We start from the raw sequence: 72,089 nt of genomic DNA, 5'->3' as shown, positions 1-72,089 counted from the left end.
TGGAAGCACAACCTTACATTCAACCCCAAAAGATAGGCTAAGATGGAAGAGTTAAGGTTAAAAACCTAAGTATTCCTATAGAGAAAAAAAAAGGAGCCTTAGGTAGAAAGTAAACCACTTCCTTCTTTCCTTAGGTATGAATTTCTTAGGTCCAACTCTACTTGTCCTATGATCATCAATGCTTTCCTTAGTAAGATCGAAACTAAAAAGTTACTTAGAGAACTTAGATTGCATAGAAAAGCTATAGGTTACACTATAGATGACATTAAAGACAATAATTTATCGATTTGCATGCACATAATTTGTTTAGAAAACAACTATAAATAGTCCATAGAACCTTAAAGATGATTAAATCCTAACATGAAAGAGGTAGTGAAAAAGGAAGTAGTTAAGTTACTAGATGCTGAGGTGGTCTACCATATTTTAAATAATGAGTAAGTCAGTCTAGTAGAGGTAGTCCCCAAGAAAAGGGGTATGACTGTAATAAACAATGAGAATAATGAATTAACCCCTACCAAGACAGTCACAGGGTGGAGAATGCACATTGATTATAGAAAATTAAACAAGGCCACTAGAAAAGATCACTTTCCACTCTCTTTCATAGATAAAATGCTTGAAAAGCTAGCTAGGCACTCCTATTTATGCTATTTTGATAGTTATTTAGGTTTCTTTCAAATTCCAATTCGTCCTCATGACCAGGAAAAGTCCATACTTATATGTCCTTATGGCACCTTTGATTATAGAAGGATGCTTTTTGGTTTTTGTGATGTTCCTACCACTTTTCAGTGTTGCATGCAATCGATATATTTTTTTATTTTATTGAGAACATCATGGAAGTTTTCATGAACAATTTTTCTTAGTATAGCAAAAATTTCAATATTTATTTACCAAATTTGTCTTTGGTGGTACAGAGATATGAAAAGGTGAATCTTGTGCTAAACTAGGAAAAGTGATACCTCATGCTACCCAAAGGCATAATGTTAGGACACCTAGTCTCTCAGTGTGGGATTAAGGCGGATAAAGCCAAAAATTGAAAGCATTAAGAAATTTCCTCCATCTTCATCATTAAGGTTGTGTGCAATTTCTTAGGACATGCAAGCTTCTATTGACATTTCATTAAAGACTTCTAAAAAAATGGTAAGCCTTTAACTAACCTGTTGATTAAGGATGTTCCTTTAGTTTTGATCAAGACTATTTGGGTGCTTTTTGCAGTTTGAAGAAGGTCTTGATCATGCTCTAATTATCTAAACACCAGATTGGAATTTACTTTTTGAAGTCATGTGCGATGACAACAATTACGCAATTGGGGCAGGTTTGGGACAAAGGAAGGACAAGAAGATGATTGTGATTTATTATGCAAGTAAAATCCTAGATGAAGCCCAAATCAATCAAGCTACAACTGAAAAGGAGTTGTTAGCAGTCATTTTCATCTTTGACAAGTTCAAGTCCTATCTTGTGGGATCCAAGGTGATTGTATATATGTAGCATGCAACCATCAAATATTTGCTCGGTAAAAGAGATGCAAAGTCAAGGTCGATTATATGGATACTCCCACTCAAAGAGTTTGTTCTCGAGATATGGAATACGAAAATTACTAGAAAATTTAGTTGCAGACCGTCTCTCAAGATTACATCAAGATACGGACCATAACGAAGTTGATGATATCTCGATTGATGACTCCTTCCCCTATGACACCTCATGGTTGTTGCTCCATTGTATGCCGACTGATGACTCCTTCCCCTATGGCACCTCATGGCAATCTGGTGGATTTTGCCACCAAATTGCAACCTTCATCATAGGAAAAAGTTCCTTTTTAACTTGAAGTATTTGTTTTGGACAAACCACTTTTTTACCAACGCTGCATTGATGGCATATATAGGAGATGTATCCCAGAGTATGAAGATGATGACATCTTATTTGATTGCCACTTTTCCTCTTATGGTGGCCATTGTCATGCGTTAAAAACAACAACTAAGATCCTCCAAACCTAATTTTATTGGCTATCTATCCTTAAGTTTGCAGGAAGATACGTGTTAGCATGCGATTATCATCAAAGAATTGGCAACATCTCCTAGAGACAAGAAATGCCCTTGAACAACAATTTGGAGGTACATATTTTATATGTATGGGGAGTTGACTAGATGGGACTATTTCCATCTTCTTAGTAGTTGTGGACTGCGTCTCGAAAGCAATACCATCCCAGCCTTGTGACTCAAAGACTGTAATCAAGCTTTTTAAGAAGATCATCTTTCCACGATTTGGCATCCCCATACTAGTCATTAGCGATGGAGGATCTCATTTTATTGAAAAACACTTTGAAAATCTCCTAAAAAAGTATGGTGTCTCCCATAAAATTGCTACATCATATCATCCTCAGACCAGTGGATAGGGAGAAAATTCAAACATGAAGATGAAGAATATTTTGGAAAATTTATCTTGAGGACAAGGAAGGAGGGTGCTTTGGAGCTTGATGATGAATTTTAAGCATATTGAACCGCATATAAGACTCCTATTGGTATGACTCCATTTAGATTCATCTATGGGAAGCCCTGCCATCTACCGGTTGAATTAGAGCACAAGGCTTATTGGGGAATCAAGACTTTAAATTTTTACATGATGAAAGTCTGGGAGTGAATAAAACTTCAACAACATAAACTAGATGAATTACACCTTGATGCCTATGAGAATGCTAAAAAATATAAAGAGCGAACTAAGTGATGGTATGAAAGCAAATTCTTTACAAGGATTTCCAAGAAGGAAATTTGGTTTTACTTTTTAATTTTAGATTAAAGTTCTTTATTTTATTATATTTTATGTTTGCATCAATATCAGCTTGATTTCTGTATGATTTTGTGCTTTCTTTTGTAGGTCTCAGTTAGAATTTGAAAGGAAAACAATTGTATTGTGGAATGGTGACATTAAGAAGGACAACACACCCATATAAGGTAAAGAAAAAAAAAAAGCAGGTGACCATTTTAGATGACATGGGCTGTGTGCTTCTTTTCTGAACACCAAAACCCTAAAACATAAAGAAACACGGGCCGCCCATGTTGGCCAACATAGCCCATGTCGTTTCACTGAACATACGCCTTCGTGCAAATAGTAACATGTTCTGACCATGCTTCCTAACACACCCCGTGTTCCTTGATTAAAAAAAATTAAAAGAATAAAAAAAATATAGATATAAATATAAAAATTAAAAAATAACAAATTAAGAAAATAAAATAAAATAAAATAATCATGGATCCATTTATTTTACTTTATCCTTGTATCCTTTTATAAGTTAATTCTTTTTTTTTTTTTTACTTTTACTTTTACTTTAACCTAATCTATATTCCCTTTTTATATTTTATCTTTCCCTTTAAATCTTTTGATAATGCCCCCATCTCTTCCTTCTTTCATTCTACCGCCAATCTCCATCATCCCAATGACTAACTTATGTTTGATAGAAGTTTGACGACTTGAAGACCACCATTCTCCTCTCCACCTTCTTTCTTTTTCCACATTTTAGCCAAAGTTTTTCTTCCATTATGTGTGTCCAAATTCTAACTAAACTCTTAAAGATCACTACTTCTTCTTCTCACCGATGGTCACCAAGCTTTCTTTTACATGATGGCACATAAGCAACAACGGAACACCGGCGCTGTATCTTCTAAGGGCCGAGGTAAAGGTATGCATACCAATGCTTCTACTATATGGATAATTATTCTTCATGATTGTACTCAAAAGGCTCGTCATAAAACTATTATAGCTAGGAGATTTGTGAACACTAGGTATCATGATGACAATGTTCTCAACACACTAGGTATTTTTGGTGATGTTTATTGGATGTCAGCCAAGCTAGGATTGACCCAATCTATGAAAGTGAAATACCCCACATAAGATAGAATCACTTTAGAATTTTTAAGCCCCATTGAAGTACATGTACTTTATGGACAAGTATGTATAGAGGGTGAAATTACGTTCAAGTTATTTAGCGAGGAACATTAGATGACTCCAGCTCAGTTTAATATGATCTATGGGTTCCTATGTGGTGGTGAACAATGCCTCCCAGATGATTTTCATGCAAATCAATTTTGAAATTTTTTTACTACTTAATTTCCATATGAACCTTCTAAAGCTTGGGCATCTAGCCTATGTAACCTGTGTTTTTTAAATGTTCATAGATTTATAGCCCACATGATTTTTGGTAGAGTTGATAGTGACGTTATTGTTTGACAGACTAAATTACTCTTCTCTTGGGCCATGTTATATAAGGTTCACTTAGACACTAGGTCCCATCTTGCTAGACAATTTGCTAAAGTAGGCAAAGCAAGCAAGGTTATGTCCAATAATATTGTCCTTGATGGCCTCATAACTCCATTAGCTCTTGCTTTAACTATGAATTGTCTTCTTTAAGTGAAGGGATGCATTTCACTTATGGTCACAAATGTTTGCACTTTATAATGCTATGGACACAAAAAAAAAATTTTGTAACACAAAAGCCACTTAACTTCTTTTTGTTTGCACGTGAGGCCATAATAGCCTATTTTGAGCTTGTTTCACCACCTATACATCAACAAACTCGATAGAAACAACCTCAAAACATGCTATTATAGCCTCACGTGCAACCAGAGAGAAGTTAAGTGGCTTTTGTGTTACAAAAAAAAAATTTTGTGGCCACGAACGAAATGAACCCTTAAGTGAAGCTACAGGAAGCACCAAGATTGATATGGTATCTTGCCTTACCATGCGCATGCTCATTAAGGAGGGCGATATCTACTGTTTGGTTCTTAAGAATGCAAGATCACCTCCCACTCCTTGACCCTAAGAAGACTACTGTTTGACAATGAGAGAACTATGGTTTCTACATCCATGTTCAACCCTAACCATTACACACTAAATGCCCTACTGGGGCCCACCACTATTTCAATCTTCTTCCACTTCAATAAGTTCCAAACATGAAGCTTTCTCACATGTTTATCAATCCCTCTCTGCAATATTTGCTGAGTAACATCAACAATGGGTGATCTTAGACCAATTCCAACATCAGGCATGTGAAAGGGGTATGTTCATGCAAGATATGGAGGGTATAATTCATGCAATGTATAATTAGCACTTGTCTTAGAGACATTTTCTTCCCACACTTTCTTGACTGGTGAGTGTTCTTTTTCCCCTTTCTTTTATTTTGTTTTACATTGAGGACAGTGCATGTCTTGAGCATATGGGAGTAGTACATTTTGTATATTTTGCATAATCATCTTTCGTATCTATTTCGCATTGTTATGTTGCATTTTCCATGTTTTACATGTCCCATTATATGCTTTATTATTTTTAAAAAGAAATTACATTCACATTGTATTTCACATGTATTATTAAAAAACCCTTTCAATGAAGACTTTCAAAAGCCTTTTGATGTCTATTTGGCATGGCACATGGTGATAGCCAAAGGTTAGGTGAATGTTCATTACCAAAGGCACTTGAGCATACACATACCATTTACAACAACATCATGTTTTGTTTAACTCCATTTCTATTGATTGTGGATCTCTTAGTTTGGTATATTCCTAGCCTTGTCATGAACTTATTGAGCTTTTCATTGGATTACATTTTCCATATGAACAAATAAGAGAGATATTGATGCGTACTGCAAGTGCACGGGTTGTCAAGTAATGAATAAGATAATATTCCTATGAGGACTATGATCTCGATTTTTAATTTCTTACAACTAAAAGTTATCTAGAAAAATTCTAAATAAGACTAAATAAGATAAATTAAACTAGTTGTAATTCAAACTAAAACTAGTAAGGTGTGGCTAGTGGAAACAAGGGAGAATTTAGAATTCAATGGCTCTAGGATTAGGGTAATAGTACATTGATAAACAAAAGATCTTATATGACTCTCTCTATTAAGCTTAATTGTTAAAATGTGGTTTATTCTAAAGTACTCATTATTTGTTTTTCAGAATATAGTGAGGTACCCAACTTAGATCAACTCCTACTTTCATGGTAATTGAATCTAATCAGACACTTTAAGTTCCATGATAACCATTAATCCTTGAGAAACCCAAATCTATGGCTTCAGACTTAATCCTAGGGTTTCTAAAACTGCAGTTCACTTTTCGGTCCTTCCTTTGGTGTCTAAGCATTAATATAAATAATTTTTGTTTATCGGGGGGCTAATACCCAACCCTAAAAAGATAGATCTACTCACTCATGTTCAAATTATAACCCTTGATATTCAAACTAAGCATAAATAAATAAATAAAAATAAGAATAAATAAAGAAAAACTTTGTTTAACTGATGAGTTCCATTCTTGAAAGTTGATAAATCTTCAATTATTTCCTGATCTCCTTTGTTTTTTGAAGTGTGCTTTGGTCTTTGATGCTTCTCAATCTCAAACTCTAACCACGACAACCATAGATTTTCTTCTGAAAAACCCTCTATGGTCTTTTTATAGGATGAAATAAGCTAGGGTTTTCTCTGGTCGCCATAGGCCATGGGTGTTGTGTGCACCATGGGAGGGTCATGGCCATCTCTGAATTAAGATGGGTAATTTTTTTAACTAGGTCACTAAACTATGGATTGTTATCAATTTGGTGGCCAAACTTTAATTTGAATCAAAAGTATCACTTACCTTTAATTTGATATGTCACTCGGGATATTCCGACCCCTTTGTTTACGTGGCGATTGGAGAAATCCACTTAGTGCCAAGATGACATGTCATTTAGCCTCCACATCAATTGCAAAAAGGATCCACGTTATGTGAAATTGGCTCAGTCACATGGATTTATCCAGGTCAGCATCATTCTTCTCAAAGGGAAAAAGTTGCATCTCCAGGGAGAAAATCATCTAGGGGTCTTCTCTGCTCTAGAGAGATACTACAGACGAGGGATGAGATGTCAAAGTTTGCATTTGTTGGTGAGAAAAAGCAAGCAAAGATTGGTCAAGATTGATGGTGGTAAATTTGGAGGTACTCTTGGCTGGAGAAGGAGCACTGGAGAATTGTAAGTTCATGTTTCAAAACTCTAACCATCTTGATTTCTTGCTACATTGTTTGTTTTTTCATATTGCATGCAAATCTAATGTGAAGTTAGGGTTTGTCTGTGCGGTTAGGGTTTACCCATGGAGTTAGGGCTTTCACTTTGAACATGAATAGTGTTCCAATTAATTTAGGGCTTTTATGTACTATTGAATATTGTGCACTTTTCAACTGAAAATTGCTGTTAAAGGAAACATTATCCCCATGTATTATTTTTTGGTTCTTGAATGAGGTTGCATTGTCAATTTTAAACATGTACTGATAAAGGAGTTGTCTCCTTTTTGTGGTCCCAAGCAGACCAAAATTAATTAATGTACAGAAAATAGTAAAATTAGTTGTTCCATATGGTGGTAGTCATAATTTGTTAAGAAAGGTTACAAATTTCCTAACAAATGGCACTACAAATACCTTTATCAACCAAGAAAGCCTCCTCATGATATTTCATCACTAATTCAACTGTAGGTTACTGGCATAATGATTTGTTGTGTGCATGCCATTGATTATCTTACCCAAACAATAACTTAGGAGATGATGTTAATTAACAAAAATTTATTGTGTTCCATATGTTAATTTTGATTGTTAACAATGACTTAATTATCTGCACTCTTGGTTCAGTTTTTCAGGTAAAATTAAAAACTAAGAACGAGAATATGGCATAAAGCTTCACTTAGAGAATCTAATTGACGTGCTTGATTTTATTGATCATTGGGTTATATAGTTGCTTTTCATGGTATATGGGTTTCTTTTTGGTCTCCATTCTAATTTCTTTAATTGGAGAATGCCATTGACACATCCTTTCTTGTTTGTCGATTATTACTTTGGATAGTTGCTTTTCAATGGTAGCCTCTGTTTACTAGTTGTTGGTTTTAGTTGTTAATTTAGGTGTTGACAGTTTACGTAGAAATAACAATTTTTTTAATTTTGGTTTAGGTTTATAGGAAAAATTAAAAACTCAAGATTAGGTGATGGCATAGGCTTCACTTATGAATTGCAGAGACATGACCTTTCTTCTTTTTTTTTTAAATTAATTGCTGTTTAATATGTTTATATGGTTGCTTTTGATAGTGTATGTTTTTTTTTTAATTTTTTAATTTTTGTTTATTGATTGATACTTTGGATAGTTGCTTTTCAATGTAATTTTTTTGTGTGTTGATTGTTACTTTGGATAGTTGCTTTCTAGTGTAAAATTTAAAACTCAAGATCAGGTAGTGACACAGGGCTTTATTTAAGAAATTCCAATGACATAACCTTTTTTGTTTATTGATTATTACTTTGGATAGTTGCTTTTCAGTGTAAATATTTTTTCCCTACCTTACTGAGTATTCGTTTTTATTGTTAATTTACGCACTCATACTTCACATAGAGGTAACAATTATTTTTTTGCACTCTTGGTTTATTGTTACAAGAAATTTAAAACTTCAACAATAGAAGATAGCATAGGGCTTAACTTTGAGACTTGCAGAGAAGACATAAACCCTTTTTTTAATTGTTGTTTTATATATTGTTGCTTTTGATTGTATATGGCCTTTTTTTTTGTCCTCTCGAGTGTTTGCTTTACTTATAGAATTCCATTAACATATACTTTTTTTATTATTGTTATTGACCATTATTCTAGATAGTTTCTTTTCATGATTTTCCCCCTCTACCTCCTGTTATTTTGATGGTAGTTTTCATGGCTAACTTACATGCTTGTAAGTGACATAGGGATAAGAATTAATGTTATGAAGTTTTAGTTCAATTTTTCAGGAAAATTAAAAACCAGGGAAAAGAATTTCTGTGGCATGTGCCTTTTTTAATCATTGTTGTTGATGTTGGTTTTTTCCCTACTCCTATGTAGGTGATGTTGGTTTTGATTGATAGTTCAAAAGTGAACATGGAATCTTCTAGATCATGTATGTTTGTCTGTCTCCACTTAGGGATGGATTCTTGGCATGATGTAGACAAATAATATCACTAAATGGGTGCTTTCTAAAAGGCATGTATGGGGGATAGTTATTTGGTAGTAGTTGGGTAGATGCAAATGATTGCATCTATCTTGTTGCATGGGCTACTATCAACAAGAGTATAAGTACAGTTGGAAATAATTCCTGCAGCTATTAGCAAAAGACTTGTAGATTGCAAACACCCATAACTGGGCATTTATGAGTGGCATGCAAAAGTTGAGTGCTAGCATCTTATTATGCTTTGATTTATTGAGGTTTAAATATATGTTTGATGATTTGTTATTGCATCGTGTTTTGTTATATTTTTTTCCTTTTGTTTGTTGTACTTGTTTTCCTTTGTGTTCACTTGGATTATTGGTGATGGTGTGTCAATTGTATGGCCAAATTAGGGACTAATACTTGTAATAGAAGAATTGTTTACTAATAGTAAGCATTGGTATTGTGTTAGGCACACCCACACTAACTTTATAAAGACTTTTAGGGGGAAACCACTCAAAGACCAACTCTGGATTTGTGCCAAAGCCACCTTCATCCCTACATTTGAAAAAGATATGGATATTTTTAATGGGATGTCCACAGGTGTGTGTTAGTACATAAAAAATACAAATCCCCATTATTTTTAATGGCATATTTTCAAACAAAATTCAATTGTGGCATTCTCTTAAATAATTTGTGTGAATGCTTCAACATCCATATTCTTGAGGCTAGAATCAAGGGGATTGTTACAATGAATGAAATGATTAGAACACAATTAATGACTTATAATACAAAAAAGAAGGAATTCCATGAAAAAATGCACATTTATGCACTACCCAAGAATTCCTTAAAAGCTAGAAAAATGCAAATAATTAAGTTGGTTCTATACTACAACATGGTCTAGAGGGGACAAGTATCAAGTTGTAGGGCTTCATGCACAATTTGTGGTGGACAAGGATAGAGGCAATTGCTCTTGTATGATATGGAAACTAACTGGTATGTCACCCATGCAATTTCAGTCATCTATTATAACAAAGATAGGCTTGACAATTATGTACATGATTGCTATAATGTGGATACATTCTTAGAGACATATAGACACACCTTAAACCCCATTCATGATAGGGATTCTTGGCCCTCGTTAGGAGAGGGAACTTAGTGAGGAAACCAGGGGCTTCACTAGGGAGAAAATGAGCAAGAAAGGTGTTACCAGACTTATAGGATGTGTGACACTGCAAGCCACAACAAGAGATACCATGGAGGGCCACAGGTAAATATTTCATGTTGATTATTAATTTATGTCAAGTCTATTTACTTGTTCGTTGTTAATTTATGTTATGTCTGTTTATTTTGCTCAATGTTAATTAATTGTGTATCATGTATGCATGTTAGGGAAGTAAGGTAAAAGGAAATGAAAGTTGCCAGCAAAAAAGGACATCCAGATGAAGCAGACCATGAAAATCTCATGGATATGATAGACTCTAAAATACTGTAAGAGCATTTTACAATGGTAAGTTTATGATTTTTTAGAATTTTTTTGGAAAAACATTTATTTGAAATTACTGTAAGGCTTACTTGTGTCATGTTTAAATTAGAAGGTTGATTCTTTAATTAGAGACAACCAACATGAGACAGTATCATCACATACACAAAATCCTGAAGACCACATGTCATAGGCAAGTTACTCTAACCTAAAATTCTGTATAAACAGAACATCCTTAAGAACTAATTTTGGCTTATTTGTTTGGTAACAATATAGGGACTTAGTACACCTGATTAAACTCTCCCCACGGGGATACATAATGCAAATGAGACTAGGATGAAAAGGTAAAAACAAAAAATAAAGGTTAATGGAAGCAAATGCATGTCTACAAAGGCTCCAAAGACAGCTAAGAAGGAAACACGAAAATTTTTAGCTTCATATATTGTAAGACCTCCGGTGATGAGGCCTCAGGGAAGAGATAAAGATGCTTAGGAAAGAAATAGAAAGGGAGATGCAAGAAGAAAAAAGATACCAGCATGCCTAGGAGTTGAAGCTTCTACTAGCGGAGGTGGCACTGTGGAAAGAGTACTTGAAAGACTATAAATGTCTTTCTATTGAAGATTCAGGCAACTTCACTAAATTTTTTTATTTGAAACAACATTTATGTAAATGTGGCTCTGCCTTCTTTTTATTCCTTTGTAAAGAGGTCCAGTTTAAACTATGCACACCAATTTTGTTTTTCTGGCAAAGTGAGCTTCTCAGTAGTGAGAGCTCTAATAGATTTGTTCTACATTATATAAATACTTTGATTTATATGTTGTGAATGAAGATGCAAATATTGTGTTTATTTTCTTAATTTTTTAAGAGGTTGATGTAAATTAATGCTTCACACATGTTTTACACTATTTGATGTTCCTAAATTTGTAATTATGTGAGGGACTTGTGTGTAACTTCCTTTAGAAATATTCCTATTTCATATGAAGCTTTTTTTGAAAGTTAATGCTATCTTGGAGAAATGGATTTGTGCCCAAGTTCCTGCAAATATATCTCAATTTTTTTGTATCTTGTCAAATGTTTGAACATTTTCTACAGATATTAAACTTTTTCTTTGTATTCTGTCATGTTTTTATATGAATTTTGTGCAGATATCTAAATGAATTTGATTATATCTAGATTGTAAATCTAGCTTGATATCTTCAATTAGTTTTCTTTTTGGATTCTTTCTTTCTATGGGATTTTAAGCAAGGTTCGAAAGAGAATGAGGAATCATTATTGTCTTTGAATTATGGTTTCAACATTTGGAATTATTTTTACAGTGCTAAGACTAATAGTAAGGTGTAATATGTACATGAATTGATGTTCACATGCATATCTTTCACATCCTCCATTAAAACACAAGATCTAGGTCAAGCTTAGTGTGATATGAAATCAAAATTTTACTAATTAAACACATTCTCTTTTAACAATATATATAAATTTGCCAAAAGAAATGGAGAAACCGCAGGAAGACTATTCAAATTAAAGCTTCTCTTGTATTGACTTAAAGCTATTAAAATCTAAACTCCCTTTGTTTAAACAGTTTAAGAGCTTGGTCGGGTTGGCTAAGAGTTTTGAAAGAGGAATAACAGCTTTCCATACACCCGTATAGCACCCAAACTTTTATCCCTCGCTTGGATGTTCTTTCTAGCCAAGGAGTCATCATCCCCTATCCTTCCCTAGTGTTGCTATAACTTGTGAATGAAAGAGGAAGAAGATGCTACTGACATGGAGGTTTTGAGATGATATGGCCACCTTTATAAGAAAAAACAATTAGCTTGGGACAATTCCCTAGCTAAAATGGTCAAATCCCTGGGTAATATTCATTAACGAGGGTTTTCCCAATGATTGACATCCTTGGGTAATAGGATTTTATAATCCCTCGCTAAATAGCAATGAATTATTCCTTGGGTAAATAATAAATTCCTGGGTAATTAATGTTAATCAATTCTCAAAGACAAGGAATTTACTTCGAAAAATTTCCTAGGCAATCTTTGGGTAATTTAAGTTAATTGATTCATCATAAACAAAGAATTTGCTTTAAAACCTTTCCTGAAAAATCCCTGGGTAATTTTAGCAAGGTATTTTTCATAGGCAATCCATTGCTAAATTTTCAAAAATTGAAATGTTAGGTCCGTGGGTAAGATTTACTATAGATTGTTTCCTAGATAATTCATTAGTATTTGGATGGAGCAGTAATGAATCATAGCCTTGGTAATCCCTTGCTAAATATACTTAGGGATTATTTCCTGGGTAATCCTTCGGTAATAAAATTTGAAAAATATGATTATTCCCTGGGTAATCCCTTGCTAATATAAAACAAAATTTTAATTATTTATTTTAAAATTATATTATAAATTATAATACAAAAACCTGTATTAAATCATTCATTTAGAATGATCAATTAATTTTAATATAATAGGCTAAAAATAACAATTGCAATCTATCATAACCAAGTATAAAAGATTATATTAAACATCGTCAAAGACAATAAAAAAAAAAACACAATTCATATTCAAAATAAGTGCAAGCACACATAGCTAACATAAGTGGCATGTACTAAAACTCAAAAACATCACAAGCAAGCAACAAATATGAGAAATAAGCCACACCATAAGAACAACAACTATTAATTTGGTGGAGTAGGATCAATATCTTCATAATGACCTCCTTGATTTATTTGAGAAGGTGCTTGATTTTGAGATGTAAGTAATTGTAGCATCCTCCTCATTTCAACCACCTCTTGTTAATGTCGTTCTTTTTGGACTTGTAGTTGATTACGCACAGATGTTAACTCATTTTGTAAATCTTCATTATTTTACATAGTAGATGTTGCAGTTGAGTTATTGGCATTTGAATTAGAGCATCCATAATAGGAAGATGCTTGAGAACCAAGACCATAGACTCTTCTTTTCTTCTCTACACCAATAGCTTCAATATAAAGGGTCAATTCATCTACTGGAGTAGGTCCTGAGTTTGTTGATCCAAATTCTATAAAAATTGCATGTTGTTTCAATTCAACATCTTGTCCTACATTGAAGACAAATGTTAATAATATAGATTTAGAAGGAAAAAATGAACAACTTGAATTAAAATGCCATCAATCACACTTGAACAATGTAGTCCTTTTTATTGGGAGTGCTAGATACTCTAATTGTATAATCTCCAAACGACCATAATAATCATATGATGTTGCACTGTAAGTAGAACCCTTTACACACACTCCACTATTAATTGTCATTCTTCTCGAACCATGCTCAGTTGTGTGGAATTTATACCCTTTGATGAAATACATTGGATAAATCATCACAACTTTTAAAGGCCCAATTGCGAGATCCTTCATCATTTAATTTGTCACATTATTATTAGGATCTCATGCCTACATAATAAGGCGGAATGTTAATATTAATAGACAAGAAATCAATATATTGGGATTGGTAAATAAGAATAATGTGTAAAGGTTAAGACTTACATAAATCCTAAACCAGTTAACAAATTTATTTTCCAATTTATCATCAACTTATGCATCAGTTATATTTGGTGTATTCCCCACCACCTTTTCCACAAATATTCTTCAAAGGCGAAACCATATGGGTTAAAAAAATGAGACTAAAGGATTACTTTCTAATTAAATTGAAAAAGTGAAGCATACTTGACATATTGTCGAATCTCATCGCAATTTAGTAAGATGTAAGTTTGAGCTTGATGGTATTTTATCAGTCAAACGTCTTGATTTTGCTTGTCCATATGGTCGACCAGAAAAACTGAATATTGAAAAAAGACCTTTGGACATTTCAACCTCTCCTACATCATCATTACGAGGTACTTTTCTTATCTTTGTGTTCATATGAAGCTCAAAGTATATGAACAAAAAGTTGATGCTTCTTCAACTAAGTACGCATTACAAATTGAACCTTCAACCTTCGCTTTGTTAGTTACTTTCTTCTTTAAATGACATAAGAAGCTAAATTATGAATAAGAATAGTCATATCAAATTGATAAAATGGACAATGTACAAAATCATATAGGTTGAATTTATATTAAAGTTTACCTCTCAAATGGGTACATTCGATGATATTGCATTGATCCTGCTATTCTTGCTTTATATGGTAAGTGAATTGGCAGATGCTCCATTGAGTCAAAAAAACATGGAGGGAATATACGCTCCAACTTGCATAATATTACAGGAATATCTTTGATAAGTTTATTCATGTCTTCCACTCTAATCGTAGAACAAGTAAGGTTTTTGGAAAATAGGCTTAACTCTATCAAAGCTTTTCATACTGACAATGGTAATAATTCACGAAAGGCTATAGGGAATAACCTTTGCATGAATACATGGCAATCATGGCTTTTTATTCCATACATCTTATACTTACACATATCAGCACACCTTGCCATATTTGAAACATACCCATCCGGAAACCAAAGTTGACTTACCTATTCACAAACAACTTTTTTTTCCTCCTTAGTTAAGCTGTAACAAGCTTTAAGATATTTCCCGGTCACTTCATTTTTCTCCAATTCTTTACGCTTGCAATATATTTTCACATCTTATTTTTCTTTTGCATTATCTTTGGTTTTGCCTTCCACATCCATCACAGTGTCAAACACATTTTCAAAAACATGTTTTTCAATATGTATGACATCAAGATTATGGCGGATGAGATCAGTTCTCCAATAAGGCAAATCCCAAAATATGTTATGCTTGTTCTATCCACTTGACTTACAAATAGGAGCATTACACTCTTGAACACCAACTTCTATTATTTTCTTCAATTTTAAGTCTTCGATTTGTTTCAAAATTTGATGGCCAGAAAAAATAGATGGAGGTGGTGACTCTTCAATCTTTTTCTTTAGGAAGTCATTTCTGTTTCTTCTGAAAGGATGATGTGTAGGTAGGAATTGCCGATGACAATCAAACCACGAAACTTTACCACCATTAACAAGGCTAAAGACTTTGATTTATCCATACATTGTGGACAAGCTTTTTTACCTACTGTACTACATCCTAATAGCATTGCAAAAGCTGGGAAGTCACTAATGGTCCACATGAGTGCAGCTCTCATCCGAAATTTCTATTTCTTGGACATGTCATATGTCTATACTCCAACATTCCACAAATGTTTTAACTCTGCTATTAATGGTTGCAAGTACATATCTAACTTTTGTTTTGGGTTTTCCAGGCTAGGTATAATAATAGTTAAAAACATATAAGGGTCCTTCATACACATCCACGGTGGCAAATTGTATGGCGTGATAATAACAAGCTAACAAGAATATTGCTTGCCTAATTGTCCAAATAGTTGAAACCCATCAGTAAACAACCCGTATTATATTTCGAGCCTCTAATGAGAGATGTATATGATCAAAATATTTCCATGGTTTGGCCTCAGAAGGATGGAAAATCAAACCATCTTTTTTATCATGCTCTTTGTGCCACCTCATATCCTTTGCTGTCACCTTTGAAGCATACACTCTTTGTAACCTAAGTGTCAGGGGAAAATAATACATCTTTTGATTCGGTAAATTATCTTTGTGATTTCCTATGGCTTTCTTCCCACTTTTATATCGATGGTGGTTACAAACCTTGCAACTTCTTTTGTCACTATCCTCACCCCAATATAACATACATCCATTTATGCAACAATGGATTTTCTCACATGGAAGACCCAAGTCTGCAACAAACTTCTTTGTATTATAGAAGTCACCAATCAACTAATTATTAGCTGGTAATGCCTCTTTTATAATTCCAATACAGCATCATATAACACCTCTCTGACATTTGAAAATTAGATTTTATTGTTAATAATCTTGCAATAGTAGATAATTGGGTGTGCGCTTCACATCCAGGCCATAAAGGTTCTTCTGCTGTATGAAGCATGTCATACAATTTTTGAGTTGTGGGGTTTGGTATTTCCTCTTCATTTGCATCATAATACGGATCAAAGTTAGAACCAATTGCATCAATAATCATGTCCCTATATGAACTTGATCCTTCCACATCTTGCGATCTCCAAAAATTGCACTGAGTTTCAATATAATTTGTATATAGTAAAGGATCCCTATGACATACCCACTGTCAATAATCTTGAATAAACCCATTCTATAGAAGGTGAAACTTCACATTATCAACCACTTCATACCTTCAATTTTGACACTTACAACAAGGGCATCTTATTTTATCACCATCCATAAATCTCAGTTGGTCACAAGCATATTTGATGAAAGAGTATGTTAACTAGGTTTTGAAAAAGGAAGGCAACAACAAAAGGTTCTATAAATAATAAAACGTTAGGTCCACAGATTAGCTAGCCATTAGTGAAATGAATCAAAAGTCAAAAGAGAAAAAATCCACAACTTTATATACATTTTATATAAATGAAACATGTCTAGCATCAATCAGTTGGTATTGACCTGGTGTAATTAATACACTGGGAACTAAGTGAGGTGCATCTACAACAGTAACGACTCTGTGATGGTCAATGGAGAACATGCAAGAGGGACGGCCACATGAAAAACACACACACACACACACACACACACACATATATATAATGATAGGATTTTCTCTTAGATTGGGAAAACAACAAGGAATCCAATTATAAATTAATAACACAATTATGACAAATTCATCAATTGCATGAAAGATTGGCCCTAATGATGATGATGAATTAATTAAAAAAATTAGCAGCTAATGATCACACTAATCTTAATCTTGGAATTTAATTAAATATGTTTACAAATTAGCATTCACTATAAATAAATAAATCCATAGGGGTATACAAATGCATTAATTAGGACAACCCATTCACCAACTCATGCACAGCTAATGAGTTCTTCAACTTTTACCTATATTACCAAGGTATATTCAACAACAAAAAGGTTAAATGAATTTACCTTCAATAATTTCACACCACAGTTGCTCTGAGTTTATAATCAACTCCACCAAAAGACCTGCTAGCAAGTATTCAAGAGTAAATAAATTCATCTTTACCTAATAAATAAGGTAATGCATCATGAAATTGTTGGAGAGTTATTATAGAAAGCCTGCTGACAATTCTACAGTAAGTTCAAATCAGGTGATTAAGGAGGATGAAGCAGGTAACTTTTAGCTTCTAGTAAATGTGCTTCAAAGTGCACTGATATCAATCTGTAGAAACTAACATGTTTCTTTTCAAATATTTAAATTAACAACATACAGGAACTGTGAACCACACACTATAACCGTGAAAATAGGGGATAAAAAACATGTGGTAATAAATTCAAGCACGGATATACAGCTGTGTTTTCATACATCATCATGGAGAATAGGAGCATGACTCAGTGCTATATACAGAATTAATAGAGTACTCAATTAACTCGGGCTTCTCTTCTTCCCACTTCAGAATCTTTCTTGCATATTTCAATGTGGCATCAATTGAATCAGAGTCACTTATGTTAATAAAAGATAGAATGACAAGAGAGTATTAGATAGTTATGTATTTGATATGTATTTAGCAATTATGTATTAGATATATACTAGATGATTATGTATTAGACACTTAGACTTTATAGTGTGATCAATAATTATATGAGAATTTTAGAAGTGATCTGGGCTGTAGACGAATTTATGAGAGAATGTTATTTATGTTATTGGTGGTAGGCATAAAGAGGTGAGGAAAACCCTATGAATTGATGTGTTCTTAAAATCTAGCCTATAAAGAAGATTATTCCAGTGTTATCAAAACAATTCTATGGGTTAATTTTTGAGTCTAATAGAGTCTAAGAGATACTGGGAAAAAAATAGAGATGTCAAGATTTTAATTAATCAATCTCAAAAAGTACTCATCTGCTAAAATTAAGCTTTTGTCAAATTGAACTAGAACTGCTCATTTATAGTATAGCGAAGAATCCAAAGATTTGATTTGATCTCATAGGTTTCATGCATCCACAGCATGCCAAAATTTATGAATCTACAACCATTGATCATAGATTTTATTGTCTTATAACAAATCCATAGAAAGGCTTGACTTCAGGTCTAATATACACCGGTGTAGGTCAGAATTTCCAGTGACATATAGGGACATATTTAAAAGTCTTGTGCTTAACAAGTGAGAATTCTTTGATATATTCAGCTTAAATATACATTAGTTGAAAAACAGGTGATCAAATCAAATCACCACATGAAAAATGAGATCAAAGATCTGAGATCAAGAGAAGTGAAGGATACAGACCGAGATCACTGGAGATGATAAGGATGCTTGGGTTGGAGATGAAGAAACGGTGGCGAGATCATCGACGCAAGGCCACGACCACCCTTACAAATATCATCAATAGAACACAAGAAATAATGAAGAGATCATAGCCAACAAGCAATAAAAATTGGATTCACGACTTGATTCCAAGATATCTATAAGATCAAGTATGAATTATAGGGATCGGAAGAGATTTTTACCCACAATTTCTGAAAACCCTAGATTTGATCATAGGAGGTCGAAGGAGAAGAGCTGAAGAGATCACCACATGATACTCGAGGGCTCAGCAAATGATCGCCAGATGATCAAATTTCGCCAGATGCGGTGGAGAAAAGTGCATTTATTTATTTAATTATTTTCTTTTGATGTACTTTTTTAACAAAATGATACTATACAATTATGTATATGTCATAATGAAGTTAATAAAATTAATAATAAAATCATTAAATTCAATTAAAAATCTAAAAAAAAGCAATTTATATTTACATAGGGATTAGCTATGAACTAAACATGATGGTTATCATCCCTTGCTAAGCCCTGGGTAATTTTACTTACGGAAACTAATCTCTTGCTAAATAAAAATCCTAACAAATAAAAATACCTAGGGATTAGCTACGAACAAATAACAATGACTATTTACCTAGCTAATCCCTGTGTAATGTTAAAGCCGTTTAATTTACCCAGGGATTAGCTACGAACAAATAAAACCAAAATTTTGACCTAGCTAACCCCTGGGTAATTTTAAAGTTGTTCAATTTACCCAGGGATTAGCTAGGGACAAATAACAACAAATATTTTACCTAGCTAATCCCTGGGTAATTTTAAAACTGTTCAATTTTACCCAGGGATTAGATAGGGTATAGATACCAACGGATAATTTTTTATGGTAATCCATTGCTAAATATTAGCCGCGTAGTTCCCATGATATTTAGTAATGGATTAGCTTGGGAAAGTTTTCCATTTATATCTAATCATTCATTTCTAATGCTGGGTATAGCTTGGGAAAGTTTTCCTTGTGTAATCCCTGGCTAATGTTTTTAACCTTTATATCTAAGTATGCATTTCTAATCCTTATCTATTCCTTAGAGAATTACCCAGGAAAATGTTTTCTGGGTAAATTCCATTGGTAATTAATAGTTTTGTTGTAGTGAATTTGGCTGGGCTAAATGATGTGTCATTTGATTGCTGAGTGGATTTCTCTGGTGACCATGCTAATAAAGGGGACTGGAATGCCCTGGGTGATATCCCTGTGATATCAAATTAAAGACAAGTGATAATTTTGATTCAAATTAAAGTCTGGTCACCAAATTGATAATAGTACATTGTTTAGTGACCTAGTAAAAAAATTTCCCAAATTAAGATCATGCATTGTGCTTCATGCTCATAGTGGCTGACATTAGAGGATCGTGTTCTCAGATGTCTTCTTGTTTTGTACTCTTTTATCTCCACAACTTCTTTTCATCTCTTTTCTTCTAGAATGTTTCATATAATTACATAATTGATGACGAATTCCAATCATCTGCATATAAAGCACCAAAAAGCAATACCCAAACCAAAATAATAATATTCAAGTAAAATATTATGGCCAATAAATAAAATAGGCTTAATCCTAAGTTCAAATGTTATAAGATTTTTCACTTAACAGATATTATAAAGGTATGTTGGTATATAAAAAAAATAATAATAAATTTGGTTGCCTAAAAGGTCAGTATTCCGCTGCTATGTGAGCTTAAGCAGCTTGGGGGTTTAACTCTTGATAAGAGTGTTTTTCAAGTAAAAAGGACATCTTTGAGCATGAGCACATACTTATGGTTAAGACTAGCTGAGTAGTTGTCTATTCCAGTGTCTAAATAACATGTGCATCCATCCGAAAGGTGACTTACAACTTAGGTTATCCTTAAAAAAAATGAAAGAATGAACAAAAAGGTGTTAAGTTGAATAAAAGCCTATTGATATCTCAAACACATTAATGTTAGAGGATTTATGCATAGGATTCCAAGGATCTCACAAGTTCATTGGTTGGTTATATGCCATCTTAAGAGTGTCAATCATATGCAGGTGGTGTGAATTATTTTAGGAAAATAACATAAAAAATGATTAACATAAACTCTAATTCTAACTCTGTCATATCTTAAAAAAAATTAAATAATTATATTTTTAATAAACTTAAGTTAAATATATTTCTTTTAAATATTCAAAGAAAATACTTGAGTTGTCTACAAATTAGTACACTAATTGAAGATTTAACATGTAATTGATGTTAAACTAATTCTATCATAAGGGTGTAACCTTACCCCCATGTTGGAAGAGGTGAGTGTAAACTCACTTCCACCCTTCCAAACACCATGAACTATTGAAGTCACCTTTTCACCGATTTTCTCTTCTACCAACCATACAAAGGAAGTGGTTCCTAATTTAACACTTCCCTTTTCAACCAAACACCTAGAACTAGGGACTTTCAACATAACTTTTCACTTCAATCGAAGTGGCACTTTCAAACTTCAATCACTTCAATGGATTACTTCCCAAACCGAACACATCTTTGTTAGAAAATATTGCAAAATTATATATAATAATAAGATGCATGGGAAGCTAAAACAAAATTGCGATATCAACTAATTGATTTGTGAACACCCCTAATGTAATTAAAAAGGTCTAAAAAATTACCTCTAGATATTCCAAACCTTTTCATTTGATGTGCCAAATTTGTCCCTCGAATTGTCATAAATTTTCTAGAGCTGAACAAAGATCCCATGTCTCTAGATCACATGTCAGAATTCAGTAATAGTTTCCTTCTCTAAATAACGCCTAGGCTTACAAGGGTAGAGAGAGATTGGGAATTTATCTCACAAGAGAATCAATTGATACACTATAGGGTTGGAGAAGAGTCATATTTATAAAAACTTCACAAAACATGATATATATTATCTTATTATGAAGTCCTATAATATGAAGCTTCATAAATATGATAAATATTATCCAATGAGTCCTATTAGAAATATGAGTTACAAAGCAACTAAAACCGGTTTTGTCTTCATATCCTTATAATTTTGATTAATTATTCGACTCCATCAAATTTGAATCAAAATTTAAATTTAAAACAAAAACCCTAGACCAATTTACAATTTCACTATCCCATGAAGTAAAATAATAAATTGACAATTTTACCTCTACACTGAAAACAAGACTAATTATTAATTCTTTTAAGCGTGACTCTCTAAATTCATTTTAATTGACAATGGGAGGATACCAAAGGACGTGGGTAACACCTAGTCAACCCCATAGCCCCACGTCATCGCCCAATTGAATATAAATGAGTAAATCATTATGAACCCTTCCGATTATGTTACCATCTGTGTATAAACCCTTTGTTCTTGTATCCTAACTGAGTAAGAATCATGGTAATCGTCAAACTTACTAAACTTGAACATATGCAAATAACCATAGTAGAGTAAGATTACCAAACTACCTTTTGTGTCCCACATGATTAGCTTGGCCGCCTTGACCAAGGTTTTCTAAACTCATCTTCTTATAATCACATAGAATAATAAATCGTTTATTTCCAAGATAACGAATTTCTTCTAGTTGATCACTCACAACTATTGTTTGCCTATATAGCCACACTTCGAGGTCGAGCCTACCAAAGGGTAAACTAAGCCTAACAACTCCAGTAAACAAACTTGAAATCCCAAACACATTGTGATCATGATACCTCAAGTCTATAGTCCACTCATATAATCATAACCAACAATCCCAATCATTGACTATCAGAGAGTAAAACTCATGTGAATGGATTGTTGCAAGTCATGTTTAAATACATCAATCTCAGAAAGATTCTTCAATTTTTGAACTATTTAAGTGTATAAGTATTAAACCCTTCTAGTGCCCTCCTCTTTATCCCATAAAGAGTAGAATGTTTAACTTAATACACAAAGACTATAATGTTCAAAATTAATTAAAATTCCATCACAAGATTTATATGAACATCAAAATAAATGCCTAATAATAATAATAATAATAATAATAATAATGTATAATACTAATGAAATGCCTTAATACAAGTATCCTCGATAGCATTTGAGAGTGTAATTCTAACAATCGTAAGTACCATAATCATACAATTCATATTAAGAGACAAGTTAAGTGCAATGATTTAGGATAAAGACATATATACAATCAATCACTTATCAATTTTACAAGCATGACTATTTTCAATTAAGGCCCAAGAGACTATGTAAGTTTACGTATTCACAAGGCAATAAGCTCTACCTAGGGTATTATGCATAAGATGCCTTCATAATATGTAGAGCATGGATCACTATGGGAGGCAAATCCATCATCACTTGTCAAAGGCTAAGGAATGAAGAGAAGAGTTAGACTAAGGAGGAGGAAAACCCTAGCATACTAAACCTTATCCAATAGAGTTTTGCAAATGGAAATAGAGGATTAAATTATCATTTTATATAATTATAGTTAATGCAAATTGATAAAAAATTTTGTAAGTTCTTTTTAAAAGAAAATAAATAAGTTGGCATGTCACATATAAGCAACAATGTATAAATTTTTATATGTGGCTAGAGCCATAGCTTTGAAGCATGGATTATTAATCATACTATCTTCATCCACAGTTGTCAGTACATGCTAGAGGGACAAGATGAAACCAGTCAAAAAGACATAAAACCAAAAGAAATCATATAAGCTATGAAGTGTACTTACAAAATAAGTTTATATCTATGGAAGCTTTCAAGTATAATATTGATGTGATTAAAATTTAATTTAGATGAAATTAAATGTTATGTGGACTAGGGCTGAATCACATTTACATTAGCCCAAATGCAACTATGATTCAGTCAAAAAATTTATAATTTGATATCTATAAACACAAGCCAAAGGAGTGAGATGGTGATTTTAATTAAACTTTAACCACTCACAAGCCTTCAAATAGCACCATAATTTTCCCTGTAGCAATGATACAATTATCAAATATGAGCTTTTCTAAGACTAATAAGAGTTTCAACTTCTTAAGAACCAGGGATAACAACTCTTGAGATTTACCAACATCACCCCTTTTAACTTGAGCTCAAAAGGCTCTAAAAGTATAGTTATTTGTAGAGTGATAAATTCTATCAAGTATCATGAATTGGCTAGCATAGTAAATTCCCAAATTCTAAAATATAATTTTTATGAACAAAAATTAAGGATCATATCACCATTTTTCTGTTTAACAGCCGGACAAACTACACAAGCATTGAGCTATGATCTATTCAAGAAATGTGTGCAGGCATTAAGATGCCATGCACCCTCACTCCGTGTGATAGGAGCATACATTTTGATTCTACACAAGGAACCCTGTGGCACCACTATGCTTGGTGTGTTCCGATACCTGCAATTTAGATTCCTGTGTTCTTATATAATAATATTTAATGCAAATCAATGAACAAATTCTTTACGCTATTACAAAAGCAAGCAAATAGATAAAGTCGACACATCATATATAAAATAAGCAACAATACATATGTTTTTCATACATAACAAACGCCGTGACTTTGTTCTTCACCAACCAAAGCATGAATTACTCATCATATGATCATCATCGTCCACAATTGTCAATACCCGTTGGAGAAACAAGATAAAACCAAAGTAAAAACTAAAAAAAAAAAAATGAAAGAAACGAAAGACACAAAACCCCCCAAGAAGCCATACAAGCTAGCGTTCGAATTCAGTGAAACCTGGGGGCTTATAGGTAATGAAGCTAATGCATTGGACTTGGCGGACGTTGTCAAAGCCAATGATTCGATTGAAGGCATCTGGGTACTCCTTCTCACACTCACGAACCTCTTTCAAAACTTGGACGGCGTCTGTGCACCCAAACATGGGCAACTTCCACATTGTCCAGTATCGACCATCGTAGTATCCCGGAGAACTGTGGTACTTACGGTAGACAAACCCAATCTACCAAACATACATGTAAAGAAAGTAAACTATCGATAGGATTTGCATATTTATACAGTCAAGAATGTGGGCACAAATTGAGAATTTGATCATTCAATCTACGCAGCTTCAATCAACCGACACAAGATTCGATTACAAACCGGCACACACAACTAAGATCCTATTATTATCATTGTCATTAGACTATGAAGTCTTTGTTGAATATTACTTTTTTTTTAAACCTAAATAAATTTTTATTCAATTATTAAAAACAAGTGATATAATAAAAAATTATTTTAAATTGATACATTTGTTTTTCAACAATTGAGTTGATTTATTAGTTTAATTTATTAAAATAAATAATGAAACTAAAGGAATTTAATTTAAGATTGCGAATTCTATCGATTAAAATATTAAATATTTTAACTACATTCTATTAATATATTTTAAAAGTATATGCTTCTCATTAAATGTAGTAGCATGAGGCTATTAATAATATATTTATTATCAAATAAATAAAGTTATTATTCCACTCCACAGATTAATTTCGGTCTTTAAAAGAACACCTATAGGCTAACTTTTGTGTCTAAATTTAAATAGTTTTCAGGTATAAACCAATTGCATGACTAAAATACCTTTGATCCTCCTAGTAGGAAAACAATTATTTAAGCGAGAATGAGAGAAATTCAGTATAACACCTACATAAAGCTTTACAAGCATATTTCCATGGAAGTGATTCAAAGAATTTAAAGTTAAATTAATAAAAGTAAAAGTTAAAAAAAATAAAATAAAATAAAAGTATAAGAAGAAGTCACCTTGCAGAACTCTATGCAAGGAACCCATCCGCTGCGGAGCAAGTAGGCAATTTGCTTGAGGAGCTCGTCGTCAGTGAGGGAAGGAAGGTATGAGAGAGTCTCAAACTTCTTCTTGCCTTCAATTGGCCACACCTGTTTGTTACATACATCCCACATAAATATTGAGATATATATATATATATATACTAAACATCATCTGTGGAAATATGAAATGCCCATAGATTTCAAAATGTAAAAGACAGAAAATTAATGCATGAGTTTGTTGGGGACCGTTGATGCTGATCCAACATTTTCCAGGAATGTACGTACATTTTTAATCTACATAAAGAACCTCATTTCTGTATATATTCACCTACCTTTTTTTAATGAATTATACTTCTGAATTTATTTTATTTTTAATTAAAAAAAACATTTAAATTAAAGTATTATACCCAAAACTAGGGGAAATATGCAGGATAGGAAACAAAAAAATGTGCATTTGTTGGCCACACGTATTTGTCACATTATTTATATAAAACTGTTCTACAAATTTTACTTTTTTTTTAAGTCTCTAAATTATTCCTTGTATTTCTTTGTTTTTTAACTTTAAAAAAAAAAAATCAATCTGGCTAAGATGTGAGTTGTTCACAAATAATACCTAAACTTATTAAAAAAAATTAATTGGTTTAATTCTATTCCTAAATTTTCTTTAACTATCAAACTAAAATAAATGTATAGATGTAATTCAACACCAAAACTAAATATAAAATAAACTTTTCCATTTATTTATTTATTTAAAAATCCATTTTAAATCAAAAAATTAATTCACAAAGACTACCTCTAAATTAAAAAGATAAATAGCTTTGGATTTTTTTAAATATATATATATATATAAAAATAAATAATTTAGAGAAAATTAAAAACACATTTTTACCTTCATGCATTGGACACGGCCACCATTGTTAGGGAGGTGGGAAAAGTCAGTCTTGTCCTTGCGGGTGACAGGGAAAGCAGCGGCGGACTTAAGCCCGGTGAAAGGTGCAACCGAGGATTGAGTCGGAATGGCCCGGGACATGGCTGTGGTGGAGGAGACCATCACGGAGGAGGCCATTGGTTCTTCTCCTGTGAGCTTAGCTAGCTAGCAAGCTCTAGTTTATAATGATAAAAATAATTGATTGATGAATAGAAAAGCTTGCACAAAGGTCTATATATATAAGATTATAACAATTTGATGTGTGTAAAGAAAGGTGATGACATTACACTTGGAGAACCACACATGTCAAAGGGTTAATGGATGACATTCTTATCTCTAGGCACCCTTCTCAGAGTGCCACTTGTCAAGAGATGGTTGATCTTATCTTAAGTGGTGATGAATGTGTGATTGGTATTGAACTTGGGTTTTACTATCCATGCTTTGTCTTAGCCTTTCCTCTGGCATTTCCTATTGGCTCTTGTTGAGATTTTTTTATTATTATTGTTATTCTTTGGTTCATTAAAGACTAGAGCAGTGAGGGAAGGTTCTACCACAGGAGCACTTGTATCTTCATGACTAGTTTTAGACATGAGAATGAATGTAATAATTAGATATCATTATATCGGATTGTAGGATTGTCTTCGTTATATATTTATACATTGATTTGTTTTGCATTAGTTACCTACATTATAAATTTTAAATTTGTTAATTTTGACTTTATTTATCATGTATTATATTACAAGTTAAAATCTAATATATATATATATATATATTAGCTCCGTAGTTTTACAAGATAATATAAAGACAATCTTATAATAGATAAGTTATTTTGGGATTAGCAAACTATGTAATAAGTTTTAAATTAACTAGTTTGGTTTAAATTGCGCAATTATCATGTAGTTTATTAAGAATTGGAATGATCTGTTTTTCTAAATCATTATATAAACAAAAATATGAAAACCTCACCCAAAGCTCATAAATTCATAGATATAACTCTCTTTAATTATTATAAGTTCAGTTCAAATTTCATGCATAACAATTTAGCTATTCTATCTAAGCGTGCACTTTTTTTTTCAAAAAAAAAATCACTTAACTTTGTAAAATAACAAAAATGATTTAATGTTAATTTTCTTCTATTAGAGAAACAAAAGAAGAAAAAAAACAAAATTAAAAAAAATCTTTGAAGCAATAGTTTACTGTGAATTTATTGTTAGTTCCTAATCTTATATTTTTCATGTTTTGAGGTCGTTGCTCACACTAACTAGACAACAAAAAAAAAAAGTCTTTAGAAACATATATATTTTTAATTTTATCAAAATACAAAAATTAGAAAGATATTTCTATGTTTAATAAAATGCAAAAGGAATTTTTTCCCCCATTAAGTTCGACAACTAATCTTTAGTAGCAATTTTAAAGAAATGATAATTATTGATGTAGAAAGTGTGGAAAAGATGGTATGGTGAGAATTGATATTTATGTGGTTCATAAGGCATTTCCATGGCTTGAAAGGCAGGTGAGTGAGTGCTAACATGATTTCAAGACTATGAGAGCAATGCACACCATTTATTTTTGATGTGGCTGATAATCAGCTATCACTCTCACCCACCCAACAGCTTTAAGTTTTGAGATCAGGTTTTATCACTACACATCAGAGGAGGAATGGGTGGAGGAATACATTTTATTTTATTTTATTATTTTATTTTTTTATTTTGTTTTTAAAGCCTAAAATATAGTTTTTTGAATTAGGGTTCATTTACTTTTATCTCATATTTGTATTTTTGTACCTGCCCCACGGCCCCCACCTAATCATTTTATTTCCATTTGTCATCATGACTGTGACACTGTTGTAGTGTGTGACTATATATATATATATATATATATTACTTCAAAATAGAAAATGCAACTGATGGGATTCTGATATTTTATTTTAAAATTTATAAGGAAAATCCAAACCAATGAACATGACTCAAGTTGTCCTATGACATTAACACAGACATATATATACACTGATATATATATATATATATATATATATATATATATATATATATAAAGACATATGTGTATATGAAGGTGGGCACGGGCCGGTTAACTGGTCCGGCGGGCCTAATCCACCGGGCTGCGGTTCACCGGCCCACCGATCTGAACCCGGCTCGGCTGACTGTAGAACCCGCTGAGCCGGGTTGGCTTGTTGAACCCGGCAGATTTGGATCATAGGAAGCCGGCCCTGGAATCAGCCCGGCTTCTATGTTGACCCGGCGGACTGGGCCGGCTCGGCGGGTTGGGCCGGGTTGGCCCGCCCAATAAAAAATTAAAAAATTCTAAAAAAATCAGAAATTTTAGAAATAATAGGAAAAAAATCAGAAAATATTTGAAAATTCATAAAAAAAAATTCAAAAAATTTTCAAGAAAATATATAAATTAATTAAGACCCCAAGAAAATTAAACCATGTTTTTTTAAGTAATTTAAAAATCATAAAATTAATAATGAGTTTAATAATTATAAAATTCAAACAAATCAAAATAATTTAAAATAAATCAAATATGAAAGGGCTTAATTTGTCTTTTTATTGGATTAAATGCTTATGTATTTTCTTGGGTGTGACTTAAATTGTTTATATAATTCTTTTAGTTTATAACAAAATTACCACTAATTTATTTATTTGTCACCATTGATGTTTACATAAAACTTAGTTTCACTCTCTAACTTTCAAAGACTATTATTTTTATACTCATGTTGTCAATGAAGAAGTTACTAGTTTTAGGAATTTTTATCTTTTTTTTTAATCAAATTTAAACACACTTCTAATCATTTATGCAAATTTGTATTTCAATGTTTAGTAGTGATAATTGAGAATTTGATAGGTTCAATATGTTTTCACTTAACACTAAATATTTAGTTACACTATATTACAAGTGTATGACTAATTAAATAAAATATTGTATAACTTATAAATTTTCATTATATTGTCATTATTTAACAACATTAATATCGTCTTAAGGAGGTGGGTGTTGTTAAATTCAACAATTATCTATATACATCTATGTTTTTCATAATTTACAAACATATATTGGTGCAAGTGGTAAAAGATTTTTGAATGGAGATAAAGGTCAGGGTTCAAAACCCATGTAATGCTTGAAAAACCCGCTGGGTTGAATGACCCGAGTGACCCGGCGCCAATAATTGCTTAGTGCAAGTAGTAGGGCATTTAGGCAATGCATAGGTAGCCATGAGGTTGAGAATCCACACTTTTGTTATGTCGTAGTGTAATTTTGTACTGTTCATTAAATCTCCAATGTTGTACATTATTCATTCATTGTTAGTTAGGTTTCAATGTAGGTCATCTCTAAGAGAAGTCATACTCTTTATGTTTTTTCGAGTTGCATAATATAAAGATTTATCATTGTGGGATTATAGTTTTTAATATGCTCATCTTTTTGTCCTATAATTACTCTTGTCGTTTTTATTAAAATAACAAAAAAAATGTTTGTACTGGTTGACAATTCTTCAAATTTTTATTAGGTAAATTAAAAGTTAAAGCTCGAATGTAGAGATTTAATGTTTATTATACTTGTATCTTTTATAACTGATATGATGATATCACATTCTATGCACGTTAGTTTTGTTTAAAAAAAACAATAATATATAGTCCTCGAATGGAGATTTTTATAGAACGTTAAAATAAAATTTTATAAGTAATTTAAATTTAAATTTTAATGTTTCAAATTCTAGATAACATTAAAAAAATATACACAATCACGCCAAAGCAAATACTTTTAAAACTTAAAACATATGAAAACATTCATGTTTTTTTATCCACTTGCTTTTGATTATTTCGGCAACAATGATATTATTGCGGAGCAATTATTAGTATGATAAAATGACCTATATCTCCTTCAAAAGTTATATATAAAGTGATCTAATGGTCTTTTTTTTTTTCATTTTTCAACTAACTTTTAGATCTTTTGTTTGTTCAATGATTTCTCCAGAGTTCTTTAAAATTATTTTTCTAATTTCTTAAAAAAGTTTTATGTCCAAACAGTCCCTCTTATTTAACCTAACTATTTCTTCTTTTCCCCTTGATCTTGTTCTTCTTCTTTATGTTTTTATTTCTTTTCATATCTCAATATTTGCATGTTTAAACCAATGTTTTGAAACCCTATTTAACTTGGCCGGTTTGACTTGTTTGTTCCAGATCCGGTCATACTCATCTCATTAGATATGGTGACATAAAAACCGTACAGAGAATTGACCCAGTTGATCTGACCAAGTATCTTCTTAATCAAATTGATCAGGTCTGATCAACCATGTCAACCATGGACTTATGTAGAGAATTTATTTATTTGTTTTTTAATATTGTGTTTTACTTGAATTTATATTTTAAATCATATTAGATTATTATGAAATTTTTGTCAGATTTTATTTTAAATATTAAATTGATATTTATAAATTATAAGAATGACTATTTGTTTGTTGAACTATTAAATTATTGTTTTTTAATTTTTTTTTATTAATTTATAATATACCTTCTATATTTATATACAATTAAAATTTAAAAATATATATTAAATTTATGATCGAGTCAATCCCAGTTCAACCATTGATCCGTGACCTAGTAGCCTTCCTTGGTGGCATCCCCAATTAGATTTCAAAATATTGGTTTAAACTTAAAGACATAAATTTTTGGTATGCCATTGTTAGGTTTTTAATAAGCGTTTGTATTTTCAGGCATGCATAAATTTAAACATATAGATGTTTTTATGGTATATTTTTTTTAAGCATGTGATTAATTTATTTCACTCAAAATGTTTAGATTTCTTTTTTTGTTTTTAAAGAAAGCAACGTGCGTTATATATATCAGAGACGTGCCGGCTGTGAATTAATCATCCAACCTGCATACCCTCAATCAGAGATGAGGGATTTGGGCCATGAAACAACACTCACAACCGGTAATATGTCATCATTATTGTTTCCAACAAATCTTAAACTCGAAACTTTTTAAATGTCTCACCTTTGTTTTCCACAACAAGAACAAGTACCACTAGGCTATAAGCCTTTTGGTATGTTTGAATTTCTTGACAAGTGTCTTTTTTGCTCAATTATTTAGATTTTTTTAATTGAATTAAAATGTTATGGTCGCATGGTTGAAATATATATATATATATATATATATATATATATAACCTCCAGCATAATTGGGGAAGTGGTATGAGTGGGTGTTAGAATTTTAACCATCCCACCGTTGTTGGATTTCCCACTCTTACAAGGTCTAAATGTTTTTTTCAGAACTTATAGTTTAAAAATAAAAAGAAATAGTAATTAAATTAGGAAAAGGAACAAACAATTGGGTTATAGGAAGCATAAAAAGTAAGAAGAAAGCACATAGAAGCGAAAAAAAAAAGTAAAAATAAAATAAAAATAAATGAGAAAAACGGTAGAAAGGTAGGTAATAAGGAGGGTTGCAAATAAACTTAGCCGTTTGCCAGCTATAGAGCCGGCTCAAAGGTAAGGCCAATGAAGCAATTGCTTTAGTCCCCAATGTTCCCAATGTTTTTTAAGGCCTATAAATTTTTTAATAATAATTTTAATTTTAAGAGCTCATCTTTATATTATTTAATAATAATTTTAAAAACTTAAAATTTTGAAGTAGTCCCAATAATTATCATAATACAAAATATATTAATTTAATATTTAGCCAATATTATATATAATCTTAACTAATTTTTAAAATTTAAAATAGCATACTAAGATATAAAATATAATCTTCTCTAACCAATTTTTCAAAATTTTATTTTGATCCTCTATAATATCTCTGCTCATGCATTTATTTCTCTAAAATTAATATAATATTCATTTTTTAAAAATATAAATAAGAGTTTTTGTAATTTTTTATATTGTTACATTTTTAATTTAATGAGTTTTGCTCACAAATTTTAAATATATCTTGAGTTTAGTAAGATGGAGAAAGATAAACAATCAAGTATTTATTAAAATAAATATAAATAAAATTTAATTTTTATTAAATAAATTAGAGGGGTTATTCTAAAATTCCGATTTAGGCCACTAGTTCCCTTAAGCCGCCCTTGGCAAGCTACTCAAAATACGACTCAAAGAAAACTCATTTTTTAAGTAAAATAGTTGAGCTCAAGCTTAACTTTTCAGTTTGAACTATTAAACTGGCCGAGCTCGAGCTACATGTTGATCGGCTCGGTAAAACTCACGAGCCTACTCAAAAGCTTAATAAATCAGCAAGTTCATGTGCAGGTTCACGTGCCTACTAATGAATCTGCTAAACAATCTTTCTGACAAGCCTACAAACAAGCTTGCTCATTTACCTACTAATAAGTTTATTAAACAAGCTTAATTGTGAACTTACTAGTTGCGAACTTGCTAAACGAGTTTGTACAATTTTTCCTAAATACAAAAATGGATTCATATATAAAAAATAATTTATTAATAATAGTAATTTTATTATTTTTTTTAAAACTATATGATTTGCATAAATTAATTTTTATAAATTTAAGTGAAATCTTAAAAATATAAGTTATATAATCTACTAACTTTTAAAATATATATTAATATGTTAACAAATTTGAGTGGTAGCTTTTTTTTTTTTTTTTTAAGATAAATGGATTTCTTTTAAGCTGAGCTCAAGCTCAATTTTCCATTTAAAAAACTATAATTTATTTTTTTCCTTTCTTTTTTAAAATTTCTATCATATTATTTATTAATATATATATATATATATATGATTTATTTTTCTCAAATAATATAAGGAAGAGTAAAAGGAGCTACTCAAAACATATTGAAAAACTAATGCTCTAATTAAAAAAAATATAATGATGTGAAAGGAGTATATTAACTAAATTTAAATCCTAATCATTAAAACATAAATGACCTTATGTGAAACATATAAATGACCACCATGTATTGAAAAGTAATGGAGAGCTCCATAGTTACTATGGAGCTCTCCATTACTTTTCAATACATGCTTAGATGTTTGACATGTGTCCTATCTGCTTTCAATGACCAAGATTCAAAATATTTAATCATAAATATACATTCTCTTTATTATGAAAACTTGCATAGTACTTAATTATATAATAGCTAAGCAATCCAATATGAGCAACATTATTGTTAAGGTTGATTAAAAACAAAAATAATCTCTTTAAATTTTTTTAATTGGAGAATTAATCTTTAAATATTTTTTAATTACTTTTTTTTCCATTTAATTATTTTTTAAAAAAACTGATCATAGGAATATATATATATATATATATATATATATATAAAGAAAAGATGATAGAAATTTTGCATTTTAAAAAAATAAAAAAAATTGTTCTAATTATTGTAGAAGATAATAAAGTTTATTTTTAAAAAAATCTATAAAATAAAAAAAAAAACATAAAACATAAACGAATAATTGTTAGAAAAGAAAATTTTTGTTTTTCCAAAATAAAGATTAGTATTTGGATATAACTTTGTATATGGATTTTGGCATTAGATTTTTATAACATAAAAACCCAAGAGAGACCAAATTAGGAACAAACTCAAATCATGAAATAATGTATAAACAATAATTTTTAACAAAAAATTGAATAATAACCATTGAAACTATATATGACACATGTCAAACATGTGTTAAATAATAACACTAGAGAGAGACAGAACTACAACCCAACCCAGGACTTGGAAACAATTGCAAAGAGTGAAAAGAGTAAACAATTGAACAATTAAGGAATATGCTTCTAGGATTGTTTGAATCTATGCAAATTTTAACTTTAAACATAAATAACTTAATAGGTAGGGCATTGAAAGTTCAACCATTTCACTTCTTCACCCTTACACCTAGCAATTGAGATTGCTTAGCGAAATTTGAAAATGTAATAAATAAATAAATATTACAACAGGGTGTTAATATTTCATCTCCCACTCATCTCCCTCCCAATTTAAAAATAGACTCAAATGCTCTACTTATAACTTATTCACATTTTTCAATAAACAAATATATAAATATATAAATAAATAATAAAATAAAATTTTGAAACCAAACGGCAATATTTTTTTTATAATTATTTTTTTTTTTCAAATTTTTCCTTGCAATAACACAAGGCTGTTGTCATTTTATCTAAATTTTAAAAATAACCTATATACTCATCTCTCAACCGCTGCTTGCAAAAACCACTCTAATGTAACCTTTTTTACTGTTGTAAAATTCTGTGATTTGAAACATACATAACACAATAGACAATTTTCTGAACAGAATCTGAAGATTTTCAGATTCTTTTCCTAGCTCACAATTTCATGCAATCAAACCACATTGTTTCAAGTTGTGGATTCAATGCACACACTAAACAAAAAATACTCTGCATGTATGAAGCAATATCAATTGAAGGCAAACCTACCTCATGCCATATTTGAAATATCCATCAATATGCCAAAGATATATGATAGCATCATCATCATCTATGCGCCTTCTGAAATGTCTTCAAATTTAATTGCAAACCAAGTGAGCTGCGATTTGCGCATCAACTAAATATAATAGGAGGCTAAAATTTAAGCAGAATAACTGTTTAAATAACAAAACTCTTTCTGACCAGACCATTTGCCCTATTTCAGGTTTATGATAGAACAAATAAATGCGACTAGTTCATGTTGAAAAAAGACCAGGAAGGTTCAAACCAAAATTGCAAATTTGAAAAAAACCAAGTTTTGTTTGCAATGTCTAGTACCCACGAGAAATTCCATAAACCCTAATGATACCGTCGGTGAAGCCAGTGAACAATGTGCTCCCATCAGAGCTCCAGCTCAAACTCGTGCAGTACAGTAACTGCAAAATCAGAGAAAAGTTTAGATGTATATTTTACAAGTCATATAAGCAGGTCAATCAATTTTATCGCACAGAGTGAAATGAACAAATGTGACAATAAAAAGGAATTAAAAAGGGCAGCTCATCCACCATGAAAATGAATGAATGAGAAGTACTCAAAACAGCATAAAACAAAAGAACTATTCTTTAACGGAGCAAATGGAATTTATTTCATACAAGGCATCCCACAAGACTAGAAACACTACTTTCACAGAAGAAGACAGCATTGTTCCAAGCAAATAACCATGCGAAAGACTATTGGGGCATATTCAAAAATAATAAAACCAATAGATAGGAAGAAAAAGGTAACAGCAACATATTACAGTAAACAGTAACAAACACCTAGTAAGTAACCACAACATGGAACATAAACAGTAAACATAAAAAGCAAGAGGTAGCATTAGCAACTTAGTAACAAGCAAAATATGAGTACAGGCTCCAAGAATCACATTTCCTGTGTGATGGAGGTGCTTGAAAACTCTCAAGGAGATCAACACCAACACGCATTTAGCTGAACAGTTTCCCCGAAAACAAAAACAGAAAGACACACAGATCAACACAAAGATACTTGCAGAAAATCTTCCCCTTTTTAAGATGGTTACAGCAGGCACCGTGATCAGGATAAGGGTACCGAGATTTAATGAAAATAACATTTTCTTGGCTTATAAATGTAATAAATCATGGGAAAATGGCACTATTAAACTTGGACAAGCTAGACAAGATTAATAAAACAAAATTACTCAACATCAAAAAAAAATATTTAGAAAGATTTTAACAAAACCCAAAAAAAAAAGACTCCAGAGCATGAGATAACAGTGAAAAATTGGTACCACAACACCAGTATGCAAACAGAAGATCCATACAGCATTACTAGCATTCAAGAAGAACATACATAATAAGTCTATTCAAAAAGAAAATATGGACACTAGAAATCACAAAATGCTGATGACTGAAACAACTGGTGACAATCCATATGACTCAAGTATTGTTCATTCCAAGTATCATATTTAACTTAATCCAATCCACTAACACTTTATGTCTTCAAGAACTTTCTATCAAATGCCATCTTTTAGGTTCAAAAGAAAATACAAATTTGTTGGGGACCAGGAAGGTGTAACATTCAAGCTTGAGATACAACTCAACCTCATGGTGCATTTATCAAGAACAAAAGGCTCCCAATTAGCAATTTTAGAGAAGTACGCACAAACATAATATAGATGCCATGTAAGGGGCACTAGCTCAAAAACGGAAATAAGGAAACTAGCTAAGACTTATTTTATGAGATACAAATCATGTGACATGTTCAGTAACATAGGCATTAAAGAATGGTAAAGGATAATATGGAAGGAGCAAAAGAAATGAATAGAGGTTTTTCCAATCTTTACCCCTTAACAGAATATTTTCAGTTTTTTTGTGAATGATGAAATGGTCATAGTGCTTGTTATTTGGATGTGATAATAAGCTAATAGAACTTCAAAGCATACTAATACTATTGCTTTAGGAAGCAAAAAGAATAGCCTGCCTATTCTTTACTCGGACCTTATTTGCAGGAATACAACCTTATTCAATACCATTCAGTGTGAGCAATCAGGAGGGTGAAAATCCAGAAAAAAGTAAAGTTCAGATAAATATCAACTAGGAGTGCGGACATTATAAAGGATAAAATTTGTGATACTTGCAGGAAAAAAAAAATAAATCCAAGAGAAACTTCTCTTTACATAATGTCGAGAGGAAGGTTATCATACCATCACCCATCAATTTATGATTACAGTACAAGTTCAAAGATACAAGCTAAGAAATCTCCATGGGGTTTACCCTGTGAAAAGTAAGCATTTGGATCCTTAACAACATATCATATACCTTATATGAGGAAAAGTATCAAGTTTAAATACATGAAAAACAAGAAGAATCAGCCATCCAACTACTGATGAGACATAATCAAGAACACGAAATATAGTACTGCAACAATAACAATGACAGAAGTACGTAAATCACAAAGAAAGCCAATCATTTTGATCCCTAAACCACAAAGAAAGCAAATCATTTGGTTCCCTTAGCTTCCAAATAAAAACATCCTCTGCAATGAAAACAGAAACACATTGAAGAACATAATGCATTAGGACAATCTAAAAACAAAGGCAATTGTGAAATCATAACATAGAAAACAATATCTAAATTAATCATTGAAAAAAAAAAAAACCAAAACTCGAGCTACAACAATAATACATCTCTCTGGAATGGACTAAAACCTACTGAAGCACATAATGCATCAAAACAATCAAAAGAGCAAGTTTTGCAAAATTAGAATCTAGACAAAAATAGCCAAATAGATGAAATTCGAAGAAAATTATCAAACTCAAGATCTACACACTAATGACAACAATAAAACAGAAAACAAAACCAAATGAAATTATAGAGAACAGAGGCAATTTTCTTATACCTTGCTCTTGCCAGTAGTAACCTCAGGCTTGAGATCCTGCACGATGGACTTGCTCTCGAGGTCCCAGATTTTAACGCAATCCTGAGTGGCAGCACATAGCCAGTACCTGTTAGGGCTGAAGCAGAGGGAATGAATAATGGCTCCAGCGTCAAGCGAGTAGAGTCTCTTCCCCTCAGCCAGATCCCATAGCAAGGTCACGCCATCCTTCCCACCGCTTGCACAGAGGGAGCCATCCGGGCTAACAGCAACAGCGTTCACATAGCCCGCATGGCCGGCGAGGGTACTCTTCAGCTTGCAATTGGTGAGGTTCCAGACCTTGATAGTGCGATCCCAGGATCCGGAGACGATGCTCGGCTGGAAGGTGTTAGGGCTAAAGCGCACACACGAGACCCATCCAGTATGGCTATCGGCGTCCTGGATGGTGTACTTGCACTCACCGAGAGTGTTCCAGAGCTTGATGGTGCGATCGCGAGAAGCGGACACGATCTGGCGGTTGTCTATGGAGAAGGCGACAGAAAGCACATCCTTGGTGTGGCCAACGAAGCGGCGGGTGGTGACGCCAGTGGCGAGGTCCCAGAGGCGGAGCTCGCCGTCCCACGAGCCAGAGAGAGCGAATTGGCCGTCGGAGGAGAGGACGACGTCCTCAACGAAGTGGGAATGTCCAGTGAGGCGGCGGCGCGGGACGCCATAGTGAGCCATAGGTTCTTCGCCTGAGGCTTGAGAATTCTTAGAGAGGTGCCAGACGAGGATGGATTTGTCACGAGATGAGGAAACGATCATGTCGGAGTTATCAATCGGGGCGGCGATGGCGGTGACCATGTCGGAATGGCCTTCCATGATGCCCTTGAGGACCAGAGTGTCCGCCATTGACGAATCTGAAGGTTTGGGAGAAGCCGCCGATGAATTTCTAGGGTTTGTATTCGGCGGAGAAATGGGATTTTTTTATTTGTGGATTAGGGTTTTGGGGTTTATATAGGAGAACTGGGTCTTTTGCTAAGCACCCCTTCAAAAACTCTTATTTATTTATTTATTTATAACATTAATCCTAAATAATCTTTGTTTAATTAACTACAACACATGAAAAAAAACTCATTTATATAATTAATATTAATATTATAATTAATTATAATACATTAATTAATTATTATTAATTTAATTTATTACAATTATAATTATTATTATAATATTAATTATATAATAATAATCTTTGTTTAATTAACTACAACACATGAAAAAAAAACTCATTTATATAATTAATATTAATATTATAATTAATTATAATACATTAATTAATTATTATTAATTTAATTTATTACAATTATAATTATTATTATAATATTAATTATATAATAATAATTATTATATAATTAATATTATAATTGTAATTGTAATTCTAATTATAATACATTAAGTTATTATTATCATTATTAATATCAATATATAATAGTTACTAGTGAAAAATCAATAAATGCTCATTTAAGTAATTTGTCATCTCCAAAAGTGTTTTTACAAATCCACACTCAAACAACTTCACACATATAAAAGCACTTCTGCATTAATATATCCAAACTAGAGGTGCAAATGGGCCAAGCTACTCGTGAGCTACTCAAAATCGGCTCGGTCAGTGCTCGAATTCGATTCGATTTTTCACGAGACGAGCTGAGCTTGAGCTGCTCGTTTACGTTGTCGAGCCGAGCTCAAGCCCTAACATACTCAGCTCGTGAGGCTCGCGAGCCTAAATGAGCTTATATATATAATATTAAATTATTTATATATTAATTACAAAAATATATAATTATATAACTATATTAAATTACTTACATTATATATATTATCTTAACGCGAGCTTAAACGAGCCAAGCTCGAGCACAAAAAAAAAATGGCTCGAACGAGCTCGAGCCTGGTGATACTCGGCTGGACTCGGCTCGTTTACAACCCTAATCTAAACATAAAATACAGAAAAACACTTAACTTACTCTGAAAAACACTTTTTTTAAAAAACATTTCTATAAAACTTAAAAAAAACACTTTTATTAAAAGTCAATTCAAACAAGGCCTTATGTAGATAGGATGATAGTAAAAGAGAGTTTTAAATTTTATTTTTAAAAAATATGAATTGTGGCCCTTAGTGTAAAACCAAATTTATTGCATATTGATATTATTATAAATTAATTTTTTATAGTTTACAAGGTATTTAGAATTTTCAAGATTATAATTAGGGAAAATTATTGTTTACCCCTCAAAAATTTCAAAACTTCCCAAACAGCCCCTGTGAGTTTTGAATACCTCAGACAGCCCTTCCTTTATTGTTTCACTTCCATTTTGCCTTGCATTATGAAATTCCATCATTGCCCTTAAACCTTTTTGCATGCATTCTTTCATTCTTTTTGCATTTCTTTTTACATGTATCCATTTCTTAAACAGAGAACTCATTTCTTTAACAAAGAGTTCATTTCTTAAACAGAAAGCTCATTTCTTAAACAGAGAGCTCATTTTTTTAAACGGAAACCTCATTTTTTTAACAGAAAACTCATTTCTTAAACAGAAAACTCATTTCATAAACAGAAACCTCATTTTGTTAAACAGAAAACAGAAACATTGATATTTAAACAAACCAATATTTACGTGACAAATTAATCCTGGGTATAAAAACCAATTAATCTTGGCCACTCGTACATATTTAAATAGAAACAACGATATTTAAGCACTTTTTTAAACGTAAACGCAATATATTAAACAGAAACATCGATAGTTAAACAAAGACAAACAAGCATAAAGATGGTCATTTTTTATTATATGGAGATAACGATATTTACATTAAAAATTTAATAAGTTTGGGGAAAAGAATTTAGGTTAGCATGATTACATTATAACTACAAATAAACTTATAATTACAAACAAAAGAATTTAGGTTAGCATGAAGAGTAATACATGTACTCATTTCTTAAATAGAGAGCTCATTTCTTTAAACAGAGAGCTCATTTCTTAAACAGAAAACTCATTTCTTAAACAGAAACCTAACAAAAATCTCATTTCTTAAACAGAAACCTCATTTTTTTAAACAAAAAACTCATTTTTTAAACAGAAACATTGATATTTAAACTGAAAAACCAATATTTACATGACAAATTAATCCTGGGTATAAAAACCAATTAATCTTGGCCACTCGTACATATTTAAATAGAAACAACGATATTTAAGCACTTTTTTAAACGTAAACGCAATATATTAAACAGAAACATCGATAGTTAAACAAAGACAAACAAGCATAAAGATGGTCATTTTTTATTATATGGAGATAACGATATTTACATAAAAAATTTAATAAGTTTGTGGGAAAAATTTAGGTTAGCATGATTACATTATAACTATAAACAAAAGAATTTAGGTTATCATGAAGAGTAATGCATGTACTCATTTTTTAAATAGAGAATTCATTTCTTAAACAGAGCTCATTTCGTAAACAGAAATCTAACAGAAACCTCATTTCTTAAACAGAAACCTCATTGTTTTAAACAGAAAACTCATTTTTTAAACAGAAACATTGATATTTAAATAGAAAAACCAATATTTGCGTGACAAATTAATCCTGGGTATAAAAACCAATTAGTCTTGGCCACTCATACATATTTAAATAGAAACAACGATATTTAAGCACTTTTTTAAACGTAAAAGCAATATATTAAACAAAAACATCGATAGTTAAACAAAGACAAACAAGCATAAAGATGACCATTCTTTATTATATGGAGATAACGATATTTACATTAAAAATTTAATAAGTTTGTGGGAAAAATTTAGGTTAGGATGATTACATTATAACTACAAACAAACTTATAACTACAAACAAAAGAATTTAGGTTAGCATGAAGAGTAATGCATGTACTCATTTATTAAACAGAAAACTTATTTTTTAAACATAATCTCATATTTTAAATAGAAACCTCATATTTTAAACAGAAACCTCATGTTTTAAATAGAAACTCATTGCACCCAAGGGCATTATAGTTAAACCCTGTTACACTTGCCACAACTTCCCACATAAGGGACAATTTTGTCAAAAAAATTTCAAATTAACTATATCAATCACTATTAGATGCTTGGGGGGTTTAAAAAATCATTGTATTCAAAAGAAAGGAGTTTTTATGGATATTCAAATTTAGGGGAGAATCTGTGCATATTGCAAACTTTGGGAGTTTTTTTTAGCAATTTCCACTTATAATTATGTGATTGCGATAATAGCAAATGAAAATTTTAAACATAATTATTTTAAAAAGAGAAAAACATGAATTGTGAAGTCCTAGGAATTTGTGAGGCCCTATTATAAGACCAACTTTATTTTATATTGACATTATCAAAAATTAAGTTTTATAATTTAAAAAAAACTAAAAATTTTTAGGATTATAATTATGTGATAAGATAATATTAAATGAAAAACTTTAATATAATTAAAAAAATTGATTTGTAGGATTAGAAAATTGTGAGGCCCAATTATAACACCAAATTTATTGGATATTGATATTTTAAATTTTATAGTTTAAAAAACAGTTATAGGATGATAGTAAACTAAAATTTTAACTAAAATTTATTTAAAAAAAATAAAAATTATAAGGCCTAAAAAAATTGTGAGGGCCTTGGTATAGGCCTTGGTCATCAATGCTTAGAGTCATCCCTTAGAGCTCGTTTGATGCTTTGCAAGAAAAGATTTTCTTCGTAAAGTATTTCTTTGCAAAAAATTTTTATGCATTTACTTTCTCTGCAAAATAATAGTGTGTTTGTTATGACTCTTGAATATTGTAATTTAAATACATGCAAAATAAATTCTTGTGTTTGCTATGAATAATCTTCATATGCAAAGTTATATTTATTCTCAATTTTGCCCTTAATAATTATTTAATGTTGATGGGTGCCTCATGGATCATATTAAAATAATTATTTCATTTTTGTTTTAATTTACACATTAATCAATGGTTTATATATAAATAAATTAAATTTTTGCTTATATACCTAACAAAAGTAGGTATTTAACTCAGCTCTTCTATTATAAGAAATATACTCTCTCGAGATGATCCAATGAGGCATGCTTTACGTATGAATTCTGACTATCTTTTTTGTAGCTTGATCTCATCTAAAGAAGAAGTATTGTGTATGTTTTTCTCAATGAGTTTTAAATCAAAATCAACTATCAAATCAAACAACATAAAAACAATACGGAAAGATTCTTAAAAAATATATAAAAAATTGGAGGACTTATCAATGGAGATTGTCTTATGCTAGGGTTTTGAAAAAAAAGAAGTGGTAGAGGAGTTATTCATTAACGTTGGGGGTTCTCAAAAGGAAGATAGAACAAAAGATAAGAATTTTTATTTTACAAAAGAGTAGCATTGGAATTTTACATGTTTCATATTTTCACAACCCATCTTGTAATCTGTTTCACATCCCCTCCCCCTGTGAATCCTTTTCCCTAGTCAAAGGGAAAGTGATTGCAAATTGACTACTACTTTACATAGTTTATTTTTAACCAACCACATGAAAATGTTTCATAATCTTAACTTTCTAGGGAAAGTTGTTATTTTCATTTTACCCCCATATCAAACGGCCCCTTAAGGTGATGGCGATAGTGGTGATGGATGAGAGTGCAATGGTGATGGATTAGTGTGGTGGTGGTGGTGATGGCATTGGTGGATAAGAATGGTGGTGATGGATAAAAGCGGTGATAAATGATAATAGAATAAAGAGATGTGCTAAGGAGGAAGAGGAGGAGGAGCAAGAAGAAGAAGATAATGATAATGATAGTGACAATGATGATGAAGAATGAAAGAAAATGATTAAATAAAAGTGAGTAAAACAATGTGCCTACGAAGGAGGAGAATAATAAGAAAAAAAAAAAGAATATTTATACAAAATGACAAAGAAGATGGATAATATTAAGGTCGTTTGGTTCGCAGTAATAAGATATTACCTTATAATGAGATTACCTCAATAATAAAGGTGAGAATGCTATATGACTGAGAATGTTGTAGTAATTTGATGTTACCATTTTTGGTTAAGAACTCATATTAATGGGAATAGTCTATTACCGCATTTGGTTGGTTATGGAAATTAATTTGGTAAAGTGCAAAAATTCCCAAAAATACCTTTTAACCTTTAAAAAAATCTACTCATCCAAATCACACACATTAGCCTATATAACATATTACATATATGTATATATTTAAATTAATATAGCAAACCCTTGTAATATATTTAAAAAGAAAAAAAAATCAAAATTGTTTTAATGATGCCACACATTTCAAATTTGATTCAGTGGATTCACTATTTAGTAATAAAACTAGATAAATGAAACATGAAACATAATGGCTTGAAATCAGGCATGTCATTAGATGAATTTTTTTTTAAAAATAAATATGTATATATAGATGTTTAAATTATAAAGTCAAATATATATGTCTTCATATGAAGGAAAAAAAGAAAATTTATAGTGTTACTCATCCTCATAATGATGTGAACTCCACTATCAGTATCCAATAGAACAATGAAAATTTTCAGTTCAAATTGGAGTTATTGTAGAGGATTTGTCAATTGTTACTCAATCCTCTAATTAAGCAATATTTTCATGGCATTAACTCTTTGCAATAATCTATGTCAAACATTTATGAAGTTGCTACAAAGGTTTTAAATAGTTACTAGTTATACTAACCTTAGCATGTACAAATGTTCAACAAATAAATATCAGAAAAAACACTGAGCAATATACAGTAAGTATGACAAATAAAAGATGCACCAAAAACAGCTTAAAAAGAAATGACCTGAATTAATGCAAAAACTATAACTCTTAATCCATTTCCAAGAACAACTTATAAGTCCATTCATAATCAACCAACATAAAGTTTCAATTCAAAAGTTAATATTCTCATAAATCCATTGACAATCTAATATATAAAAAGTTTTAACTCTAATGACAACCCTCCAAAACCCAATCAACATATTCTTTCTTGCATTCATCAGGTAGTGAGAAGAAATATGACACTTTATTACTGTCAGCCATAATCAGTCCACGAGCTCTGATCCTTTCCCCTCAAGACAAGCCTTCAATCTTAAGTAGCTCATCAAAAACCTTCTTCTTTGCATCTGCCTCATCAAACAGAAATTGGAAGCAATTAGCAAGTATTGAAATATGCTCTTTAGAACTTTCCATCCATATCCTAATTGAGCTAATGGTTCTTGTGAACTCATATAGCCGCCATCTTGGTTGAAGGAGCGTCTACGCTTAGTTTCCTGAATAGGCACACCATGTGATGGATCTGATTGTGAAGTGGTTGTGGTAGTATTGTTATTATTGGTATCTGCATTAGCTGCATGAGTTGGGCTTTGAGTTACATTTGCATTTCCTTCTCCATCCATTAAATTCATGTCAAATTCAAAGCCATAAAAATTTTCTCCCTAAGGAAGTTCAATAACTGTCATAGCTTCCTCACATTCAATTTCTTCAACAGCATCGCCTAGAGCTTCAGCACCTTCTCCTGTGGCTCGATCTTTGCCAAAGACTTGGCTTAACTCTTCTAAGAATGGACAAGGCTTATTCCTTAAACCAATAGTCCCTGGGTGACTCTGGACAAACAGACAAAAAAATTTTACACATAAACAACACATATATAAGAGAAATGATAAATATTATGACAATTTCTATTAGAAGAAGATTACCCTTTACCCAATCGTTGAAGATTGTAACATCACCAGAAATGCATTTATTGTTATCATTCCATAACTTTACTCTTAACTCAATGTGGGGTAAGCCCTTGATATTATAATCATGCAGCTTGTCATGCATCCATTTCTCTAGTTGACTTAAATAACCAGGTCAAAATTAACCATTATTAGCCTTCTATTTCCCACATTTAGCAAGCCTAACCAAGCATGCATCTTTTTGTGCAGCCCACACATGTTTGTTTCCTGATTTTATCTGTCTCATTCCTTTTCTTTCAAATGTATCAATCCTATCAACATTCTCATTTTTAGCCATCTTATATCAAAGAAGTTGCATGGGGACAATAAATCTACATTAAAACTAAAGGCAATCATAGAAAAAAAATGCATTTTCTTTGACATAAAAAGTAATAGAATAATAGAATTCTCTAATCTGATAATCAACTATTTACATGAAAGTAAATATACTTGATGGAGATGCCACTCAAAGCTGATTGGTCTCTATGAAAAATTGAAAAAAAATTACATAACCATGGAATTCTCTAATTAGATAAACGGAAGTCAGGAAGATGCAACTTGATACTGTTGAATCTACATTTTAACTGAAAGCAAGCACTATTTAAATCTGGTTTCATTGACATTAAAATTAGCAAAACAATGGAAAATCTAGTTTGATGATAGACCATTTATGTGTAGATTAACAAAAATCATAGAGATGTCAATTAATGCTAACAAATATATATCAAAATTGAAAGCAAACACAGTTCTAAATACACTTTCCTTAACGGTAAAAGCAACATAAAAATGAAATTCTTCAGTTTGATAAGAAACCATTTTAGATATATATAAAATAGAAAACTTGGAGATGTTTCTCACAATAGATAAATCTCATCAAAGTTGGAGGCAACCACAAGTCAAACATGCAGTTTTCTTGACATTAAATGCAATAGAACACTAAACATCTATAGTTTGATAGTAAACCATTTTATATACAGATAAAAAAAATATAGAGATGTCATTGAATATTGTCAAATCTTCTCAGCATTGGAAACAACAAAACAACTATATTCTTCAGTCAGATAATCACAAACATTTCTATGATTATAAAAAGGGTTTCATGCATATGTCACTCAATATTGAGGAATCTATATCAAAACTGAAATTAATTACAATTTAAATGCATTCTAGTTGAGGTTACAAATAATAGAGCAATGGAACTCTCTAGTGTAATCATCAAACCATTTGAAAACATGGACAATATAAGAAAGCTTTGCGAGTCTATAGCTCAAACTAGCTAGCTAATGAACACTATTGACATAAAAGTGATAAAAGTATAAGCCAACCAATGTTGCAATTCCAACCAAAATGGCAATGGTCAATGCTTGCCTACAAAGCAAGAGAGTCATAAGAATAGCAAGGCATGTAAAAAAATGCATTTTAATTTAAAGTTTTTAAGATTGTGGAATGTAGATGATGGGAGGATGGTTTCCACTCAAAGATGAAACACATATACATGTACACAAATACATTTCAAAGTTTGTATATAACATTTTCAGCAATCCTATATATTTTAAAGCAAATAACACCAACAATTGCATATCAAACATAATTTGCTCAATTAAAGTTCACAACTAAGAAAATTAAGGGTGAAACACGTAACAAAAATGATGAAACAAAAAAAAAAACATCCACATATGCTTCTTACACTATATTTGTTTCATTTTAACTTATAGGAAAATAAATTCTCATTTTCAACAGTCCTATATCATTCTAAAGCAAAAAAACACCAACATTTGAGTAACAAACAAGATTAATTATAATAGGTTTGTTGGCCCCTACTCTGCTTCCATTGGTTGAACATATTAATAGCCAAATTAGCATGCCATGATGTCCAAGCATCAATGATCTCAACAAAGGTAATCCTATCATCATCCAGCTTTTCTTCTACAATGTCTTTTGTGATGGTTTCATCTAAAGAATCAATAGGCATTTCTCTCCTAACATGATTGTGTAACAATGCACAAACAGAAATAATCCAGCATCGTGTCTTCACTAGATAGTATGATTTCCCCCTCAAGATGGTCTACCTTCCTTTCAAAAGGCCAAAACATATCTCAATGACATTTCTAGCATATCAGTGCTTGTAATTGGAGAACTCCTCTAATGTGGTAGGTTGACTTCCTTGCCTATAATTATTTAAGTGATACCTTTACCCCTTAAAAGGTGTTAGAAATCCTTCTCCATTTGGTTAACCGGTGTCACATAAATAATAATAACATAGAGCAATATTAAGGGTCAACAATTACACAACATAACTAATTTTGAAAGCTAACTATGCTAGCACTTTTATACCTTGGGGGACCCTTAGACCATTTCTCCTAGAAATGGCATCCCATAAAACTCTAGAGTTAGTTGTTGAATCTTCCCACCCAGATAGAATGTAAATGAATTGCATGTCTTGGGAGCACGCACCCAAAACATTGGTGGCAATTTCATATTTCATGGTCCGATTCCTAGGCTTGTCAATTGTAAGGGCATTTACTTTAATATATGTTTCGTCTAAAGCTCTAAGACAATTCTATAAAAATAGACCAGTGTTAGTATAGAGAACTTTAAAATTTTTGAGAAATATATAGTAAACTATAAATATTTGAATAAAGTTTTTTTTTTAAAACCTTAAACCATCTCCATCTCTCAGTAGTTGAGTTCTTTGGAACTGGTGCTAGTTTTTTGAGAAAGACTTCTTGGCATTTCAAAATTGCATTTAAGACACATTTAAAATGTCAACTTATAGTCTCTCCAGATCTAGCAAACTCTGTTTTTGATACTCTATTTTTTTGGTCATGTGAAATAATAAACAGGAAGGGTGCAACCATTTCCTCAACACATATGTTTCTAGTATCAACCAATTGACCGGTTGTGGAAAGTAACCCACACAAATGATAGAATGCTCATCGATCCATACGAGTACTTTCAATGCAAGCTAAGTCGCCTAAAAAACTAGCCTATGCACATTCACATCTCTAATAAATTGCCTACTGCTTCTATCATTGGAAATTCGTGGTCTTTTTTTTTTTTATGGTTATGCTCTAGGGTAATGACGTACAATAATAGAACTAGTTTATTCATCATCTTAGCCTACAAATAAGCTATTATTGTAAGCAACCTCAAATTTTCAAGAGAGAAAAGGTCCATTAATCTATTCATAGAGTAAAACAAACAAAATAAATTAGATGACGAGTATTGATAGAGTAATAAAACAAATTAATAGAGTATATATATATATATATATTTCATACAAATAAATGCATACAATATTATTATACTACACAAACATTATTCAAAAAATAATTTACATTACTACTATCCAAAAGCATTTCAAAAGCTCTAATGGCAACGCATATGGTTTTGAATCTCATAACCTTTCATACTTCCAGACCATAAGTGCCTATGATATTAGCTTTAAAAACAAAGCTTAAATAGTTATAACAATTTGGTAAACTGAAAACCTAAAACTATTGTCATTGTAGGATTTCAGTATAGATTTTAATTTACTATGTTCCAATAATAATGATCTGCACTTCACCAGGTTTTTTTTTTTAAGATTGATAGACGAACATTTTCACTATAGGCATATATTGCTCTAACAAATCTTGTCATGAACATATTCTAACAATTAATGTGGCCACACCCTTGTAAATCCTTAACCAATCTTCCTTAATGATGGAGGCAACAAGTTTATCACTTATAGCATTAAAACCAACAAACCCATGGATCTGTGAATTTCATATGTAATTGCCGCCTTATGAAAAACTTTATGAGAATGCTTCTAATGTATAATTGGTAGAAAGTCCGTCAATATAGAAATACTTGTCAATGTCACCCTTATGTCCTGAATTTCTAAACAAAAGGAAAAGATGATAATTCTAACATTTGAAGATGTCCAACTTTAATGAAAATATAAGTAAGGACAACTCTTAAACATAATTAGTAGAACTACATTTCCAACATTGTTTATTTTATCAAGAATCTATCTAGCATTTGCAAATTACTTGAGTAGTCACTATTCACTAAAGTCTAGTCAGAACTTAAAAAATTACAAATCATTAAGCAAAGATATAAATATCAAAATGGTCCCTCTATTTTTTATTTTATGTCTTTTTGTCCCTCTAATATAAAATCCGCCCTTTTGGTCCTTATATTTTCACATTTTCATCTTTTAGTTGTAAAATCCGCCCTTTTGGTCCTCATATTTACACATTTTTATCTTTTTTGGTCCTTCTAATTCATCACCTGGAAGGACCAAAAGAGCAGATCCGTCAATTAGAGAAACCAATAAGATAAAAATGTGAAAATACAAAGACCAAAAAGATGGATTTTATATTAGAGGGACTAAAATGACGGAAAACACAAAATAGATGGATCATTTTGATATTTTGACCTTAAGCAAATCTTTTGCTTTGAAACCCAAAGTCAAAACAAAATCATAGCATTCAACATACATATAATGAAAATGTTGTATGATATTTTGACGTAAAACAATGAATTAAATTGATACAAGTGAATGCAAATATACATATCACAAACAAGTGTACATTAACTATCGAAACAATAAAAAATAATTGATATGAGATAACCCATTAACTCTCATAACAATCTATTTAATTAAATACATATTTAACCTAAACATGTAGATCATTTTAATATGCTTTTTAATAGCTTGGCCCTATTTTTTTTTTTTATTATTTAACTAAATGGCCCTAGGGCCATTTTAATTTTCAAAATGGCCCTAAGACCATCACATCACCCACATGGGTGATGTAACATTGTGACTGGGCGCTGAGTCAGCATTTTCAAATTAAAAATTGTGATTTTGCATTTTAACCCCTGAATTGTTTTATAATCAATAAATTGGCTTATTCTTGGGTTTTTTAACCAATTTTTTTAAAAAAAATTTATTAGTGTTTTAAAATTTACTAAACTTTTAAATAACTTTTTAAAAAATATATAAGTGTTTTTTCTTAATTTAAATCCTTTATTTGTTTTATAATTAACATATTATCTTTTCTCTTTGGTTATTTAACCCAAATTTTATTTAAAAAAATTATGTAATTTTTTAATTTATTAAAAAATTAATTTTAAAGAATTTATTTGAATATGAAAACACAAATTTTAAAATTATAACTTTTTAAGCAATATATAAGTGTGTTTTTTTTATTTGTATTATAATTAACAAATTATCTTTTCTCTTTGATTATTTAACCCAAATTCTGTTTAACAAATTTATGCAATTTTTTTAATTTATTAAAAAATTAATTTAAAGAATATATTTGAATATGAAAACATAAATTTATTTTTTAATTAAATCATTAAATCAATAATAAATTTTAAAATTATTTGAAATTAAAAAGCATAATTGCATTTAAATATAAAGTAAATTTACATCATATATTTATCCCTTGCCTAGGGCAAGTAGTTCTATAATGATCGGGTTGTTTACATATAGGGGCTGTTTGGTTACTAGTATTTCAAATTACAGTGTAAGTCAAATTACATGTAATTAAAATTACTGTATTTTCACTTACATCATGGTTGTTTGGTTGCCTGAAAATGAAAATGCTGCATTTTCTTTTCAAGTGTTTGGTTTGATGTAAATTGTGGGTTATAATCTCCATGTAAAGTAAGTGGTGAGATTACCCCTATTTTCAAAATTTTTATAATTTATAATTCTCTTTAATATTTCATTTAAAATCTGTTTTATTTATTTAAGTTAATATCTTTTATTTAGTTAAATGGATTTAAGTTAATGAATTTTATTTATTTAAATTTTATTTAATTTTTTTTAAATTAATTATTCAATATACTTGAATTGAACTTACTAATACAACCATTAATTGATGCTTATCACTTAAGCATACTCACTTGAAATTGAATCTAAAATTACTCAAGTCATCTAAATTCAACAAACTCAAATTCAATAAAGTCAACAAATCATATTCACAAATTCACCATGTTCATAAAACAAGATATAAAATCAACAAATCATATTCAATAATTCAACATGTTCATCAAACAAGTATGAGACTCAACAACCTAAATTTAACAACCAACACAATTAAATTGTCAACATGTTCATAAAGCATAACATAGTTCAACAACTCCAAACAAAAACAACATGCAAAATAATAAAATGCATGTGTTGATATAGTAACAGTAAAATACTTATGAGTTGATTGAATACTCAACACAAAAAGGGCTAGCCAAAAATCATTCCCAAACTTAACCACCGTCGCGATTAAGAATGGGACTGCCAAGGTTAATTATACATTTAAAATAAAATATCAAGTCAAGCCCACCTTGGCATTGGCCTCTAAGTTCATCTGTGTGGTAAAACACGGTGTCTTAGAACCAGTGGATTTTCACCCACTCCCAACTCAAGTTCTTTCTGCACCTCCTGAGTGGGTATTACCAATCAGGCAGTCAACCACGCCACCTCTCACTAGGTCAGACAGTGGAGACCACTACTGCAGCGGTCGAGTCATAGACTCGAGATCACCAATATTCAAAATCAACATTTTAAATTACACGATAAACATATGATAAAACATCATAATTTGTAAACAATACCTCAAAGAAAACAAACTCAATTTATAAGCCAAAAATTCATTATTAAAAAATAGACGACAAAACCATAGAAAAATATCTTTATGGAAACATCCACTCACAGTGCTTAGACTAGTAGGTCTGCAAGCTCTTTGCCCTTGGCCGAACTTTCACCACATATAAGGTTTAAATAAAAAACAATAAAAATTTAAATGTAATAGTATCTTATTCTTAGGACCACTTTTCTTGTCACACAAAAGTGAGTAAACATTATTAACATAATCATGAGTAGATTATGATGGCACATCCTAGAAGTACAAATAAAAAAAACACACAAAAACTAAATGTTGACAACCCATGCATATATAAATATGAGCATCGATCCTCTACGCACGTTCACAGATTCGTAATCTGTGAACGTTGCTCTGGGCCGTTGGATTTCAATCAAATGGTTATGCACTATTCAATGAACAGTACACTGTGCTTATGAACAGTGTACAGTAAGTCCTTTCCAAAATTAGATTAATCAACCCAATTAACACAAGATTAGCTCTCACTGTGCATTATCTTAATCCTACTGTTGCTGTCTGTGGATGTCTGTGTACGTCCACATAAGCCCTTTTCTCTATAAATATATATATACAAATGTTTAGATATAACCATAGAATGTAAATTAACCAACAGTAATATATATATATATATACAGAATATATGTTGATTTGTATAATCATATATAAACATATGAATAGATATGATGGCCCATTCTGCATATAATGGCTTCGTCAGTCATGCACACATTTACATATAATATACATGTAGCCCTATATATATATATATATATAATATGCACCTACGGACACATGGTTTACAACGAGAGCGTGTACTATTCCAGCATCGTCAATTTACGTTTTCCAAAAAGTCATTCCTATAATTCATTCATCACAACCATGCAGCATCTTAACAATAATAAAAACAAACATGCAAAACTTTTAACTAGATCTAAACACCACTTTGATTAAATCATACCTTTAGAGGAAGAAAAAGAGAAGACAGGGTTCCAGCTAACAAGGAAAGAAAAAAATTTGGCTGAAAAAAAACTAGGTTTTCTAGATTCGATTTTATAATCACTCAAAGCTAAATTACAAAATAATCCCCAGAAATTCTCATAATTAAAATTTTATTTTATTATTATTATTATTTATTATTATTATTATTATTATTATTTTTACTAGGTATTACAGATGCTTGTAGGGTGAGGGCGTGGCTGGGCTGATTACTATAAATACCCCAGTATTCTTTGAATTTAGAGAGACTATTTTGTTGAAGAACCTAGGGCGGCTGTATTTCTAGAGATCTGAGCGGTGGAAGACAGAATTTTTCTATATTCCAACGGATTCTGACGGATTTCTCAAGAGTACGTCAACGAGCATCATTGGAGAAGATCGTGAGTGACAGACATATTCAAAGATCATCATCAGAGGGGCGTGAGTGACACACATCGTCCGAACAATCTTAGGATCCTCTAATCTCCAACTTTTAGAGAACTATTGGAGGGAGTTAGTCTAGGAATACATTAAAAGCTTATTTATTCTGTATTTGGTCTTGTGGTTCTCTTGTGCTTTGATGCATTTCTTGTTATGATCCATAAAAACCTAATTTAAGGGGAATTGTATGTCTAAGTCCCTCAGTTATTATTTATGAACCTTGATTGATTAATACAATGCTCTAGTTTTATTAATCATTGCATGTTCTTAATTGATTGTTACATGTTGATGTGGATGAGGAGAATATGCCCCCATGTTGATGACACCCATGCCATGATAGATTTATGCATGTTCTAAGAGGTTGGGTATAGCTAGGTTTCTGGATTAGGGATTGATTGTCCCTTAGGCTTAGGGTCTGATTGGTCTCTTCTCATGGGATTCCCACACTTAAGGCAAACCTAGGAGGCTGGGGTGGAAGAGATTCCATCTTAAGTTCCTAGTGGTTTAGACCTAGTCGTCATGGCTTATTGGGGCTAGTAGTAGGCCTTTGAATTCCCTCGGTTTGAACCTAGAACACAATCGATACTTAACACCTATCATAATTAATAATCAAGGTAACTATAGTACATACTCCCAACTCCTTCTAAATGTGCTTAATGATGTCTTCTATTGTATTGTTTAATAGTGTTGTACAAGAAAATTAAAGAAAGAGCATAAATGATTAGGCTATTGATTAAGTAAAAAAGAAGTAATATGAGCATCTCACCGTTCCTGGGGAAATACTACCCTCTGTTCACCCTCGACGTATTAATTGATGACTTGTACACTTGCGGTATCACAGATCAATTGTAGTATTAAGTGCATACTTGAATGCTTTTATAATTGCATAATTTACACACCAATAAGCCGTCCGTCAAGTTTTTGGCGCCGTTGTCGAGGACACAATTGAGAGATTCTAGGAAAACTTATATCTTAGTGTTTTAGCCATTTAATCTTTTTATATTTACTTTAGTCAATTTAGTTTATCACTTGTGTCTATCATTGCTACACAATACTGTTCAGCTTTCTTTTCATGGTAGGTATGAAGGGTCAGTTGGAGAGAGTACTGTGGGCTCCTTTTTTCTCACCCGGCTTTAATTAGGATTAGACCTGTTAAAAATAATGGATCACAAATCAAATTCTATTTTTATGACTTCAAGAGATTATGGGTTCATAACTTCCATTAGGGGCAAGCCCTTAATGTTAATTATCTTGGACATTTTCGCAAGAACCTTCGATTAAGAAATAAGTGTGAATAAGGAAACAAGTTGTGACAATCAATTTCATTCATTTCAATGACGTCATGGACTTCATTGAAAATACAAGAAATTTGAAATCATCTTGACTTATGAACTTGTGTCCGAACTTCTGTGTTGGACATTTTTTTTTTTTTTTGCATTTTGGATTTGATTTGTATTTCAAGTTTTGGATCATCTATGTTGATGAATTATAAACTTGATTTTGACTTTCCATAAACTTCAGCTTTTATACTTGTGAAACTTTCTTCAAGTCTTGACTTGTGAAACTTTTTGGGTCTTCGAGTTTTGATGCTTGAGACTACTAAGTCCAATTGTTGATTTATATATATTTTCAAATATTGATTTGTGAAACTCTTTGGGTCTTTGACTTTTGATGTCTTGAGACTTCTGAGTCCAGTTGTCAATTTATATGGATTTTCAAATATTGACTTGTGAAAACTCTTTGGGTCTTTGATTTTTGATGTCTTAAGACTGCTGAGTTCAATTGTCAATTTATATGGATTTTCAAATATTGACTTGTGAAACTCTTTGGCTCTTCGAGTTTTGATGTCTAGAGACTACTAAGTTCAATTATCGATTTATATAGATTTTCAAATATTCACTTGTGAAACTCTTTGGGTCTTCGACTTTTGATGTCTTGAGACTACTGAGTCCAATTGTCAATTTATATGGATTTTTAAATATTTACTTGTGAAACTCTTTGGGTCTTCGACTTTTGATGTCTTGAGACTACTGAGTCCAATTGTCAATTTATATGGATTTTCAAATATTGACTTGTGAAACTCATTGGGTCTTCGACTTTTGATGTCTTGAGACTGTTGAGTCCAATTGTTGACCCTTTTCATTTCTTGAGCCTTGACTTGGTTGCTTTGATTTTTTTGATTTTTTTTCTTTATATATATATATATATATATTCTTGTCACATCATATATATATATATATATGAACATTTATGATATGTCGGTGCATATGCCTCTTCATGCGAGTATAATTTTTGGATTTTGAGCCAACACTGCACTTGTTGCTTGCATAACTTCTGTTACCCCACCAGCATAATAGAGACAAGTTTGATTATTTGAAGCATGAGTTGAATAGAGAGTATATTCATTATAAAGTGATACCAGAGTCTTGGGAATATTTTTAATCTTAAACTTGCCATCACATGTATCTCCAAAATCACATATATCTCCACAATTTTATTTTTATTTTATATATATAAAAATTATATTCATCCCCATGTGCATGGTGGGGCCCTCCTTTATTTATTTATTTATTTTTATTTCTTTATTATTATTTTTTTTTGAAATGAGGCACGTGAGTATATATATGTCCATGCATGCCATTACATGCATCTCAGTTTTTTTTGTTTTTCATTTCCAAGTGGTGGGACCCACTTTTGGATATATATATTATTATTATTATTATTTATTTTTTATTTAACTATGCATGTGAATATACATGCATGCCATTCCATTGCATTCTTCTCATCTTCTCTCTCAACACACTTCATCACTTTAATATATATATATATATATATACATATGAACTGCTTCAAAGTTCACATAAGATCCATTTTTATAACAATGCCCAGCAGACATCATTCACCCGAAAATATAAAAAAATGGATGTTGGCGTATAAATACATGGCCAACAACATAAAACTATTTACATTGGGAATCCACACTTCAGCCTTCTTGGCCTCTTTGAGAGCAAAGAACATCACGTACGTTACTATAGAACACACCAGTGATGTTTGAAACCCATTTTGGGCAAGCTTGCCCGAATATCACTCACTCCCTTTTCTTCCCAAACTCCTGCTTCAAGGCCTTTTGTTTCTATTTGTGTAGTTCAACATCAACAAAAATTCATCATGTTCATTTATTTTATTATATATATATATATAGCAAAGTGAGTACACTCTCATGATAATTTCCTGATGCTTCTCTTCAAGTAATATTGCTCTCTCAATCCATGAAATATCAAGCTCTGGACTGCATGGGATAATCCAAAGGAAGGTTAGCATGATTAGTAGTTAGACAAAATTTTATAAATAGATCTTGATGTTTTAAATTATATGGTATTTCAGAATTTTGGCTTTTGCAGCGAATGCTTTAGTGATAACCAGCGTCTCGATCTTGTGGTTAAGAAATTTGTCCAGCGCCTGGCTCCCGCTAGCGATTTTGATAATCGACTTATGCTTGATGAGAAGATTGCTACCAGTCCCATAGCCAACATTCACAAGCTTCTCGGCGGCTTCCCAGATCTTATTGACCTTGGCCACGGATAAACCCTTGATCACTGTCAAGCTCATATTGGTATACACCATGAGATCCTGGCGTCCGAGAACTTCTTGATGCCTCTGACCTTGATACCTTGAGCAATCAACTTGAAGCAGTCATCCTCATCAAAGAAGTTCATATAGGTAATCGTGTCCAGGATTACAAAGATAGGATTTTGTATTGGTATCTTCATCTTCATCCATGTTATCTTCTTCAACATCCTTGCTTCATCTCTTTCCTTCTTTAGCTTTGCTGTAACACGACATACGGCATCATGTTGATATAGAGCATGACTTAGCTTTTGTCATGCTGATATGAGGCATGACATACAGCATCGTACTGATATAAAACATTAAGCATGACATGCAGCATCGTGTTGGCAGCTTGCAAATGTCTTGGCTTTGCTATCTTATTCGTCTTGATCGGCATAAGGTAATCCAATGTGAGCTCCTCCTTCGTAATCGGGCCCTTCCCATATTCCTTGATATGTTGCTTAACCAAATGCCTGTTAAATCGCAACTTAGACTTCTTTGAAACCACTGGATCATCAAGTACCTCGTCAGACGACATGCATATAGTTATAGTCAACGTGCTAGGGTTTCAGCTTTGATGCAATAGTAGTGAAAGAGGCGACTTGTAGTGTAGAACGAGGGCGGGTTGGCTTTGGGTTTTGGCTTAGGCTTCGGTTTTAGCTTCAACGGAGCAGCAAAGGTGGACAACATCGGCACTCATTCATCTCAACAGAGACACCCATCTCACGATGGAGATGAGAGAGAGTGAACCGAGGAGGGACAGAGTCCACAGCTCTGGGAGAGATGCAAAAATAGAAGAGCCTGATCTTCAGTCAAGACGATGGGAGTGGAGGCCCATCACACTTCGGATGAGAAAGACAAATCACCATGGATGAATCTTTCACCTTCTCCCTTTTCTCTTCTTCACTTCTTCTTTTGTTCTTATGGTTTTCATCATCACTTGCTACTCTCTCTCTGGCGGCTTTAACGACGATGAGGGAGAGCGGGGACAACGGCTTCAATATTCTCTTAACGGCAGTAGAGAGCCTCTTTCCTTCATCTCATAGAGATGCAAAGGCAACAGCAATGGCGACGGCGGCGGCCAGCGACAACATCCTTTCTTCTTTGATATATATATGTATGTTTGATAGGGTGAGAGAACGAAGAGAACTCCTTCTTCTTCTTTCTTCTTCTTCTTCTTTTCTTCTTTCTTGTTCCTTCCCTTCTAGTCTGTCGTCCTCCACTTCAATCTTCTCTTTCGTCTTTCTCCTTTGCTCCTTTTGCCATCTTCGTCCTCCTTCTGGCTCCTTTGATTTTCTTCTTCTTTGATCCTTCTTCTTCCTTTTCCTCACTCTCTTCAGTTCTTCTTCGCCCGGTCCTCTTCTGGCTTCATCCCCTTCGGCCCCTGTCCAAAGTCCGTCCTCCTCCTTCTTTTAAAACGTACAACTACCCTCGTCGCAGACGATCGTGGGGGTGGCTACTCAAACCGTGAAGCTGACGTGGAGGGCGACCATCCCACTCACGTTCTTTCTCTTATTATTATTATTATTATTATTATTATTATTATTATTATTATTATTATTATTATTATTATTATTATTATTATTATTATTATCTTTTTTTCATTTTTTATTTTTATTGTATTATATATATATATATTATCTAATTTAATTTTGATTGATTTTTTTATACATTACATATTTTTTAATCGGATATTGTTTATTTAATTTATTTTATATTATCTGATTTAATTCAATTTTTATTATTTATTTATTTTATTACATATTATATATATATATATATATTATCGGATTTTTTTCCCTTAATTTATTTTATTTGATTTATTATTTTTGTTTTATTTTATTATATATAGATATATATATTTATCAAATTTTATTTATTTAATTTATATTATCTAATTTCATTTGATTCTTATTTTTTTTATTTATTTTATTTTATTATATATATATATTTTTTATCAGATTTTATTTTATTTTAATTATATATATATTTGCCTGACTGGATTTATTTTATTTTATTTTATTTTATCTTTTTTTGTTAGTTTAAATTTTAATTTATTATATATATATATATATATATATATATATATATATATATATATATATATATATATATTTGCCTCATGATTTGTATACATGGCTGATTTTGTGATTGAGGTCGCCTCGAGATCTACGGTCCGATTGATCTTGAGATTTAAAAATTTTTAGATTGCCTTGAGATCTGTGCTCTCGGCTGATCTTGGAATTTTGGATATTTTGAATCGCCTTGAAATATGAATTCTTGGCTGATTCGGATATTTGAATATTTTTATATCATCTCGAGATATGTGGTCTTGACTGATCTAGGGATTTGAATATTTTTGGATCACCTTGAGATCGGTGCTCTTGGCTAATCTTAGGATTTTGAATATTTTGAATCGCCTTGAAATATGTGTTCTTGGCTGATTCGGATATTTAAATATTTTTTAGATTGCCTCGAGATCTGTGCTCTCGGCAGATCTTGATATTTAAGTATTTTGGATCGCCTCGAGATTGGTTCTCTTGGCTTATTCGGAGATTTGAATATTTAGATCGCCTTGAAATATGTGTTCTCGTCTGATCTTGAGATTTGAATACATTTAGATCACCTCGAGATCTGTGCTTTAGGTTGATCTTGAGATTTTAATATTTAGATCGCCTCAGGATATGTATTCTCGGGTGATCTTGAATATACCCAAATATTATGAAATTTATTTATCTTATCCACATGTTTTCCTAATTCGATTATGATAGGGTCATATGTGATTTTAAAATTTTAATTTGATTTGAATTACACAGGTACTAGCCCTGCTTGATCAGTAGATTAAACACCATGTAACGCAGAAGTCTTATGTGCAATACATCAATGCAGTTAAGCTAGGCCCTACACCTGACATTTACTTTGGGAAGCATAAAGCGACAACTTGGCAAGAAACATTCGATTAGTTTATGAAGATAGGGGAATCAAAAGAGAGAACATTGAGTAGCGCCGTAGAAGACTCTCTGGGAACTGACAATTTGCAAATGAAAGACATCAACAAAGAGGAAAAGGAGGCGTATGAGTTAGACGATGATGCTAACATTGATAATCAACTCAAACCATCTATTGAGGAGCCACCGAACCTGGAATTAAAGACATTACCATATTACTTGTAGTATGCCTTTTCGGAAGAAAAATCATGACACACAGTGATCATTGCGGCAGGATTGACTACGGAACAAAAGAAATAGCTATTGGAGGTTTTACGAAAGCATAAAAGAGCCATTGCTTGGAAAATATTGGACATTAAGGGAATTAGCCCATCCTTTTGCACCCACAAGATCTTAATGGAAGATGATCATAGACCCTCTACTCTACCTCAACGAAGACTAAATCCAAATATGAAGTAAGTAATGAAGGCAGAGGTAATGAAAATTCTGGATGCAGGTATTATTTATCCAATTTCAGACAGTGCATGAGTGAGTCTAGTATAACTGGTACCAAAGAAAAGAAGGATAACAATAATTGCCAACGAGAAGAACGAGCTCATACCCAATAGAATAGTTGCAGGATGGTGGGTATGCATCGATTACAGGAAATTGAATGATACCACCAGAAAGGACCACTTTCTACTGTCATTCATAGGTGAGATGCTGGAAAAGTTAGCAGGGCACTCACATTATTGCTTTCTTGATGGATTTTTAGGATATTTTCATATTCCCATCACACAAGAAGACCAAGAGAAGACCACATTTACTTGCTCATATGGGACTTTCACATTCTGCCGGATGCATTTCAGATTATGCAATGCCCCTATGACCTTTTAGAGATGCATAATGGCAATATTTGAGGATATGGTAGAGAACACAATGGAGGTATTTATGGATGATTTCTCCATATTTGGAAACTCTTTTGATATATGCCTCAGGAATATAGAACAAGTATTAGCAAGATGTGAGGAGACTAACCTTGTACCCAGTTGATAGAAATGCCACTGCATGATCGCAGAGGGTATTGTGTTGGGATACAAAATTTCAAGAAAAGGGATTAAGGTGGACAAGGCTAAAGTTGCTACAATCGAGAAGCCTCCACCACCCACATCAGTCAAGGCAATTCGTAGTTTCCTGGGACATGCAAGATTTTACAGAAGGTTTATTAAAGACTTCTCACAGATTGCTAGACCATTGACCAAACTATTAGAGAAAGATGTGGCATTTGACTTCGACCAGGCTTGCACAACAGCATTCAAAATATTAAAAGATAAATCAGGTAAATTCTATAGCCTTATTAGCATTTCTTGTATTGCAGTCTTTGCCATCAAATAAGACAAGATTTTTTTTCCGGACAGTTTGTTGTGTATGCATGATTTATAGAAACACTAGTAATTACATATTATAATAACATATGTAAGGATATGGTTAAGCGCATTATATGAATTGTTGCTTAAATTGACTGCATCTGCTCATTTGAGTGTATTAAATCAGTTATGATTCATTATCTATTCTGAACAAGATTATTAGAGAATGGAGTGGTGGACCTGGATTTGGCGCAGAAGCCCGACTTACCCATCCATATATGTGTCAACCCTATCTCTAGACTCTAATCCCTACATGTAATCTTAAACTTGTTTCACATCATGAAACAAGTTTAAGGTGGTGGTACATTAACAATTAAACTAGCAAGCCACATAACAACTGAACCAATCACCCAACATACAATGACAAAGACCAAAACACCAGCCAATATGATGAGAAAAAGGCTCAAAGAGTTCCATTTCTTCAGAAATTTTTACATACAAGTAGTTCCATGTGACAAGAAGATGCATGAATAGAATCTGAATTTTTTGAGGGGGACCATGGAATTTTTCTGTATTCTTTGCAATTTATTTCAGTATGGTTGAAGACTTTTATTTGGATGTCTAAAAAAGATACCCCATATTTTATAAAGTGGACTAAAAGAATATAAAGTAGGCTTAAAGCAAGACTTAATGTGTTCTTATAAAAATCATAAAGTTGCTAATGTGACTAGAAGAAAATTGCCTTGAAGGCCAGAATAATAGCAAATTTGCTAAGGAAGACTTCATAATGGACTTGAACGACTTGAGATTTACCATCAAGAACCTAACTTTCCCTTGACTCAAAAAGTACATTAATTCAATAAACAAAGAACAATGAGTCTCCACAAACGACCTAGTGTTACCAAGACCTATGGAAAGATTGGATATCCCTGATTTAATGAGGGTTGAAGTCATGGCCAAGAAATGCTAAGCCAAGATATTGCCAATGTCGAAGTGCAACCTTCTTGTTCTCTAGTTTTCTAGTTATCAATAGAAATTCATAAAATGGTTGGTTAACTCATTTGAACAACATCTATGCAAAGACTAGGACTTGATAATCACTAAAGAATGAAAAACATACACAAAGCCCCAAGGAACACAACAACAAGCTACTCACCAGAGAAAAGAAAGTGATCAAGACTACATTAGGGAAGTATTGATGCAAATGTATCATTCATTTCAACAATTAGCTTTTAAAACTAGTTATTTTTCAAAATTTAAACTAAAAAAACAGGGAAATACTCTCAAATTTGTTAAGGCTTTCAAGCTTACTAGTTGCCAAACAATTAGTACCTTCAAGAGCAACAACAACGCTGAAAGACCAGCATCGACAACGAGGAAGCAAGGTGGTTGATGAGCTTCAAAATTAAAAAACAAAAATATAAACCAGACATAAAAAAACCACAAAATTTGATCCAAGGTTCTCTTCTCCCAAAAATAGAGAATTCAAAAAGCCTACTTGGAGCTTCGGATCACAAGGCCTAGAATGACTGAGAGAGATTAAGATTGAGATGGAAATCTATGCCCTAGAGAAGCGAGATGCGGTGGTGATTAGAGAAGACGAGATGTGGTGGTGATTAGAGAAGACGAGATGCAGCGTGAGATGATTATGAGAAGGCATAATGGGATGCAGTGGTGACCATTAGGGCTGAGGTTGTAATGGACTGTTATGAGAAGAAGATGACCATTAGGGATGATAATGACCATTAGGGCTAAGGATGTATATTATATATTATATATAATAAATATATTATTAGGGAGGATCATGATAATATTATCCCCACAACGGTCCATTAATGGACCGTTGTGGGGATGGATGGTCATTAAGTATATTACATATTAAATATAATAAGTATATTATTTTGCTTCAAAGTTGACCATTAACTGTTAATTAATGGGCTAAATTTTATTTTGTTACTAAAACTAATCATATGAAATTATTTTTTTATTCTTATTATTTCAAAATATTATTGAATAAAAAATAAAAAAATAATAAAAATATTATTTTTTAGGATTTTTAAATAATTTTTATTCTACAAGATATGCAAAATAAAAATTACACCGGTCATTATTTTAAAATGATTTTTTTAATTATATAACTAAATGTATCATTGAAAATATAACTAAAGGTCATTTTAATAATTATAATCAAGTTTTTAAAGTTGGTCATTGCCATACATTTTGTCATGATAACTGCTTAATTTAATTTTTTTTTATAAATTACATAAAATAATATAATATTTTTAATATACTATAAAAAAATATTTATTCTTACCGTTGTAAATCTTATGAAATTGTTTTTTATTTATTTGAGGACCTACCTAGTATAAAATAAATAAATAAATAAATAGCATGTAGAATTATTATTCGAGGACCAACCTAATATAAAATTAATAGAATTATTATTTTTTGTTATTTGAAAATATATTTGTAATTTTGAATTTCTAGACTACTTTTAAAGATGCACTATGTGTTTCACATGTTAGGATATAGTATGATACTTTTGTTATGATTTTAATGCTTATTAAAGTGAAATAAATAATTGGAGATTTATTTTTAAAGCAATCATTTTTTAAATTAATGTTTATTAACATATTTAAATTATAAAAACAAATTTCAATTTTCACTATTTATTAATTAATCATATTTTTAAAATATTATTATTTATAATATTTATTAATAAAAATCAAATCATTTTTCACTTATATATCCTTAAGGGAAAAAAATTTACCCAAGAAGTAATTAATTTATATTTTTTTTAAAATCTGAGAGTAGACTTTTAAGCATGAATTATTCACAACAAAAAGCAATTTGGCCGAAAAAAACCAATAATTTTTCACTGCATAAAAGTTTATGTTAAAAGTATATATTGAGTTTATAGTGTTTGCAACGAGTATTTATGTTAGTCGCAAATAGTTATAGTTTTTGCGACATTATTTGGGTTTGTAGCCAAAGCAAATAGTTTTTGAGATGACTACATTTAGTTGTTGTAAAAGTACATAGTTTTTGTAATGGGTGTATATGCTAGTCACAAAAGCTTATAGTTTTTGCGATGGCGACAATTACTTATCGCAAAAGCACATAGTTTTAGCAATGAGTATATATGTTAGTCACAAAAGCTTATAGTTTTTGCGACGGCGACAATTACTTATCCAAAAGTCGATAGTTTTAGCAACGAGTATATATGTTAGTCACAAAAGCTTATAGTTTTTGCGACAATGATATTTGGTTGTCTCAAAAGCCCATAGTTTTAGCAACAAGTGCATATGTTGGTTACAAAAACTTATAGTTTTTGCGATGACGACATTTGGTCGTTGCAAAAGCCCATAGTTTTAGCAATGAGTGCATATGTTAGTCACAAAAACTTATACTTTTTGCGACGATGGCATTTGGTTGTCGCAAAAACCCACAGTTTTAGTAACAAATGTATATATTGGTTACAAAACCTTATAGTGTTTGCGACGACGTCATTTGGTTGTCAAAAAAAAATTATTTTTTTGCGACAAAGATTTTTTTTGTCGCAAAAATCTTGTTTTGTAACTCAATTTTAAACCGTCGCAAAAACATTTGTTGCAAAAACATGTTTTTCTTGTAGTGATAGCAGAAAGAGCTACATCCTTTGTAGTGTGTAGTCGCTCCCAACAAATCAAATACAAAGTGTATACCCTAGTGGGAGAGAGGGATGCCTCCTGGGAAGTGTGAAAGCTACTGACTGTAAAAAAAATAGAAAAAAGAGAGAAAAAAGGTAATCATATAAAAAAGTTATGAAAAATGTAAACGTGTGATTGAAGAATACCCTATAAGTTGCTTTACACGATCTAGACTATAAGATAGTAGACCAAAAGACTGACACTGTAGAGGAATAATCATGCTACCTAGCGTTTGATTGTTACCCTATACTACTGAAACTCCATACTTAGTTGCCTGAGATCAAGCAATTATCATGTATTCTATTTTTATTAGATTTATTTGCTTGAGGACATGCAAATGCTTAAGTGTGGGGATATTTGATAAATGGTAAACTAATCATATTTTCTATATCATTTACACTGTATTTAGTATGAAATTATACTTGTTTAGCATTTCCTTATTATGAAATTTCATTCTTTTGCTGAAGAACCTAGGACGGCCGGATTTCTGGAGATCTGAGCGGCGTAAGACAAAGTTTCTTCTATATTCTAACAGATTCTGGCGGATTTCTCAAGAATACGTCAATGAGCATCATCGGAGGAGATCGCGAGTGATAGACATCTTTAAAGATCATCATCAGAAGGGCGTGAGTGACACACATCATCCAAACAATCTTAGGATCCTCTAATCCCCAACCTTCTGAGAACTATTAGAGGGAGTTAGTCTAGGAATACATTAAAAGCTTATTTATTCTTTGTTTGGTCTTATGGTTCTCTTCTGCTTTGATGCTTTACTTGTTATGATCCATAAGAACGTAATTTAAGGGAAATTGTATGTATAGGTCCCTCAGTTATTATTTATGAATCTTGATTGATTAATACAATGTTCTAGTTTTCATAATCATTGCATGTTCTTAATTGATTGTTACATGTTGATGTGGATGAGGAGGATATGCCCCCATGTTGATGGCGTCCATGCCAAAATAGATTTATGCATGTTCTAAGAGGTTAGGCATAGCTAGATTTTTGGATTAGGGATTGATTGTCCCTTAGACTTAGGGTCTGATTGGTCTCTTCTCGTGGGATTCCCGTACTTAAGGCAAACCTAGGAGGTTGGGGTGGAAGAGATTCCATCTTAAGTTCCTAGTGGTTTAGACCTAGTCGTCATGGCTTATTGGGGCTAGTAGGCCTTTGAATTCCCCCGGTTCGAACCTAGAACATAATCGACACTTAATGACTATCATAATTAATATTCAAGATAACTATATTACATACTCCTAACTCTTAAGTGTGCTTAACGACGTATCCAATTATATTGTTTCATAGTGCTGTACAAGTAAACTAAAGAAAGAGCATAAACGAGTAGGCTATTGGTCAAGTGAAAAGGAAGTAATGGGAGCCTCTCGTCGTTCTCAAAGAAATACGACCCTCGTGTTCACCCATGGGGTATGACTTGATGACCCATACACTTGCGGTATCACGGACCAATTGTAGTATTAAGTGCATACTTGCATACTTATATAATTGCATAATTTACACACCCATAAGCTGTCCGTCAATTGCCTTGATGTTGTATGTTGCAAAACTCGATGTGAGAATTACCACTAGCTATGTAAGCATTGATTTGGCATGCATATTCCCCATAGTTGCAATTGTAGTCAAGAAGCATGTTAACATTAGTTACACATCCACTGTCTAGATAGTGATCTAGATCCATTTAGATAGGGCACACATTAGGGAAAGGGTTGAGGCTACTGTGAGCCTTGAGTGAGGTGATACGTTATCAAACCCTCTGTAGGTGGTCACCATAATTCAAGGAGATGTATATGTAATTATTGCCTAGTCAATACATTTGTCAAGGGGATTAATCTGGGGCACTGTTCTTTCCATTGCTGCCTTTTCAACCCAAACCCTGTCTCTCTTTCCTTTTTCTTTTCGTATTTCTTTAATTACTTTAAACTAGTTTTCAACCAATATCTTGAGTCAGAAAGATATTAGAAATTGAGCAAGTATCGAGAGCTATACCAGCCCCTGAGGATTCAACTATTTGACCCATTCAAGTACTCTTCATTACTTATACAACCTGTGCACTTGTAGTTACGCAAAGGGTGTATCATGTACATGTACTGCAAACACATTTTAGATAAAATGTAGGGAGTTATTGGTCATTATGAAAGTTATAGGCTATCTTTGATCACTTTAAAATAATCGAGGGATGGTACAATAATTTTCTCTTAATTTTATTATTTTAAAATTTTGATGGGAAAGTAACCCAACATTGCTAAATTTGAAGAATCCTCACATGTCCATGTTAGGTTTGTTATCTTGATAAATATCTCTTCTTTCACTAATTTACTTCTGAGTCGAGTGAGCCACTAATAAAGTTTTTTTATATAAAGAAATGACAACAACTTAGAGGAGGCGAAAATCCAGGTTCGACCAAAATCGAGTCAGAATAACTACTTCTATAAAGAGATAAACTTGTTGTCTAGATGTGACCCAATTTTAAATCTAGATAAGTTGAACTTTTTTAGATCTATTTGTTTCAAAATCGGGTTATCCAGATGCCAAATTTTGCCTGAATCATATAAGCTAAATTTAAGTTGATTTAAATATATATTAAATAACAATCCATGTCTTAATAATACAAAATTCAAATAACATGCCAAAAGTGACGCCCAAAAATCCATGTCTTAATAATACAAAATTCAAATAACATGCCAAAAGTGACGCCCAAAAATCCATGTCTTAATGATGCAAAATTATGTGTAAAGCTCCAAATATGCAATTTCAAAGTTAATCAAAATCCTTCATTTTTTCCATGGTCACCTACCTAAGAACACAACAATTGAGATATTTGTCTTAGTATTTACATAAATATTAAGTGAGCATTGTATGCAATAACACAATATCACAAACTTACTGATCAATGCATGTAACCAATCTCATCCACATTTTAAAACTTCTATAGTATCTAAAGTGAGAGAACTTTTATATTAATCAAGCACTCTATTTACCTCCTAAGCTAAAGGCGGACTCATAAGCAACTACGGTAATAGGAATTGCCAAAAACATCACACAACATTTGACAAAGATATCGATAATGATATTGAGCAAATCTACAAATTCTAAAACATCCAAATCCTTTCTCCTATTAGATAGTGGCTCTTCCTAATACAAATCCAATTCTGACTTCCAAACTTGTGAAGACAAAGGCTTACTTTGAAATGCATTGTAGGTCTATTTATGTGTGTGTGTGTGTGTATCAATCATTCAAAAGCTCAAGTCTTTACAAAAAATAAATTAATTAAAAAATTAATAATAATAATAATAATAATATTATTATTATTATTATTAAAATAATTTAATTGCTTATGAATCATGAGTACTCACGATTAATGAATCATTGGATCTCCTTCAGTAACCTGATCTTAAGTTGTCTGGATTGTAGGAGATCTACCTTGCCTACGTTAATCCACATTACAATATTCTCCAAATAACGGTTAAAGTTTTCCACAAATATTATTCACCTTGTTAGTACCTTTATCATCACCATAAAGTTTCACAAAAGCAAATTCAACAATATCATTTTATAGTGAGGATTCAATATCACTACAATGGCAAAGATAACACTAAATGCTCGCTAATACTTATCAAACTTTGATCATGTTCTATATAAAGATAAACTTCTAAAAAGAATGGGATTTCTTGCTTCTTTTTACAATATACAATGGATCTTTCACATCCCAAGAAAGAACAAATTTCAAGTGGGATACAAGGTGCCTGAGAACATGTTCATCACATCATAGAATACTTTTAAAAACTTGACCATGCTCTCCATGTGATTCCATACTTCTAAAGTAGGACAATAAAGATGCTTAGAGTTACTCAATGCAAGATGATTAAATGTATCTCGATAATATAAAGCTAACTCTAGCATGAGATACGTTGAATTCCATCTTGTGCTGACATCTTAACACAACCCTTTTTTTTGCAATTAATGCCCATTTATTGAGCACAACCATGGAACTTATTTTGAGATTGTGACCCCCTTCACAAATTTTTCACTCTCCCAAATCTTATAAATCCCACTACCAATTTCTTTCAACCCCTCTTAAACTATCAACTTAAAAATATGTGCACAATAAGGAACATGAAAAAGCTCATCACAAAGAAGCAATCCATTCCTTATGTAAAGACTTTTAACAAAATTAACAAAAGAATCATTTCAATTAGCATTGTCCAATGTTAAGGAAAACAACTTCTCCAAATTCCACTCATTTAATAGAAAAGATATTTTTTTTTTGAAAATGCAATCCTAGTGTGTGAAGTTGGTATGTAACTAAAATTTAAAATCCTCTTTTGTAATACACAATCTTTGTCAACAAAATAAGCAGTGAGAGAAATATAACCATCAATTGCAATAGATGTCCATAAATCAAATATAAGGCTAACCCTCACAGGTACTAGTTGTAAAATGTCAAACAACTTTTTTTCTCTCCTGCAAAATTTTAGCACATTAGCCATAATTATATTGCGTGTTATGTGCTTGACATCATGGTAATGATAGGAAAGTATATTTCTAGTGCCCTCCTGCTCTACAAACTGAAATGAGTACTCATGCAAAAGAATTGCCATCACTATATTCTCTCAGTGTTGTTCCTAATTCAACTTTGGATGCCTAAGTTTAACATTTTCCTTTTCAAATGATGAAGGCATCAACATTTGAACTAGATCAAGATTAGTTCTTGGAAGACATTTCAAAATATGACACTTCACCCACATCATCATTTGCTCTTGCAAGACATTTTGAAATATGATACTTCATCATATTAGTTCCATAGCTACTATTAGCTAATTTACAATATGTCAATGCTGACATTCATCCCTCTTTAAATTATCACTATACTAAACATGATTTGGAGGAAGTGAAACACAATCATTCAACACACTAGATGAATTTTTTTCTTGGCCTTTTATTATTAATTTAAGTTTCCAACTCCACCATAACTTCATTAATTTCTTCATGAGATGACATTTTGCAAATGCTATAAAATAATTAAAAATTAAAAAAATGCAGAGTATGAATCAACAAGTTTGTTCTAATTTCTAAACAAATGGCTAAAACTAGTTGAGCTGGAACAAAAGACATTCAACAACATAGGGTATTGCATTTTATTTCAAAACAACAAAGGGCATTGCATTCTATTTCAAAACACTAATCATAATTTATAAAGAAAGTAATTAAAAAAACAACCAGAATTACGAAGGCAACATTGTAATAACAAAAACTCCATGACATTGATGAGAAATCAACACAAAAGAATCTAAGAATCTAAAATGATATAACAATCCAAGTTTACAGAGACAGACAGACAGACAGACAAATAAATAGATATACCTAGAGACACCTATGGAGATGGGGATCATTGCCAAGATGGAAAACGGAGCTGATAAGTGCTTATGTAATAGTAATACAAAGTATTCTTTTCTTACAATGAGTATCACTTTTATAAGATTTTATCGCTTATACATGTGTATTTGTGTTCTTTTGTGCATGTAGTGTAGTGGAGACAAATGTGAAAGAAAAAAGCCAAAGTAGATCGTAAATGCACTTTGAAGACACAAGTTGTGCTCAAAAACATTGAGTGTGTGCCAACCTCCGTTGTACTCGAGTGAACATGCAAATTGGAGGGGCACAAAGGCAGTCACACTCATGTGTTCCGACTTATGCAATGCTAGCAAGATTGTCGTCAAATGTGATTTTATTGAAGATGCAACGCGATCTACCGCATGGATGTGTGGCCATTCATGTGGCCTCGATGAAAGTGTGGATTCAGGAGTATCTTTGGTGGACTGATGTAGCAAGTTACTGTAGCAAATTACTGTGGTAGTTGCTGTTCACAGGCCGCTAAAAATTCGATTCCTACAGATTGACCTGAGCATGTGGAAATTCCACACGCTCGTGTAGATGCCCGATTCCAGCCTATTTAAGTCACGATTTCAGCCAGTTTTGGGAATCTTTTTCCTATCTTTTGCCCATATCTTCGCCATCATTGGAGGCACTCATGGCTAAGGTTTGGAGAGCTGTTGGCTAGGTTTTTGGAGTGGTTCTATGGCCTTCAACACCGCATTTCTTCGAAAGATAGTTATTGGGGTAGCTTTTATCAGCATCGATTCGGCGAGGTGTGCCCTAGGCTTGACGAGGGAACCTTTGGGGAAGACGAGACTACTCCACAAGACCATCGACACGGACACCAATGGGGTTTTATTCATGGATTGCATATCTTAACTTTTAATTTCATTATTGATTGTATTTTGCTCAATGGAGAGCTAAACCCCTAGTGGATACTTGACTTGTAAACCCTAGGGTGATATTGTTTCATCGATCTTTTATTATGCTTTCTTTAATTGATGTTTTAATCGAGTTCCAATCTTGAATGCTTGTTGAGTTGATTTTCCCATAGAGTGACACTAGGGTTGAGAATCCATCTTGGTAATTTTTGTGGATGAGTGACACACCATAAGGGTTAGATAATGCTAGATTGGAGAGGATTGAGAGGGTGAGTCGAGAGGTAACGGAACGTCCCCTTTCCTCTCCAGTGTGATTTATCCTACCTCCACGTTCTAAGAGTTCTTTGCGGTCACAATAAAGTGAAGTGCTAAGAGACGAACTCGGCTGGGTCTTAGTTGCGCAAGCAATAAAGTGAAGCGTTGAAGTAATCCTTAGTATGTAGGGCTTAATTGTAACTAGGGGTCTTTCGCCTGGACCAAAGGGTTAGATCTTTATTAGGGAATAGGGTTTATCACTTGGAGTCTCTAGAGCTTTAAGCAACCTTACACAGTGTGAGGCGTCGAGACTGAGCGATTTCTCCACTGGGGCATAGTGTAGAGTTAGTCACGGTTAACCTTAGGTTTGGGACCGTGTGTTTTATGATTTCCACGACTCATTAAGCATCAATTGAGAAACATAATGGTTGGTCTTGCACTTGAAACAATAGTACTAGGGTGAGTAATGTC

At 31.9% G+C, this 72,089-nt stretch overlaps 2 protein-coding genes across 2 annotated transcripts; both read right to left on the bottom strand.

The window, feature by feature from the left end:
- Positions 1-24,167: 24,167 nt before the first annotated feature.
- LOC120251756 (ribulose bisphosphate carboxylase small chain, chloroplastic-like) lies at positions 24,168-26,609 on the bottom strand. The gene is made up of 3 exons (XM_039260400.1): positions 26,356-26,609; positions 25,443-25,574; positions 24,168-24,648 (listed from the first exon to the last, which is right to left on the bottom strand). Exons 1-3 carry the CDS (start codon positions 26,530-26,532, stop codon positions 24,403-24,405), a joined length of 555 nt encoding a protein of 184 aa, XP_039116334.1. The 5' UTR covers positions 26,533-26,609; the 3' UTR covers positions 24,168-24,402.
- An 8,311-nt stretch (positions 26,610-34,920) lies between these two features.
- LOC120251657 (guanine nucleotide-binding protein subunit beta-like protein A) lies at positions 34,921-38,656 on the bottom strand. The gene is made up of 2 exons (XM_039260259.1): positions 37,705-38,656; positions 34,921-35,225 (listed from the first exon to the last, which is right to left on the bottom strand). The coding sequence occupies exons 1-2, from the start codon at positions 38,569-38,571 to the stop codon at positions 35,121-35,123; spliced, it is 972 nt and encodes a 323-aa protein (XP_039116193.1). The 5' UTR covers positions 38,572-38,656; the 3' UTR covers positions 34,921-35,120.
- Positions 38,657-72,089: the final 33,433 nt, after the last annotated feature.

Source organism: Dioscorea cayenensis, chromosome 20, assembly GCF_009730915.1.
Source record: "Dioscorea cayenensis subsp. rotundata cultivar TDr96_F1 chromosome 20, TDr96_F1_v2_PseudoChromosome.rev07_lg8_w22 25.fasta, whole genome shotgun sequence".
NCBI lineage: Eukaryota > Viridiplantae > Streptophyta > Magnoliopsida > Dioscoreales > Dioscoreaceae > Dioscorea > Dioscorea cayenensis.
This window is presented reverse-complemented; position numbering and strand designations above follow the sequence as displayed.

Excerpts from the sequence above, each read along its gene's own strand:
- LOC120251756 (XM_039260400.1), bottom strand. The coding sequence starts at position 26,532 with ATGGCCTCCTCCGTGATGGTCTCCTCCACCACAGCCATGTCCCGGGCC. Across the intron at positions 25,575-26,355 it reads GCCGTGTCCAATGCATGAAG|GTGTGGCCAATTGAAGGCAA; the intron begins GTAAAAATGTGT and ends TGTAACAAACAG. Across the intron at positions 24,649-25,442 it reads CTTGCATAGAGTTCTGCAAG|ATTGGGTTTGTCTACCGTAA; the intron begins GTGACTTCTTCT and ends TATGTTTGGTAG.
- LOC120251657 (XM_039260259.1), bottom strand. The coding sequence starts at position 38,571 with ATGGCGGACACTCTGGTCCTCAAGGGCATCATGGAAGGCCATTCCGAC. Across the intron at positions 35,226-37,704 it reads TTACTACTGGCAAGAGCAAG|TTACTGTACTGCACGAGTTT; the intron begins GTATAAGAAAAT and ends CTGATTTTGCAG.